General features: G+C 34.0%; 3 protein-coding genes across 4 annotated transcripts in view; 1 reads left to right on the top strand and 2 right to left on the bottom strand.

Moving 5' to 3' along the window:
* The window catches only part of CCT8 (chaperonin containing TCP1 subunit 8), a 67,577-nt gene extending 64,985 nt beyond the window's left edge, over positions 1 to 2,592 (bottom strand). The window contains exon 1 of the mRNA XM_089101414.1: positions 2,447 to 2,592. Within this exon, the coding sequence (XP_088957540.1) occupies positions 2,447 to 2,506 (60 nt within the window). The 5' untranslated portion in view covers positions 2,507 to 2,592. The remainder of the gene's footprint in view (positions 1 to 2,446) is intronic.
* An 11,188-nt stretch (positions 2,593 to 13,780) lies between these two features.
* Positions 13,781 to 33,334, top strand: LOC148955299 (uncharacterized). Its single transcript, XM_089108139.1, has 2 exons — positions 13,781 to 13,910; positions 31,063 to 33,334. The coding sequence occupies exons 1-2, from the start codon at positions 13,907 to 13,909 to the stop codon at positions 31,641 to 31,643; spliced, it is 585 nt and encodes a 194-aa protein (XP_088964265.1). The 5' UTR covers positions 13,781 to 13,906; the 3' UTR covers positions 31,644 to 33,334.
* Positions 33,335 to 40,119: 6,785 nt separating this feature from the next.
* Positions 40,120 to 44,901, bottom strand: LOC148955298 (insulin-like peptide 5). Of its 2 annotated transcripts, none has more exons than XM_089108137.1 (3): positions 44,769 to 44,901; positions 42,143 to 42,407; positions 40,120 to 40,412 (listed from the first exon to the last, which is right to left on the bottom strand). In XM_089108137.1, exons 2-3 carry the CDS (start codon positions 42,405 to 42,407, stop codon positions 40,249 to 40,251), a joined length of 429 nt encoding a protein of 142 aa, XP_088964263.1. In that variant the 5' UTR covers positions 44,769 to 44,901; the 3' UTR covers positions 40,120 to 40,248. The 2 variants fall into 2 exon arrangements, with proteins under 2 accessions (XP_088964263.1, XP_088964264.1); XM_089108138.1 differs by lacking the exon at positions 44,769 to 44,901 and adding an exon at positions 44,308 to 44,412.
* Positions 44,902 to 72,089: the final 27,188 nt, after the last annotated feature.

Raw genomic sequence — 72,089 nt, 5'->3', positions numbered from 1 at the left:
ACCTTGTCTTTACAAGTTATGGAATCATCTACAATTTTTTTAAAGCCAGTAAATAGGAATTAAGTACACATAGTAGCCTAGCAGGGCTGCTCATAGGGCTGGTGGTAGCCAAGGCTAAATTAATTATGGTAAATATTTACCAAATCATATTATTGAGTTACAAATAAAGTGAATATACCACTCAATGCTTTTTTGTATGCTCTTTACAAATATAATAATCATTTTTGTCAGAAATGAGTTTTACCCCCACCCATATTTATACAATTCAGGGTATATATTTGCACATTAGGGGAGTGGGGGTAAAATTCATTTCTTATGTAAATGAGAGGTAAGTTTAAACTTTCCCCAAACCCTTCTAATGGGCAAATATATACCCTGAATTGGTATATATAGCCTATAGGGGTGGGGACTAAAATTCATTTCCAACAAAAATGATTATTATATTTGTAAAGAGCATAAAAAAGGCATCAAGTGGTATATTCACTTTAGTCATAACTCAATAATATGATTTGGTAAATATTTGCCTTAATTACAGTCCCTCCCCCCTAAATCAAGCAGAAACAAAAAAATCCCCTGATATAAATTTTGAATTGCAACTCCTGATAAGGAGACATGTTAAGAAAACAATTCTTACTTTAAAATATGTATAATTATCCTAGTTAACATATTATCCAATGGAAGAACCTTTATCAACAAGTCTTTCCTCTTTTTTCTTTTTTTTCCAACTTAAAAGAAAAAATTCAATTTTATCTACCCTAGAATCGCATTGCATAAATCTTTTGAAATTGTTCTATAGATAGTGTTCATCCCAGTCATTGTTTATTCTGTTTTTTTTTAACAAACAGTGGCAAAAATACAAAATATTAATACAATCTAACCTAACCTAACTTCAATTCAAAATCAATGGACTTGGACAGGAACTCATCTGGGATGAACACTATCTACAAAAACAATTTATAGAAAAAAAAATTTATAGAAGCAATTTCAAAAGATTTATGCATTGTGTTTCTACAGTGGATAAAATTGAAATTTTTTTATTTTAAGTTGGAAAAAGAAGGATGATAAAGGTCCTCCTGTTGGATAACATGTTAACTAGGATCATTATACATATTTCAAAGTAAGAATTGTTTTCTTAACATGTTTCCTTATCAGCAGTCACAATTCTAAATTTATACCAATGCCCCAGCCACAGTACCCAGGGCGGTCAATATCTATTAAATCATATTATTGAGTTAGGACAAAAGTGAATACACCATTTGATGCCTTTTTTTATGCTGATTACGAATATAAATAGCATTTCTATCTGAAATAAGTTTCAGCCCCCCCCCCCTATATTGGCCAATTCAGGGTTAGGTTAGGTATAGCCTATATAGGAGGGGGGCTGAAATTCATTTCCGATAGAAATGCTTATTATATTCATAATCAGCATACAAAAAGGCGGTCAATATATACCAAATCATATTATTGAGTTTCAAATAAAGTGAATACACCATTTGATGCCTTTTTTATGCTGATTACGAATATAATACGCATTTCTATTGGAAATGAATTTCAGCCCCCCCCCCCGATATAGGCCAATTCCGGGGTCGGTTAGGGTTACCCAATATAGGGGGGGGGCTGAAATACATTTCCATTTGAAATGCTTATTATATTTGTAATCAGCATAAAAAAAGGCATCGAATGGTGTATTCACTTTATTTGAAACTCAATAATATGATTTGGTATATATTGACCCAGAAACTTTATAGATGAAATTCTAGTGGTCAATATATACCAAATCATATTACTGAGTTTCAAATAAAGTGAATACACCATTCAATGCCTTTTTTTATGCTGATTACGAATATAATAAGCATTTCTATCGGAAATGAATTTCAGCCCCCCCTATATAGGCTATACCTAACCTAACCCTGTATTGGCATAGCCTATATAGGGGGGGGGGGTTGGAATTCATTTCCGATAGAAATGCTTATTATATTTATAATCAGCATAAAAAAAGGCATCAAATGGTGTATTCCCTTTAGTCCTAACTCAATAATATGATTTTGTATTTATTGACCAAAAAGGCATCGAATGGTGTATTCACTTTAGTCCTAACTCAATAATATGATTTGGTAGATATTGACCCCCAGGGCATCTTATCCTGGTTGTTCTGCTCCCTTAGAACAGCCATAGACAGGGGCTCAAGAACACCTCCCCGTGGTATACTTGGCTACTTTATACTCTGAATCAATTAACCTATTTGAAATTTTATTCACTGACATAGGCTAGCCTACTTTCCAAGAAAGCTAAAAGTCCATGATTTTGAAATTTACTAATATTTCAATAAGATATTGCTGATCAAATAGTAGCCTCTTGGTAAGCTACATTATCTTGCTGGCCCATCCAAAATAGAAGACAGGCCTAGGCTAATCATTTTATTAGCCTAAATAAGATAAAGTTTTACCTTTGCACCTTCTTTCAGCATAGAGCCAAAGCCCGGAGCTTTTGGAACATGTAGTGCCATATTATGTTGAATTTTATTAAATAAGATCTAGTAGCCTCTACTGACTGTTAACTCCCTTGATGCTGCAGCTGCACTTGCCGGCTTTGTTGCAGTTGAGAAGTAAATGGTACGAAGGGCTAAAATAGATGGAAGTAAATGATTGACAATTACTGGTCCGTTTACACATTGCGGATTTAGCAATCCGTGCGGAAACTCCGTCTGTTTTCGTGCTAGAAAAAAATTCTAGCTTTCCGCAATATTTTGGTCAAATCAGGACGGAATCTTGGCAAGGTTTTTAAATGAATAAAATCAGGAGTATGTATTATAAAAAACTACACGATCTTATAACTTTGGTTTAAAACTACCCTAGCTTGTATGACCCTGCGCACCCAGGCTATAAGAAAACGGTGTCAGTTGGCTCTCTATTGCTCAGCAGTTTTCAGAAGAGGGTGAAAACATAATACGCTTCTTGATGTTTTGATGATAGCCACAGGGGATATCCAGCATATGGCTACCAGTAAGTCCTTTCACTTCTTTGAGTGTAGGTAACGCTGTTGCAATAATTTGGAATCTTCGCCTTAAAACGCAGCGTTATTTTAGAAACATTTTGAACAGAAACGGACGGGTTTCCGCGTGGATTTCCGCAATGTGTAAACGAATCATAACTTTTAGACTTGAAGGATGTCCACGAGAACAGACAAAAGTATGCTATACAGATGTTTATGTGCCCTATCTGATAATGTTAAAAAAAAAGGAAAGGGTATCCGGATACCTTTAGGCTAAGCAGGATGACGTTGATGCGTGTTACAATCCTGAGAGTCTTAGGATAGACGAGCAAAAGCACGAAATTGATTGGTAGCATAAGATTATTTAAGTTGGACGTCTGTGTTGAATTTGTGCTTGTACTCGTCTATCCTCAGGTTTTAGCAGGTTTCTAGGACACATCAGCGTGATCATACATTATGTATAACCTAAAGTCATCGGGATACCTGAGATTTTTTAAAACATTTTAAGGCACATAAATATTTGTATCATATATCTTTCTTCTGTGGTTTGGACCCTGAAATACGTTACTTGACTACAATTGACTTAACCACAGTCAATTCAACCGTATTCCTGTTGAGGTTCGAACGTTCGAAGCTTGCTCACTTGTCAGTGAAGCAATCTTCAGTTAAGATTTTCAAAGGAAATTAAGTTGAACATTCTTTAAATTCCAAAACACCGCCTTTGTAAAATATTACAAAAGCCTTATGCGATTTCTCAACATCCTCCAATGTTGCCCTACTGACTCTCCCAAGTGACTGGACCTCCGAAAAGTCAACTAGAGTTTGAAAGTAAAAAAAAAAAAAATTAGATTTCAATGTCCGGACACACTTAATAACTAATCTGACTGCTGCCATGTTGCTCATTACGGTTGATATGATATGGTTAAACAATTATGGTTATAACTATGGTTTTGACAAGTTCTGGAGGTATAAAGTCTGCTTCTTAGCTAGTTAAGGCAATTTTTAGATTACAAGACAAAACTTTCTGAAGAAATTAAAAGGAGTCCTTTTTTTAGTGCTATAAGGCTATCTTTGTTGAAAAGCCTAAAACCTATAAATGAAATTCCCAGCGTCCTTAAGTGGCAACAGGTTGATTTTATTTATTGATAGGAGATCCAGAAAGTGTTCTAAGTCATTCTGATTGTGAGCTTTTCGGTATTGGGTACCAAATTCCTAGTTTGTTTACTGAGGAATTTATTCATTTGTTTTAATTTTTTGTGCAGTGGGACTTTATATCTTTGAAAAGGAATAAGGTATTTTCACAAATTAATGACAGATTGGAAAGAAATTTTCGTTTTTAACACACTTCATTTCGTTATTCAGGATCCTTAGATTTTAGATGAATTTTAATTTCAATTCTTGCATGTTAACGCTCCAGTTTTTTCTCAAATGATTAAAAAATTCAACCTAAAAGTCTCAATTTGGAATTTTCAAAAGTGCAGGTACAAAAATTGACCTGATAGCTCGGTCTTATCTGGATAGTTCCTAAAATCTTCAAAAATTATGTGTAGCGTAATGGATAAACAAAAACTGATTTAGGCTGGAAAAGCTACAATATGGATCATATCCCACCAAAACTGAATCCTGAAAAGAATCCATATTGAACCTAAAGAATCGTAGTAAATTCTTCATATGGCCATCTAATAATTCTGATTGAATGGGTTTCCATTTCTTTTTACAAAGTCGCTGTTCAGAAAACCTGAATCCAAAAAATACACAACTTTCCGTATTTCAGAATTTTCAGTCGAATTCAAAAATGGAGGTTCTTACGTGCTTCTACTCTTTCTGTTCAGTAATGTTGTGGATAAATGGGTGCTCTTTGAGCTAAGGAAATACAAAAGTCAAAATCAATCAAAGCCACTGCTTAAAATTGCTAAGAACCACTGGCCTGTTGGAGCATAAATATAAAAAGTAGAGAAACAGTAACACTGTATAAATTGTAAATATTAAACGCTGAAAAGGCAAAAAATTTTTAAGGCCAAAGTTACATACGACACGGTGCGGTTTTAGGCGAGGACTCTTTAAAAAAAAAGAGAAAATTAGTCCAGGGAAACGAAGTGTTTTTCAAAAATTGTTTTTCTGATTAGATTTTTTAATATTACTAGTTTCTGGTAACTAGGTACAACTCTACAGGTCAACTAATGTCAAACTTTAAACAGAAAAAGGATTAATATAAATGAATAAATAAAACCTAAATTAAACATAAACGTTTTACTATAAAAAGTTTACTTTGGCAGGGTAACGCAAGGTGCTGGGAAACTTTAAAAGGTCACGCGGGAGTAACGTTTTGATTTTGTTTTTTCAGTACTAATGAAATTCCATAGTTGTCAGCCTCTCCAGAGGCTGACAATACTGAAAAAGGGTTGTTCCTTTTGCTCAGACTATCTATCTTGGCTTTACTCCAATTAACCATGGCTCTCAAGTCTTTAATCACTTCCCCCAAGTTGATTTTAATTGAAAAGCTTTTTTCAAAGCTCTTTGAAGAATGATTAAAAAAAGAAACACAAAAGCTGAAGAATTTCTTAAAGACAGGTTCAAAATGTGCTGCGTAATTCAAACCAACACAATTCTTCATCTCTATGACACCTAGTCAAAATCTTTAGACCTGATACCTACGTATTTCATATTGATATTCATCACCTAGTGATTACCACATAGGCAATTTTACCAATAACTGCAGAACAACGTCATTGCGTTATGGAAACTTAAAGGCAGAAAGGAAATAGATTCAAAATTGGTAAATACCTTCGAAATTTAATCCACTCTGTCTGTTTTGCCAAAAACTACTTGCCCTCTAATTTCAGGTGGATGATACATTCACTTACTTGACTTAGGTCTCGTGCCATGCTCTGCTGGGCGTAAAGAGTGACGTCTGCCTCCTCCATCTGCTTCGTAACATAGAAAGCGTTTTCGATTCGTTCGGTCTTATGTTTGCCATCACCAGGAACTCAGACAGAGTGTCGGACCATCATTTCTTGGACGGCCACGAGTTTGCTTCCAACTGGATTTCCTATGGCCATAGTCTAAAATCGTCTTTATGGGTAAATGCAGGAGCCTTCAGAGTAGGTGTTCAAACTATCGCAAGGTACTTTTGGATGCTTTGGACAAACACCGAGACTGCCTGGTGAGCTGCGGCAGCTTCTCGGTACTTACGGAGTCAAACCACCGTAGACATTTGATCCTTCTCAGGCTCTTTGACTGGAATACATCGATAGAACTTAGGGTTGCGGCTGATGCATGCCATGTCTCAGCTCTTTAAAGCATCAAAGAACCGACGAGGATATTGGAAATTCACAGTTTAGTTGAACAACTGATATTCGATTTTTGCCAAAGATGAAGGTTGAACCTGGTCGTGGCAAATAATGTTTTGGATATCCTAGCTTGCAGCTCGAAAAGAAGCGAGCCATCTGCAGACAATCTAGAGCCCAGGTAGGTGAACCTCTGGACAGCTTCGATTCTAGTTGTTCTGTTCAGGATAAGCACAGAATTAACAGCAGGAGAAGACGGGTCTATAGTGATAATTTTCGTTTTATTTAAGTTTATCAGCAGTACCGCTTTTGCGGCTTCTTGTCGTAGAATTTGAAGCAATTCCAGCAACTAATACAAGGAGTCTACCAGGATTGCCAATTTGTCAGCAATGTCAGCATCTGAGATGACGTGATCTCCAAACTTGAGCCCAAAGCAGACAAGTGAAGTGTTCTTTGTCATAACGTGGTCTATGATAACATTGAAGAGGCCTAGGGCCACTGCACACCCTTGACGCACTCTTCTCGTGATTTGGAAGAACGGGCTGCACAGGCTGCTTGCTTGTACACAGCTGTCTGTACCATGTTGTAGAACTTTGAAGAGTTTGCAGTATTTCTCAGGATGGCAAGTCGATTTTAATATCCACGAAAGAGCTTCTAAGTCCACTGAGCCAAACACTGCACGGAAGTCAACGAAGGCAAAAAACGATTTTTGTTTGAACTCATTGGCTGCTTCTATTATCAGTCGTATCGTTAATATTATAAGCGATAGTTGAATGGTTTGACACAAACCAGCTTATTCCAGTTGCCAAATTCTACGAATAATATTCCATCATCAAATCAGGAAGACCAAAGCTGGTCTTCATTAGTCTGTCTGATATGGCTCCGTGAATGCGTAATAGTTTAGCGCGAGGCCAACACCATTCCTTTTCATTCCCCCTCCAGACAAGACTAAAGAATGATTGTTGTCTATTTGCTCTTCTACGCTTCCGGTAACACGGGTTTCTGTGAAATCGGTAATCGCCACTGTTTCTGTGAGACAGTAGGTTCTTTGATGCAGGTGCATTCAGAGTTAAAACGTGCCAGGTGACTATTCAAAGCCCCCTTTCGTCCAGAAGACTTAGTCTGTCAATGTTTCTGACGTTGTCAGCATGTCCATTGACAAGCGATGGTCAAGATCTTCAAAAAGTCCAGGTCCGAGGCTATTTCGTCACTTCGCATAGCACTTGTCTCAGGTGGATAGCCTCACCGACCTTATGCCTGGAATCTGATTAAGGCTAGGTTAAACCTAGATAATGAGATTCCCGAGGTGAGTCCCACCCACCACGAAAGGTTGTAGTCGACCTGGTCGGAATTTTTAGTTAGGGGGGCACATCCAGAGGCACATGTTCAGTAGACAGAGTCTGCATTATTCCAGATGAACTCCAGTCACCCCCATCGAGCGGATGGGAGCTTGGAAATGGAAATATGCCTAAAATGGTCGCCATTCTTGTCCTCACTAGCCAAGAGTAATTGCTCAATAAATTTTCTGCCGATAGATGAAAAAACAATCTAACAGACCACAATGCGTTTCCATTTATAACTAAAGTAAAAAGAAATTCATTTTTCAAAGCGTATTATTTCAATGGAACTTTTACCTTTATTATAGTTTCAGTTATTATAATTATTGAGGGAAAAAAATTTCTTCCTACCTTTCTTGTCAAACATGGCTGATGAAAAAGCCCTACGATAGAGGCTAAAGAGGCTAGGCTAAAGAGGCTTCCTGTGGTACACATTGACAATAACAATAACAATCAGAGAATGGTTGCAGATTCTTTTTATTGCAGTTAATAGTAGTTGCAGTTTATTGCAGTTTTTACTGAAGGTACAGAATAATGGTTTTCAGAATTAAAATTACAAAAAGACGCTTTCAAGTACTTAGTGGTAACAAACTGTGAGTAAGGAGCGACTGGGTACAATAGTAACGAAAACTTTAAAAACAGAATTTTGATAAGAATTGCTGCATCAAAATAGTTGAATTTGTATACTGATTCTAGATATGTCAAGTTCATTAAGTTTAATGTTACCCATCAAAAGTTACGAGCCTGGGAAAACCTGTCTGAGATTCTAAAAGAGGGAAACACCGCCAAAAAGTCAAGCGATCTTAATGTAAATAACCTGATTCAGCACGTCAGAGAGTACTCCTGTAGAGGTTTCAATCTCCTATGCACAAATTGCGGAATTTTCAAATTTTTGCCAGAGAAAGACGAAAGAGGCATGTTTATTTATTTTTTGTTTTTTTCGCCAGGAGTGAAGTATTGAACCAGTGATCCTTCAAGATCACGATTCATTTCATTGGAAATAAAAAGTTCTAGGTGACCCTAACGATTGGAGGGTAAATAGACCCCCTCCCACGCACATTTTTTCCCCAAATATATCCGATGAAAATTTCGACATTGCCATACTGTTCAGTGTAATTGAAATATCCAATAACTATGCATTTAGGATGACATGACCCCCGATAGTCCCCGGGGAATAGGCTGTAAGTTACAAAGTTTTCCGATTGTTCACATGTAGTATTTGTAATGCCAAACATACAGACATTGTTTTGGGATGTATTTTGTGCGGGGAGGATTATCCCCGGGGAGAATATTCCGTGGGAATAAAAGTTTCTGGGGAATATTTTGCACGGTGGGAGGGAGGGGACTCCCTGGTATAGTTTGAAAAAACAGAAATTTAGTAAAAAATATTTTTTTCAACTGAAAGTGAGGAGCAACATTAAAACGAACAGAAACTATTCCCTGTATGACGGGTCTGCCCCTTTCTGAATCCTCCTTTTCTACGCTAAAGTTTTACATTTGTCACGATTTTCTTTATGAAAGACTTCTGAAACACAGGAGCCATTGAATTTGAATCAGAAGTATTTCTACAGAACATTAGCACTTTAGCACGGTGAGTGAGGATTGAGCAATATGCAGCCCTACCTTCTCATATACGGAATAGTTTCTGTTCTTCTTCATTTTTAATGTTTCTACTTACTTTTAGTTGAAAAAAATTGATTATTTTATTTAATATGTAATATACTCTATAAAAAACAGTTTTTCCAGCCTGGTCCGTGTTGAAAGAGTAGCAACGTGCCAAAATACTACACAAATCCCAATTAACCCTTGTAGAATCTAAAAAACAAATTATCTTTCTTAAATGAGAAATATTTGTGATTATATATGTACTTTATGTCTCAAGTAAAGCATTAGTTATTTTTTACTCTGCAAGGATTACCTCTTGCAGGTAATTAGTCTTGTATAAGTTTGTCTAGTTCTAAAATTCTGGCTTCAAAGTTGTAGGCAAATTCTTAGGATTTCTTGCGGGGAGATGATAGAATTAATAAAAGCAGATGAATTGCATAGTAAGTATAAGATTTACATAAAAGATGTAAAAAAGGATCACCGGTCAGGAGGGAGAACATGCGAAAAAAGTACTTCTCTCTTCATACTGTTTACTGGTCTTGATCTGAGTTTTTCAGGTGAGTTTAACCCAAATGCCGACAAAATCAGCGACCAGCTTACAAGTTCCTCAATGAGGCTGGGCTAGCCCCTAATTGAATAGATTGACTTTGACTGGTCAAAAGCTTAGACAACACTTGGCATCACCAGAAGTTTGCTGGATTAATCAAAGGATGCTGTTGTTCCGAAAAGTGTAAGGTTAGGTTAGTATAACATAAAAAACAGCAATTTTGCAGAATACAAATACTCTGGAGGGGGGAGGAGCTCACCCCCCCTCTAATATTATTTTTAAAGTTTTACTTAAGTTATTCTGAGCTTCTTTATGCATGAGACGACAATTAGTGACGAGTAATTGATCTCGAAGAAGTTGTAAGGAAAACTTAATTTTGCTTAATAACTTTTTAATATTTCATTTCATGACTTAAAACTGTTTATAAGAAGGTACTCTCAGCTGCTTTTACAGTGTAACATTATTCAGGCAGACGTGGTCCTGTTCAATATAAACTGGGTCATGGAAGCAGATTTCTGGCCCAAAAGATTAATAGTTCACTAATTTTGATTTAGTAATATTTTAAGAGATAAATCAGTGAATACAGCAACGAACAGTGTCTCATTGTGATAAAGCCAAAAAGCCTCTGTAGCCTTAGAAACCCATTTAGATTTTGTTTTCAATTAATAGGAGGGGGCCTGCGTTTAATTAAATTGATTTCAGTACTGCCCGTGCAAAAGGAAGGAGCTTAAAGCCTCGTCTTGATTGACATCCTTCACCGTGTTAGCAGCAAGGCCGGCTTTGTTAGGGCAGCTAATCACGGTATTTTAAATTTTCAAAGGCTGATCAATCATATTGGCTGTCCCAAAATGATTTACCTCAAAATAATACTGTAGACAGAGTAAACGATGCCAATCAAGACGAGAAAAAGAAACTTTCCGGAAAAAGTTACGTTTCTTGTTCTGTGGATGGAGCTTTATTTAGTCAGGGTTGCCACCGAGGTTACGTTCGTACCATTTTCGGTACGTTTTAAATAAAACGGTACGTTTTACGTTACGGTCCTAAAAACGATACATTTAAGTTACGTTTTTGAATTTATATTACAATTATGTTACGCTTTTGAATAATGAGTAAATCTCACATTTTTTAAGTAATCTATTCCCCCCCCCCCCATGAAAATATCCGCTGTTCCCATTTTAATTACACTGACATGAGTATCGTCATTCTTTCACATCGCGGTCATTTAATCTTATTACACAATCACTCAGGTACTAGGACGAGAATATACCCACTTCACTTACCCGTACGGTAAGTTAAGATAACATTCTCTCTCGTGAGCATAAGCTTATCCTTTGTTTAGTGACAAGTGACTAGTCAGTTAGTCACCTTGCCAACTTTCAGTCTCATCAATGTTGAGTTTGAATCTTGTTCCGTCAATAATCATACTGAAATTATATGAAACTATTATGATGAAAATATAATAGTTTAAGAAACAAATTTGGGCTATATATTTGCACATTAGGGGGGGGGGGGGAAATCATAGTATATATTAAATACGTAACCTAACCTAGGTACCTTTTCCCCCCTAAGCCCCAAAAACAATAGTTTAAATATTATAAACGCAATGAGAAACCACGCTTTTCGATCCAATTCTCTATTGACTGATACCCGTTTGGCTAGTTTCCTTTAGCATCTATCTTGCGTGTGTACCAGCTAATTGACAAGTACTGATGATGTATATATAATTCTTTGCGTAACAGCCTCGCCCCAACCCTTCTGGTTGGTTGGACATAATATAAGGTTATATACAAAACTTGCTCTTTTTATATGGGATTATGAACAGCTAATATTAACAAAATATATGAAATCGTAAAAATGAGACATTTTTTGGTTATATCTAAGCATTAGCATTGAGGAGGGGAAGGGTTAGTTGAGCCGGAATTTTCGATTTTATGCTGGACATTTTCCAAATATCATGGTCACTTTTTTGACATTATACCCCCCTCCCCATCTGAGGTCCCACAGATAACTGTAGAAATACATTTCATCGTTGCGTCGAATCTTGCGAGGACATTCTTTCTTGTTGTATTCTTTCATATTGTAAGGTAAGAATCTTTTTAGTTGATTTTTTTTTTAATATATTCCTAAGAGTATACCCCGGACAATCAAAGAGGTGTGTGTATTTTCAGAAAAGGGGCCATGATATCTGAAAATAGTATAAAACAAAGAATTTAATGGTACTGCTTGTGTGTTTAGCATGTTCTCTTCAGAAAAGGACAATCACTAAATATTCGGCTTAAAAAAAAGACAACTAGAGCAATGCCCATTCTTATGAAAAAGATAAACAGTCTTATATCTGTATACGGTAGGCTTACAGTCTACTTAAAAACTGATTCATAGGGACCAAGCAGGCTGAACTGGGGCCCCAACCCCCTGAAGATTTAAAATTTCTTCAAATTTCTTTATTCAGTTATAAGTTTCTTGTATTATCCCCTTAATTTGTTTTAATCAAATCATTTACAGTTCATTTTTATTAACTGACTGATCTTTTTGTTCCATCTTCCATTAATTTCTTTGACACACGATTTTTTTTTAAATTTGTGAACTATTTTTCAACCACTTCTGAATCTTTCAGTTACTTCCCACTTTTATCAGTATAGCACAACGGTAAGAGCACTTCTCGAGGCTGTGTTAACTTAGGTTGTAATATTGGATGAGACATTATACTTTTTTTTAATTGGAAAATTAAGATATTGAAAATATTTTTTTCCAGAATTTTTAAATATAAGTGAAAATTTGGGGCAAAAGATCGATTCGTTTTTGCATAATTTGATCGTTTTTATTTGTTTTCCTCAACTCATCGACTTTTACCGTTTATGCATTTAAAACCTAGATAAATTTGGTGTTTATGTTATGTAAAAGCCAATGCTTCTTGTGCCCCTGATTTTTGATTATATTCATATATTCTTGAGAAAAAAAATTCTCTACCTTTTAGTTCATTTTGAAAATGAGTATAATATTTTTTTATTGTTTGACCCTCTCCCCTAAAAATTCTTTGTACGTGCCTGGACTAGTCAGACCCATTAAAACAGCCTTAGAATAACATTCTTGGGGTTTAACTGTGGGAATTCGTTTTTCATCTCTTGCTTTCTTTTGGTTGGGAGTTACGATTCAAATTACAAACGGAAAAAGGCATTTTATGGAAAATAGCTCCTGTTTCGGATAAGAACTGAAGACAACAATTGAAATAATTTTTGTTCGATAAAATAAAAACAAAAATTAAACTCTGTCACTAGGAATTGCTCAAATCTTCATTTTGGAGCGATGCAAATTTGAAGTTTGAGGAGGTGAGGCTGAGACCAAGCCAATCTAAAATATTAGACGGAAAGGAAGCGATTAAATGATTTTTCTGGTGTGAAGCTGGATTTATTAAGATCGTTTTTATTGAAATTTAACAAAAAAACCAAGTTGGTTATCTTTTTTTCTGAAAAGTTCTAAATTGTCCTGTGTTTATTGATTTGTCTTTTATCTTGTACGTATTACTCATCAACTTTTGGTATAAAACACCAATAATTGCAATTAAAAACAACAACAACAAAATAAGTAAAATAGCCTAGGGTTATATACAAGCATCGAAGGGGTGTCTTTCTGTTGTGCAGGTAAACTGGAAGCAGCACTTATAGTTGAATAAATAGGCCTTTCCTGAAGGTAAAGAAGCACGAAGTGTTATTATCATATACTTTTTATAAACCTTTTAAAAGTTGGAGGGAGGATTTTAATGAGATTACGTAAAAATATATTTTTCAAATTATACAGGCAACAAATGTCCCCTCCCCCCTTTAAGTACGGCTCTTGATATTAAAATTAAGGCACCCTGCCTTGAAAAGAGACTTTCCTATCAAAAGTTACGAAAAAGTTACATTTTTAAGAGCTTGGACGTTACGAAATTTTTTGGTCTGGTGGCAACCTGTATTTAGTTGGTATTTGATTTTATAACGCTGGCGGATCAAATTCTAAATTTAAAAAATCAAACATTTTAATTGTATGTCTATTGATAAGACTCGATATTGCATAAGTTATTTATGACATTTGGAGTGGTAACTGAGGCTTGAAGCTTACTTAAAAAAAATATTCCTCCTGAGATCACCAGACAAGAGAGTATGGGTAATCATCAAAAAATCTTTTGAAGTGAAAACAGTGGGGATGGGACATGTTCAGTAGAGTAGGGCTCCAAGTTTAGGATAGCAATGTATTAAGTGTCAAACACCAACCTAAATCAGCAATAATAGGCGCTAGTGTAAGGCACACATAGATAACAAGATCCTGGAAGATAAGAGGTGACATAGGGCTAGTCTACAATCACACAGATAATTTTACCATAGGAAATGAAATTTTCAGGGATGAATATAAAGACTAAAGTGGTTAAGTTTGTAGTGGGACATATAATGTGGCTAAGATGAAAGTGAAAACATCATTTGATGCCTATTTTTATGCTCTTTCATAATTCAAGAATCACTTCTGGGGCTAGGCTAGTCACATCTTAAGCCCTTAAAGGGGCCCCATTGGTATTTCTTTTTTGTAACTTTACAAAAAAGTTACAAACACTAGTTAAGTTATTGAAAAGTGGTTGAAAATATATCACTAGTTTATAAATGAGTTGTTCAAGAGTTATATATTCCAAAAATACTTATTTATAACATTTCAAACCTAATTTATTAGGCAACTCAAATATAAACAGTTTTTGGTACTGGTGCATTATGCAGGCACTGCAAAGAAGTCAAGTTTGGTTAATGCTAATAAAATAGGATGAATGCATAATAGTTTATAAACAAATTTAGGGGTAAAGTTCTACAAAATCATATTATTGACTTAGGAATAAAGTGAATACACTATTTGATGCCTTTTTTTATGCTGATTATGAATATAATGAGCATTTCTATCGAAAATGAATATCAGCCCCCCTCCCGATAGGCATATAGGCAATACCTAAACTAACCCTGAATTGACATCTCTAGGGGGGGGGGGTCTAAAATTCATTTCCGATAGAAATGCTTATTATTTTCGTAATCAGCATAAAAAAAGGCATTGAGTGGTGTATTCAATTTTGTCCTAACTCAAAAATATGATTTTGTAGAACTTTACCTATTTAGGCTGTATATTTGCACATTAGGGGAGGGGGAGGTGAGGGATAAAGCATAGCACATATTAAATATGTAACCTAACCTAGGTACCTTCCCCCCTCTAAACCCCAAAAAACAATTGTTTAAATATTGTAACTCATTGAGAAACACTGCTTTGCAATCATTTATCTCTAGCAGTCACTTGCAAATAGTCTGTTTGATGATTTTTGTGACTGGTTTTCTTGATACAGTCTATAACAGTGGGCCCACATAATGCACCAGTACCAAAATATATTTAATGATGTAGGAATATAATGTCCTGTAATTTCCAAAAATGCAGATTGAATTTTGATCAATACCTTTCAACCACTTCAACAAAATTTTGACCATGTTTCACATTGACCAAAATTTTGTTTTTGAAGTAGGCTCCTATCTCAGAAATTAATTCAAAGTTGGGTTTAAGCTTTTTTAGTGAGGGGTGGGGGTGGATAACTATGCTAAGGGTGTTTAAGAGCCAAACATACAAAGCTGTATTTTTTTCAGGGTGCAGAGGGGGGCTAGATCCTTAAGCCCTCTCTCTTTCTTGGATACAGCCTTGGGTACTTACATGTTATAGCAACCACACTGTTTTACTTGATCTGAGTAAAACCAGTTTCTCTATCTGCATTTGAAGATAATTAACTTAGACTCAGTGAAATAAACTACTATGCAGACACATTTTAATTAAATATTTAATATATAGAGTTGTTTAGGTTAGGTATTTAATATAATGAGCACTGGGTAGCCTGCTTTCCATGGTTCTCTGTTGTAGTTTCCATAATTTTGTTACTGAAGTATTATATTTTCATCATATTTTGGTATACTTTGTTAGGATTAACCAAAGTTGACCTCTTGAAGGTGGTCACTCATGTTAAAAATTGTGGTCACTTATTCATACAAGTGCCAAAAGCCAAGATTTACAAAGCTGTATTTACTTTTTTGGGGGCAAAGAGAGAGGCTAGATCCTCAAGCCCTCTCTCTTGGATACAGCCTTGTTGTAAAATGAAGGAAAAATAGAGCTTTTATTCACAGACAAGATAAATGTTCACCAAAATGAAATTGCTTTTGAATTACTAATTTTCTCATCCCTTATCAATCAAAGCCACATTTTTCTTAGCAAAATTACTCTTTTCAACAAGAATTTGCTTTTGTTTTCAGATTGGCTAAAAAAAAAAAAAAAAAAATTAAGGGCAACATAAGAAATTTGCTAAGTATTTCTTTTATAGTCTTTTGTACTGGAGTCATAAAAAAAAAGTCATAGAAAACACTAAATTTGGTAGAACCTAAATTATATTTCAATTTTTAATTGTAAACCAATTTTTTTGTTGTTGTGGAATTTTCAGTTTTAATGCAAGCACAAAACATAGCCTATTCATTATCTGTAAAATTGTAAATTTAAATTTTAGTTCAGTTAAAACTTATTTGAAAAACTAAAAAACAGCTAATTAAAAAAAGAAAAGAATAATGAGATTGTGTGTAATTTAATTTTCCCCTCTAGATTATTTTTCAGCAATTGTGAAAGACATTACAGTGTTCTGGGCACATAATTGTAACTTGTAATTCTTATTATTTTGTTCATAAACCATTATAACCAGGTACCTGTCTCTCCTATTTGACTGTAGCATTTCCCATTTGACATTCCACATACAGTATATAGTAGTCCCTGCATAATGCACCAGTACTCAGTTTTCTTACTGTTTCAAGTTTTTCACATGCCATTGACCAAAATAGCACTGAATTTTATGATTCAAAACTTTGCTGTTGGCAATTCAGGGTATATTTCAATTCAGGGTATATATTTGCACAGTAGGGGGGTGGTGGGGGTGGATATTTTTATTTATCAGAAATTGAAAGAAAAAGTTTATCATAGAAACTTTAGATAGGGCTAATTTAATCAGAAATTCAAAGTTCTAGCACCCTTTTCATAGGTAGCACAATTGCGCTGCCTAATTAAAGATCAATGTTGGCACAATGTATTGTTATTATTATTTTTTTTCATACCAGGGCACTTTGTATTGAAGGAGTTTTAGAAACTTCAAAAAGGGCTCATTCAATTGGAAATTGGAGTGGCTTGTGCCCTTTTTAATAGTCAAAAGTGATTGAAAGGCAACTAACACCTTTTCTATGTCCACCATTTCCCCAAACAAATCCAATCAAATTTTGAGACAGCCATTTTGTTCAGCATAGTTGATTTCCAGATAGAAAATATGTTTTTGAGGAGGACATTCCCCCACAACCCTCAGGGCAAGGGTTTTAACTTATGCCATTGGGGCATAAAAGAACAATGTTGGCACAATATATATTTTGTTTTTCCTTTAGACCAGGGCACTTCATATTGAAGAAGTTGTCACAGAAACTTCGAAAAGGGCTCATTAAATTGGAAATTAGAGTAGCTTGTGCCCTTTTTAATAGTCCAAAGTGATTAAGGCAACTAACACCCCTTCTACGCCCACCATTTCCCCAAATACATCCAATCAAAATTCTGAGATAGCCATTTTGTTCGGCATAGTTGATTTCTAGATAGTAATTATGCGTTTGAGGAGGACAATCCCCTCACAGCCCTCAGGACAAGGGTTGTAAGTTATGTCCTGGGGGCATATAAGATTTTTATAGAAGGCATTGTTATAGAAACTTAAAAAAAGGCTCATTTGATTGCAAACTGAAAGGGCTAGACCCCTTTTTAATAGTCAAAAGCGATTGTAGGGCAACTAACCCCCCTCTCACGCCCACCTTTACCCCAAACATATCCAATACAAATTTTGAGATAGCTCCTTTATTCAACATAGTTTTAAGCTCTGGAAATTAGGTCTTGGATGACGACCCCCCCACAGCCCTTAGGGCAAGGGTTGTAAGTTATGCCCTGGAGGCATATAAGGTTTTTATTGAACGTGTTGTCATAGAAACTTCAAAAAGGGCTCATTTGATTGGAAATTGAAATGGCTAGTGCCCTTTTTAATTGTCAAAAGTGATTGAAAGGCAACTAACACCTTTTCTATGTCCACCATTTCCCCAAACAAATCCAATCAAATTTTGAGACAGCCATTTTGTTCAGCATAGTTGATTTCCAGATAGAAAATATGTTTTTGAGGAGGACATTCCCCCACAACCCTCAGGGCAAGGGTTTTAACTTATGCCATTGGGGCATAAAAGAACAATGTTGGCACAATATATATTTTGTTTTTCCTTTAGACCAGGGCACTTCATATTGAAGAAGTTGTCACAGAAACTTCGAAAAGGGCTCATTAAATTGGAAATTGGAATGGCTAGTGCCCTTTTTAATAGTCAAAAGTGATTGGAAGGCAACTAACACCTCTTCTACGCCCCCCATTTCCCCAGACACATCCAATCAAAATTTTGAGATAGCCACTTTGTAGTTGTTTTCCAGATAGAAATTATGTGTTTGAGGATGACACTCCCCCACAGCCCTCAGGACAAGGGTTGTAAGTTATGCCCTGGGGGCATATAAGATTTTTATAGAAGGCATTGTCATAGAAACTTCAAAAAATGCTCATTTGATTGGAAATTCAAAGGGCTAGACCCCTTTTTAATAGTCAAAAGCGATTGTAGGGCAACTAACCCCCCTCTCACGCCCACCTTTACCCCAAACATATCCAATACAAATTTTGAGATAGCTCCTTTATTCAACATAGTTTTAAGCTCTGGAAATTATGTCTTGGATGACGACCCCCCCCCACAGCCCTCAGGACAATTGTTGTAAGTTGTGCCCAGGGGGCATAGAAGGTTTTTATAGAACGCGTTGTAATAGAAACATCAAAAAGGGCTCATTTTATTTGAAATTGAAATAGCAAGTTTTGTTTTTAATGGCTGAAACCAATTCAGAGACCACTAATACCCCTTCCATTTCCACCATTTCCCCAAACTCATCAAATCAAAATTTTGAGATAGCCATTTTGTTCCGCGCAGTTTAAAGTTCAGAAAATTATACCTTTGAGCAGGACACTCCCCCCACAGTATTCAGGGCAAGGGTTATAAGTTATGCCCTGGGGGCATGTAAGGCTTTTATTGAAAACTTTGTTGTAGAAACTTGAAAAAGAACTTATTTGATGAGAAATTGACAGGGCTAGTGCCTTTTTTAATAGTCAAAAGTGATTTGAGGGCAACTAACCCCCCTCTCACACCCACCTTTTCCCCAAGCACATCCAATAAAAATTTTTAGATAGCCATTTTATTCAAAGTAGTTGAAAGTTTTGGAAACTAGGTCTTTAAGGATGACAACTCCTCCCCCCCCCCACAACCCTCAGGACCAGGGGTTTAAGTTATGCCCGGGGAGCATATAATATTTTTATAGAAATCATTGTTGTAGAAACTTCAAAAAGGGCTCATTCAATCTGAAATTGAAAGGGCTAGTGCCCTTTTTAATAGTCGAAAGTGATTGAAGGGCAACTAACCCCCCTCTCACGCCCACCATTTTCCCAAACACATCGAATCAAAATTTTGAGATATCCATTTTGTTCAACATAGTTGAAAGTTCTGGAAATTAGGTCTTTTAGGATGATAATTCTCTCAGAGTCCTCAATGCAAGGGATGTATGCTATGCCCTGGGGGCATATAAGGTTTATATAGAAAGTTGTTGTAGAAATTTCAAAAAGGGCTCATTTGATTGGAAATTGAATTGCCATTTTAATAGTCAAAAGTGAGCAGAGAGTAATTAACCCCCCCCCCCTCTCATGTCCACCATTTCCCCAAAAACATTCAATCAAAGTTTAGAGATAGCCATTTTGTTCAACGTAGTTGAAAGTTCAGGAAATCATGTTTAAGGATGGCAAACCCCCCAGAGCCCCCAGGGGAAAGGTTGTAAGCTATGCCCTGGGGGCATGAAAGGTTTCTATAGATAGAGTTGTTGTGAAACTTCAAAAGGGGTGCGTTCAATTGGAAATTGAGAAGGCTAGTGCCCTTTTTAATAGTCAAAAGTGATTGGAGGGTAACTAACCCCCTTCTCACGCCCACCATTCCTCCAAACACATCCAATCGAAATTTTCAGATAGCCGTTTTGTTCAACATAGTAGAAAAATCTCGAAGTTAGGTCTTCGAGAATGACAACCCCCCCAGCCCTCAGGACAAGGGTTGTAAGTTATGACCTGGGGGGCATAGAAGGTTTTTATTGAAAGTGTTGTTGTAGAAACTTCAAAAGGACTCATTTGACTGGAAATTGAAAGGGCTAGGGCCATTCTTAATAGTTTAAAGTGATTGAAGAGCAACTAACGTCCCTCTCAACATTTCCCCTAACACATCCAATCAAAGTTTTGAGATAGCCATTTTGTTTAACGTAGTTGAAAGTTCTGGAAACTAGGTCTTAGAGGATGACAACCACCCTAACAGCCCTTAGGGTAAGGGTTGTAATTTATGCCCTGGGGGCATATACTGTGTTTATAGAAAGCATTGTCGTAAAAACTCAAAAGGGGCTCATTTGATAGAAAATCAAAAGGCCTAGTGCCCTTTTTAATAGTCGAAAGTGATTGGAAGGCTTGACATTTTTATAGTAAAGATCTATGTGGATATAATGTATTATTTTTTGTTGTTGTTTAGACCAGGGCACTTTGTATCAAAGAAGTTGTCGTGGGACTTTCGAAAAGGGCTCATTCGTTTGAAAATAGAAAGAGCTGATGCCCTTTTTAATAGTCGACAGTGATTGGAGGGAAACTAGTCCCCCTCACACGCCCACCCTCCCATTTGCCCATTATGTTTAAAAACTAACTGTTGCCTTTAGATTAAATCAAAATGCACTGTGTTAATGATAATTCCCAATAAGATATCTCAGCAGTATCCCAAGAACGACTGAGGGTATTATGTTGAAACTTTTCGGGCTACTTCTGCTCTTAAAATTTAACCAAATCAAAATAGCATAAGTGTATCCAAGCTATCAAAGTAATTAAACGCACTTTTTTGCAAATGGTATCAAGTTTTCCATTTCAAAGGAACTAGAGGAGCTATGAAACTAAATTAAACACTACTATTGGTGACCAGATTTCTGAAAGGGTATATGATGTTAAAAATTGTTGAAAATTATTCTCCAGCATACAAATAGCAGGTCAAACTATAAAGTTTAAAAAAAAACGAAAAGATTTAAAGTATTATTTTCTTTTTCCCTGAAAAGAATTTGTCAATATTAAACGAACAGAAATTAATCAGAAAAAAACTTTTTCCACAAAATAAGTTTTTCAAAGAAAAGTAAAGGACTCCATTAAACAAAAGTGAGCAAAAATAGAATCAAAGAATCTACCAAGCTTGAAACTACCACAAATCAGGATTGATGAATAAATGAAACCCGAATCGAACAGAAATTACAATAAATAACCGAAGTCAAAGTCAAAACGACCAGAAATTAACATAAGTTGGGCTCAAAACCCCTATGCCTTCCCAAGGCCAGAACATAATTTGCACTTTACTGAAAAAAATACAAATGAATGTGCATTGTCAGTTTAATATACATATACTGATATTTAGTAATCAAAATGTTAATATTATTTGATTTATTAAAGTTATAAAAGTAATAACATTTATATTTTTTTCAGTAAAGCGCAAATTTACAAGAAGAACAGAAATTACAATGAATAATCAAGCCGATCCAAAACACAAACACAAATTAACATCAACCAAAATAAAACCAATGTCTCCTAAGCATTCTAAGGCCAAAGCCTCCTTTGAACTTTACTGAAAACAAAACTTACTTTGTCCTTTTCTCTGTGATAATGCTAATAAATCAAAAATTACTGAGAATTCCAGGAATGAATATTACCTTAAATTACCTTAAATCGCATTGTCTAGTGAAATAAGGAAAAAATCCTGTTGAGTTGCTGATTGCTGGTCAGGGGGGAGCCATTGGTTCGGCGGCGCCCCACTGTGTTTTCCATGGTTTGGTGGAATTCTTATCAACGGCGACCTTGAATGCATCTACAGAGGAAGCGGTGACAGCTGCATTTGGAAGACTGTTCCGAGGGGCCACCCCTCTATTGGAAAAACAGTGGTTGTGGAGTCTGCTGTAAGCTTTCTTCCGAAGCAGCTTCTTACTATGCCCTCTTGTCCTGGTTGATTTGTCAAGCGGGAAAAGCTTCTCAGAAGGGGAATCGGCATGAAGTAGCTTGTAAGCCACGATGACATCGCCCCTCTGTTGTCTGTAGACAAGTGTTGGAGCTGTAGTTTGTTTAGGTAAGATGGATAGTCGAGGTTCTTGCATCCATCAACAGCTTTGGTTGCGCGCCTTTGAGCAGACTCTATTTTCTGCTGGCCACCCTTATTCAGGGGCTTGGCAACACACATCAAAAATTCCAGCAATGGTTGCAGGAGACCATTTTACAGCTTCGTCATGACTTTGGATAATCTGCTACGTACTGTATGCTTAATTATTCCAAGGGTCTGAGATGCTTTGGCAACTGCTGTTTGTGTGTTTGTGGAATTTTAATTCTTCATCGACAACTATTCCCAAATCTCTTTCAGCTGCTGAAGAACCAATCAATTGCCTAGAGCCATCCCCTCCACTCATATGGTACTGAGAATTCAATATCATGATATATAAATGATTAGTCTACTTTCAATAGCTCTTCTCAGTAATCTTGGTTAGCATGGTGATTCTCTGTCTTTTCTTTTGTTATTGTTTTCACAAGTAAAAACCCCATTTCAAAATAAAAATTGTTTTCAGTAAAGTGCAAATGATGGCCTATAGAAAGCAATAAGTCAACTTCTGTTTGTGGTAATTTCTGATTGTTTAGGTTTGACTTAATTAATTGTTTTTCTGACAATGCACCCCTTCCTCTTGGTGTCTCAGATATACCCCTATGATACAAAGAAAACCCTACAACAACATCAACGAAATTCTTTATTCACAGTATGTAAAAAGTTTTAATTAACCAATTACTGTGTTTGTTTCTAGTTTAAAATCATATTACTTGGGCAAAACTGTATTCCAACCATTGGTGTCCCGAGGGGGGGGGGGGCGCGCCGCCCCTCCAACTTTTCTGGGATTCGGTAAAATTTTCGCTGACGGCGAAAATTTCGGCAGAAATTTAGTAAAATTGCCCAAAATTTAGCAAAATTCTTGATTTCTGCAGTAAATTTGGCATGAATGAGGTAGAGATTCGGTAAAATTTATGAAGATCGCCCCTCCCCCAATGAAATAAGTCTCGGGACACCCCTGATTCCAACAAGTCAAACATGTGAGAAAACTGGCTAATAAACAAGACATGAGGTGTCACAAGATGCAAAAGAAAAGAGAAATATATTACTAGGTTTATATCTGAGACCATCAGGGGATAGAGTGTGCTGATGGAAAAACAACCATGATATATGGAAAATCATAAAATAAAGAATCTAATGATACCACTATTTTTGTTTTATAATGTATCCTTCAGAAGAGCTACTAAACTGCCGCCTTACCCAGAATTTTAAGCTGATTTATGATTGTATTGTATTTCAAGGCAAAGTTTTCTATATTCTTCAAAACTTTACAAACTTGGATTGTCCATATTCATCAGGTTCGGGTTCTTTTATTTACAAACTAAATACAACTACAATATGGGTATTGTAGTTGTACTCAGAGGTAGTCAACTCTTTCCTCTCCCATTGGGAGAGGAAAAAGTAGAAATATATGCTTCAAAAGACCTTCATATGACATAATTTAGGGTCCAGACCATTCCTAAAAGTATCACTTACCTAACTCAGTTACTTTTCAAAATAGCCCTGCAAAAGCCAATCATCAAGAGTCTAGCACATGACCTTCAATTGTTAGGTCTTTTTGGTATAATTCTAGACAAGCTACTTTTTGCTATCTTAAAAAGTGGTTAGGTTATGAAAATAAAACTTCCAGTAATGAATCTAGGGCCAAAAAAATGCCCAGGGAAGGTATTGCCAAGCTACTATGTTAAACCTGTTCTGATTTCTATGTTTTAGAAATATGCCTAGCCTACTTGACCTGTAGGAATTTTTACAAAAAAACATTATATTTTAATTTTAAGTCTCTTTTTTTTTCTTAGTTTTGAAAATGCAATTTCTGTTATTTGAGTAGAATTTTAAATGCATATCTATAGTTTTTTTTTTCTAAATTTAGGAAATGTATTTGCAGATCTTTGAAACCTTATAAATTGGGATTGAGCTAGGTTGTGAAGCTGAAAATATTGTTTGTAATTTGTTTAGGCAAAGGATCTATTATCACTTTTATAAATTAAAGATTTTTAAGATCAGCAAAGGTCCAGTAACTTCTAGAGGGAAAAGGAGTGAGACAGGTATGGTACTTCAAAATACCTTCCTAGCACCCACTTTAGGGTAAATTTGCAGTGGGCAATATAATTTAGCTAAGATGAAATGAAAACGTCATTTGATGCCCTTTTTATGCTCTTTCATAATTCAAGAATTGCTTCTGGGGCTAATTGCATCTTGAGCCCTTAAAGGGGTACTGAATGTGTTTTATATGAATAATGAAAGAACATAAAAAAAAGTATCAAATGGTGTTTTCACTTTCATCCTAGCTAAATTATATGGCCCACTGCAAATTTACCATGAAGTTTACCCATCCCCACACCCCTAGTGTGCAAATATATACCCTGAATTGGAATATACCCTGAATTGGAATATACCCTGTCAATAATTATACCCTGAATTGGAATAACGACCCTGTCAATAATTAGCATGATGTCCGTTTCAAATACAATACGTAAAATCACCGCACGAGTCGGTAAAACCTTTGCCTTTACCAACCAAGATTCAGATTTCGCTTACATATCATGTCACTATTTTAATGCTCTTTATTTAACCAAATGGAGAATTGTGGCATCATCTGTAAACTCACGGCAGGAGTTGGTAAAACGGCTGCATTTACCAACCAGGTTTGAACTTCCTGTAAATGACATGTCAGAATTTTTGTGGTCTTTATTTAGCCAAACAAAGAAACTTAACGGCATCGGAAAAATCATGGCGCTTTGCTTCAAGATTTTACCGACTTATTTGTTTTTACCGAGTGACCGAAATATTGAGAGGGGGGGGGGCCCCCCATACGTGTCGGCCCTGCTGAAAAACAAACAGAAATCAGTTAAAATTTTCGTTGGAAAGATGCGACTTTGCAAGATAAAGCCGGTATTCCATGATATATTCATCAACACCAAGGGCCTCTTGATAATGACATACAACCTTTTCTACTTCCGAAAATTTGAGAAAATTAGAATTTGGGGGGAGAGGTCGAAGGTAGAAATAACACCAAGCAGATGCATGTCTTTCATGAAAGGTTGGTCCATTTCAATTGTGAAACAGTCTATTACTTTGAAGTACAGAAGTTTACTGGAGTCTGATTGAACTGGCTGACTGATATTTCGTTTACTGGCTGTTGAGTTTGAAAGAAACTCTCTAAGGTGAATGGAAATGACCTTAATTCTCATGCTTTGAGCACTGGTTTTAGACTGTGGTGATTTCGATTCCTGGTTTTGTTTAAAGCCAATAATTCAGACATGTTTCTGCTTTTGTTCTTCCATTCATTAGCATTTCTCAGCTTTTGGCTTTTCTTGTATGTTCTGGAAATCAGTGCAAGTGCCTAATAAATCAGTAAACTTTTTGTTTGATTCTGAAGTTTGATTGAATCTAATTGAATCCAGAAAAAAATCTGGCCATCCATCTAAAGTTCTGTAATACAACTATTAACTGCTAAAATTCGTTGCAAAATTTTGTCCAAAATACAAATAGCATACAAAAGTTTTAATTTCTCTGCAAAAAAAGAACAAACTCTCCAAATATTCATTTTTATGAACTAATTAAAAAAAAAACAGTGTTACTTAAAAATGAACAGAAACCAGTTAAAAAATATTCCATGAAAGAAGTTTTTGACCAGCAAAGAAACAAACTGTATTTTAAAAGTTTAAAAGTTTTATAACATTATCAAGTCCAAAATTGCAGAGACTTCCAGGAATGAACATCATTATTAAACAGCCAGTGTACTTTCATTATTTCTTTTCAGTAGTCTTAGTTAATATGATTATCTTTTTTTCTTTTTTGTTGATGTTATGACAAACAAAGACGCACTGTTCGAAATAAAAGCTGTTTTCAGTAGTGTGCAAATGACGCTCTGGCCTTTCGAAGGCTTATGGGGCGTTAGCCTACTCCTGTTTGTGGTAATGACTGATCATTTATTTATTGGTGGTGATTTCTGTTCGTTTATAATTTAACGGAGCTCTTTTTTTTGAAAACTTCTTTTATGGAATTTTTTTTTTGAATTAATTGATCATAAAAATATGCATTGTCTTGCATGTTTACCTTTTACCTAGCTATGTAATAGAACAAGGTCCATGTCTACCCACTTATTTTTTATACAACTTTCTAAGCTTTGGAAGTAAGAAAGGAGCAGAAGTTTGAGTGAGCAAACATATTCCTAGGACATAATGTAGGCTATGAATTCAATTCAGAGGGTTTTATTCTCCTAAATCAGCTCTTTGCCAAGATTGTAAAAACCCCATCATCTAGATTTTTACCGAATAGCCTACCAAAGAAAAATGCACAGATAGGGTTTCACCTCCACATGATTACATAAAAAAATCGTCCTTTATGATCTCCCCCTCCCTCCAAGTGTCTCACAGCAAAAGGGCATTTAGAGAATCATGTGAACACTGCATCAGAATCAAAAGGAGCTATTTCTTGTAAAATCTTCCAACTGACCACAAGCTTCTTCATATCTCCCCTTGTTTTGTGGTACTGTGGTAACCCATACCAGGATGGGTTAATTTGACATATTTTCGTTGGTTAAAATTATATCTCTGAATTCTCTTTGGTAGGCAAATGCAGAGACTTTAAGGTGCTACACCTTCTTAATGCATTTTTTGCACTCAAATAACCCTATTGGCTGCTCTGCATTGTACCTTTTCTATGAGCTCTATATCCTTGTAATGAGGAAGAATGCCAAGGATGGATCTTGGGTTGCAATGGTGATTCAAATTTTTTTCTGATGTCATGAGAAATAAAAATTTGACTCAAAATAAAATTGTTTCAATAAAGTGCAAATCATGTTTTGGTATTAGAAGACACACGGGGCGTTAGCTCTACTTTTCTTTATGGTAGTTCCCTGCTGGTTTTGAGTTTGAATTGGTTATTTTTTTTGGTTCTGTTTTGTTTCTATTTATTTTCTTTGTTATATTTTTTAGTTTGAATTGGTTATTTTTTTGTGGTTATTTCATTTAATTTTGAATTTTATTGATTCATCGATTGTGATTATGGTCGTTTTACGCTTGAAACATTATTTAAATTTACTTCTGCTCATTTTTGGTTTAATGCAGCTCTTCAGTGTTCTTTGAAAAACTTCTTTTTCTTAGACAAAGAAAAAACGTTTTAAAATTAAAACCGTATATGGATAAGACCTTCGCAAAAGCTTTTCTATTGGCTAAATAAAACGCCTGCTCATAGTCTATAAAACTGAGGGCTAAGAAAGTATGATTATTTGGGTACTTCTCTATTACTAATCTAAGAGTAAAAATTTAGTTGACATAGCCTCTCTCCTTCCTAAAAACCATCCTGTTCTTCTCTTAAAGCTTTATATACAGGATCTCTAAGTCTAAAAAGTATCATCATACTAAGTAATTTGCTTTCTACAGAAATCAAGTTAATATCTCTATAATTACCACACTCACTCTTATCAGCGTTCTTACATTGATTTCTAATTAAAGTTTTCCTAAAATCACTAGGTACTTCCCCTTTTTCAAAAATCATGATCGTAATTTCACTAATATATCCTTAACATTGCGAATGGCCATATCTCAGAAACTCTTTTACCAAACAATCAGCACCTATATTGCACAAGCTCCTGGGCCAAAGGGCCCTCACGCACCAAATATTAATAAATTAAGCGGATAGGCCAAATTGGGACAAAAAGGTGTTTTTCCCTCATCATGTTGAAACTTTTATCCTGAAGTTGTTAGTTTAACTCATAACGTTGAAACTTCTATCCTGAAGTTTGTTAGTTAAAAAAAAATTATCAATCTAAAAATGAGGAATCAGAAAAGAGTTGAAATTTTTGTTTTTCCTAACAGCATGGGGCCCAAGTAAACCCTGTTGTACAAAAAAATTGAATTGAGGGCTCGGGATCCGAAAAACAGGTAATTTTTTATGATTGGCTAAAAACTTATATGGTTAAATGCTTGGACCAATGTGATATGTAACCCCATTGAGGCCTGAAAAGGGTCGTAAAATTTAGCCTCAGAATGACCCAACATCCTTTTCTCCAAACAGCTTGAAACTTAAATATAAAATCTATGGGCCAAGGGGTGCTAATGTGCAAAAGAAAAAATAATCGGCTGAGAATGTGGGGCCCACGAAACTGGGAAAAAAACAATTCTTTTCGAGTTTATACTATTATTTGTAATTTCTTGGGCCAAGGTACCACTATACACTAAAAATTGAAAATACTTTCGGTTTTGCTGAAAACACGGTCCAAAAACTTAATTTTCCAAACCAGTTTGAACCTTATATCTGTATAAACTATCGGGAAAGGAAATCTGAATGCACAAAAAGAAAAGATTAGCTCAATTGAAAACTGGACTTAAGAATTGTCCTGAAACGTTTTTGTCAAACAACTTGAAACTTGCATTCACAAGTCTCTGAGCCAAAGGAACCCTAAAAAATAGACCTGTTACGTGTGCTCCTCCCTGAAACTGGGGCTAGAAATTGGACCCATAAACGGAAGAAAATATTTGTTTGCAAATATCTTGAAAACTCTGTTAGTAAGTGCCTGAGCTAAGTAGATCATAATGCAGAAAACAAAGTTGGAAACTGAATTATAGTACATGGATTCATAACGTTCGAAATTAGACTCGATTTTTTTTGTCTCAAATCAGCTTGAAAATTACTGGGGATGTAGACTTGTCCTTGGCCTTAAAGAAAGTTTTGGTTCCGGTAGTCTGTGGCACCCAATCGTTTACCACAAGATTTTGTTTTCTCAAATCAGCTTAAACTTGCAGCACGTATAGACTAGGCCAAGGGAAGTTCAGTGAAGGCAAAAATAAAAAAAAATATTATAGTATTTTACAGGACAAAAAAAATCCAAAATGTCGTATAATTAAATTTTCTATGATTAGTTTGAAATAGGGCACGCACAGGGCATATTATAAAGGATAAAGAAGCTACTAAGACGACAAAAAAAATTGGGGAAAATGCTAGTTGTATTAGTTTGTGAAGTCCCTAACAGGGTATGTGCACTGGGTAAAACAGACCTCAATGAACGCCATCACTTCTGAAGAGAAACTTTCTACTTACTAAAAACGCAGAATTTGCAGATAAACTGGTGGGACGTTTCAAGAGGCAACAGAAGAGTATGATGACAGGTACCGTAATTTTTCTTGAATTTTTATGCACATACCTGAGAAATCTTTGCCTGTCACATAAGGAAGCAAGTCTTTTTGGTATGAAACCAAAGAAGCCTTATACTATTGTCAATGCGATTCTTCGTCTTCAGGTGCTAAAACATGTAGAAATAATGACGGATAAGAAAGGAGTCAATATACTGCCAACTATCCCACATTCATATGATACTGCATTGAGGAGGAGGGCTCAAGAATTAGCTGACGATATAATGTTGCGAAACTCTAAGCAGACAAAGTCAGAAAATAGTTTGCATTGCAAATGAATGATTTGACAGCCATACAAAACGCAGCTCAGTTGCTGATTTTCGTTCAGTATGATGCTGCAAGCGATGGGACTTTCAGGAGAAGCAATAGCTTGCAAATAATTGTGAGGAAAAATAACAAGGCAAGTGATTTTAAGAATTCTTTTAGCAATGGTGGTGTATTTTTATATGTGTATTGGTATACAGAAGAAAAAAAAGAATAAAAAAGAATCAGCAATAAGTTTTGAAAATATTGGTAAAAAAAAGAAAAAATTATCAGAAAAATGGATTTGCAGCATTATTTATCAACAATAGCTTGCCTCAAAATACTTCAGCATGCAGTTCAATGAGACACTGCACACTTTGCTCTTGTATTCTGAAGTTAGGTGCATATCTCATGAAGAACTTCTGAACAGGTTAGATGAGCTATGATATGACCTCTGAGGAGAAGGGTAGTTGTCAAACACGTATATTTTGCTGACAAATTTCCTAACATCATTAGGTTGCGTTTTAAACGTCAAGGGCAGAACAACAACATATTTTCATCTATTGGCAACATGCCAGCTTATCGTAACAAAATTATCTAATGAGGAAGCAGAATTTTGGTTGAACATCTATTAATCTGCCCAATAATTTCATGTTGTGTGAAGACTCATAACATCAAAGCATGTTTCATTGATTGTTCAAGAAAACTAGATATGGGGTCCTTTTCTGAAAACAATTTGTGACAGCAGAAGTTCTTGATGACTTGAAAAAGACATTACTTGAAGTTGAGATGGACAGAGACTTGAATGTAATATTGCACTGCTCCAGACAAGATTTTGTCACAGTGTGGAAAACAAATGCGAGTCCTTGAGGAATACAGCATTGCCAGTATTTTTGATTTTCTTTCAAAATATTCGTGTAAAATGGCTTTCTCAGCTTAGGTTGGTGCTATGCTGAAGTTATGCTCCTTTTCAATAGGATTTATCCTTGTATCAAATCTTTCATTGTACAAAAACAAGTCAAGTGTAGCATTAGAAAGGGTACTTTTATGTGCGAACCTATGCGTAAGGGGTGACGTGAATATTTTTTCACATTTTGGGGATGCTGTTGCGAAAAATGTCGGTAAACACCGGCCACTGATTTTTTTTTCTCCCTGGTGAAAATAACATCTCCAGTGAAATAAGCGTTACCTTCTATTGATTTTAACAAGGTAAATTACTGAGAAAACTGGGGAGGTTTTAGTTTCAGTCTCATTTATCTTTATTTAAAAACAATATATATCCTTGGTATGAACGATAGTGATGCTAGGACTATTTTCGTAGCTATAGTCATTAATTGATTGCTATATCTTGTCATTGTTGGACTTATTCGTTGGACTATAGTAATTAAAATTAGGATAGTTTTATCTTCTCTGAGTTTTATCTATTGCTGTTTGATATTGGGGAACTCTATACCAATTTCATGAAAGAAATATTAACAGACTAGTTTGTAAGAAATCGTGTAGTTTGTTGGTAATAAACATATTACTGAGATTTTAGTTTTAGATAATCGGGTATCTTAAATAGCTGGTGTATCTTTTCTCTTACAGTTAATCTCACGATGTTCTTCTCATGTCAGAAAGATTTTTCAAAGGAATTCGTTGTGTTTCTGTCATGTTTTGTGTCACTTATTCTCATATATATTGTAACTACATCTTTAAACGGAAATGGAATACGGTATAAAACGGTATGCTGTGGTAGATGTGTGATGTGTAATAGTTTTAACTGTGACGTACGTGTTATTACAGAATTAGGACATTTAAAGTGCAAAATATCAAGACCTGTTTCTTGCTCCTCGAAAAATTTGATTTATCTGTTAACATGTAGTCTTTGCAAAATGAAATATGTTGGTGAAACTGGACAAACGTTACGTTGTCGATTTATGGCACATAAGAAGTCGATTGAAAGACATGACATGACTACTATACTTGTGCACCATTTTAATGGAAAATGTGTACTTGCCAATATCTCGGTTCAAGTTCTAGAAACAGTAGAAATAATAGAAGATATAAAAGTGCAAAAACAGCTAAGACGCAGTAAAGAGCAAGTATGGATCAAATTATTGAACACAGGCTGGCCATTTGGATTAAATGAACGTGTTACTAGATTAAGTGTTAATGAGGTTAACTAATTTTCCTAAGCTCTAGCGATTTAATATTGCTGTGATAGGTTTTTCTTTGGAAGGGTTGGGGTTTAAGACAAAAAATTTACAGAAGGGAGTGGGAGAGGGGGTATGAGAAAAATGTTTAAACCTTTGCCCAGATATTACAAAATGTTGCACGTCTTTATATATATCATCTTAGGGAGGGTGAAGCTCGGCCTGTCCCTTCCCCTCTGTCAATACCCGCTTGAAGTCGAATTTAGTAGTTTTTCTTTTCATCGATATTCGAGCTACATGGGGAGGGGTAATGAAATTACCTCTAAGCAAATTATACTTAAATAATTTACATTTCAGAATAATGTAAAAATTAAAATAAATTATACTTGTACTAATAGGGCCCAACTGCTTGAAGAAGATACAATATGTGATAATATTCCTTGTTTTTTTTTCTTTTTTAAAGATTAAGAAAAAATCAAGAAAATTGTTTTGCGATCCTCCATCTGGAAGGATGATTAAAGTCAGGAAAACTTGCTCCATGATATCGTTAATGATTTCAAAGTACGTATAGAGATCATGTAATTTAGTTTTGGCGTTGTTATATATTATTAAACAACATATATATTATTAAAAATTCTCTCTCCCTATCTCTAGAAGTTTTCAAAGAAAAATAAAGAGCTAATTCAAGCTTAAATGAACAGAAATAACTTTTAACAAATCAATTAAACCCAGTGCGAACAAAAATTAAAATGGATAATCCAGCGAAACATTTCTTTTTGTGTAATTTTAGTGCTTGTAGTATGCTATAAATTCGATTTTCTTTTGTTTGTCACTTTCCGTCTTTCTGACGACGACGTGTGACCACTAAGTTATATTTGAGTTTGAATAATAACGCTGTAAATGTATCGCGTTTTATTTATGTAGTTATTGTGTTTGTATTTTGTTATAAATCTGGATTTTGTTTCATTTGTCATTTTCCGCCGTTCTCTTTTTTTTATGCTCTGCTCTGTTTGTAATTGTATTTACAATGGGTCATAAATAAATTCAGTTCAATTTAATAAGAAGAAAAGGCATTACCACAAACAGGAGTAACGTTCTAAAAGCTAGAGCTTCATTTGTTCTTTATTGGAAACAATTTGTGTTTCTATTTGCTTTAACATCAACAACAAAGTAACAACAAAAATTATGCCTCAAGGCCTGTCAAGGTTTACAAATAAGAGTGGGTCTGTCGTCTTCCCTACCTCTCAAAACATCTAAAGGGCTCTAATGTCATTTTTTGTTGTTGAAAACGATTTGTTCTTTGAAAAGTGTGGTTTTATTTGTCAAAATGTCAGCAACAGCAGAAAATAAACTAATCGAAGTAGACAGATTGTTTAATGTGTTATGATATTTATTCCTGGTAGTCTCAGCAAATCTTGATTTGTTGATGCTGTAGATTAGAAAATAATTAAAATATGTTTTGTTTTTAGTAAAGCGCAAATGACTTTAAGGCATTTGGAAGGCTTAATACGAGGCAGTTTTACTCCTATTTGTTCTAATTTCTATTCGTTTTAAAATTTTCCCGTTCATTCCCTTTAATTTATATTGGTTTTAGGATTCATTTTATTTATTTATAGGAATATATGTTATTTTAAGGTTTGATGTGATTATTTACTTTTAATTTCTGTTATTTATCTATAGGAATAATTTCAGTCGTTATAATTTTTGGTCTTCTACAGGGTTGAAGCTGGATCCATTGTTTTGTTGAAATAACCTTTTCATGTTAAATCTTGTTGTAATCGTTTGTTTATTCAAATAAATGTATGTTAAGGTTTTGTTGTCCTTCTCTTTTGTTGTCCTAAAACAAAATAATAATAATTAGGACATTGAGAATAAATTCAACGCGATTTGCTCCCTTAATTTTCTGCTCGTAATTGAGGTTCTATTGGTGGTGGTATTTTCGTCGAGTTGGGTACAAGATGTGCAATTATAAAGCATATCCGCATGAAAAATTTGATTTTTTCGTGCTAAAAATCGGTATAATCACGTTTTTATTTCAAAATTTTTTGTTTTCATTAAGGTTCCCAAAGTCCAGTCTTCTTACCTGACAATTTCATGCCGATGGGAAAAAAAAAAAAAATTTTCCCTGCCTCTCAAATACCCAAACGACTTGAATGTCATTTGTATTTTGTTGAAAACGATGTGTTTTTTGAGCAGCATGGTCTTATGTGTCAAAACATCAACAATAAAAAAAAAAAATCACCATAACAGAGAAGATTGCTGAAAAGAAATAATGAAAGTAGAATGATTGTTTAATATATAGTATCTCCATTCATGGAAGTCTGAAGAATTTATAACATGTTGATGTTATAAAAGAGAAAATATCTAAAATATAGTTTGTTTTCAGCTAAGCACAAATGGCATTGAAGCCTTTGGAAGGTATAGGGCGTGGTAAGGGTAACCCTACTTATGTTCGTGGTAGTTTCTATCCTTAAAGTTTGAACTAAACACTCACTTTAATTTCCATACGTTTTGTGGGTCATATATTCATTGATAGTAATTTCTCTCTGTTTCAAGTTTGAATTATTAAATGTCTTTATTCCAGGTTGTCTGGTTTTAATACACCTCTTTACTTCTCTTTGAGAAACTTCTTTTTAGAAAAGTTTTTTTGAATTAATTTTTGTCCGTTTTCAATTGATTTACCTTTTGTATCAGTTAATAAGTGGGATTTTTGGAAAGTTTTTTTCAGTGTTTTTGTTTAAGAATTAAGATTTTTGCCCGCTATCTAAACTTCAGACAAAGTTAGAATATTCTTTAAGAATTTCTGAATAACAATATTTTTATGGAACAAATCTTTATAGTAGTTTCATTGTAGAATTTTGGGTGGATGGAGAGGGGAAATGTCACTCAAGTAAATTGAAGATCTGCATAATTGTTGGCCTTCTTTAGGGCTGAAGCCATCCTAACCCCAATTCTATTACAGCCCTGAAAAATAGACAAATATTGATCCACTATTTTATAATAAGAATCTCATTGTATTATATTTTGTTCTAAATGCTTGTTTGTTTAAATACATTAATTGAAAAAACTTTTTCCACAAAATAAGTTTTTCAAAGAAAAGTAAAGAACTCCATTAAACCAAAACTGAGCAAAAATAAAACCAAATAATCTACCAATCGTGTAGCTACCACAAATCACCATCGATAAATAAATGAAATCCAAAACGAACAGAAATTACAATAAATAACCGAGTCAAAATCAAAACGAGATGAAATTAACATGAGTAGGGCTCAAAACCCCTATGCTTTCCCAAGGCCATAACATAATTTGCACTTTACTGAAAAAATATAAATGTTTTTACTTTTATAACTTTAATAAATCAAATAATATTAACATTTTGATTACTAAATATCAGTATATGTATGTTAAACTGAAAATTCACGTTCATTTGTATTTTTTCAAAAAGGGCTTGCCTGCCCGAAAATTGATATTGCTAGTGTCCTTCTCAACGTCCAATACAGTCTAAAAAGTAGTTAACAATACGTTCTCGCCCACTATTTCTCGACTTACAACCAAACACAATTTGGAAGTAGCTATTGTGTTAAACGTAGTTGTAAGTTCTGGAAATTATTTCTTTGAGCAGGACATCCCCCCCAAGATCTTCAGGGCAAGGTTTATAAGCTATGCCCTGGGGGCATATATGGTTTTTATGGAAGGAATGCTCGATTAAAATACTCGATTAGCCGAAATTGGTTTCTAAATTATTATATACTTATTACTATTATACAAACTTATAAATTCTTTTGTCGATGTTATGACTGTCGACGCTCTGACGGATTTTCCTTGTCGACGAAATGTCGTATAGTGCTTGTGACGGTTGGATGAAATGGTAGCACCCTGGTCATGACCTGAAATTCCAAAGCAGGTTAGCGTAGAAGTTTGTTTTTTCCCTATCAATATAACCGCATTTACAAAGTTTATGTCCCTTGACTAGCTCTTCTTAATTCATTCTAGCTGCCCTGAAAGTTACATCTACACAGTGGCTCCAAGAATCAATTCAACTCACTTTTATTAAAAGAAAAATTCCGCTTAGGTTCGTCTTATCTAGCATACTTGCCCAGTCGCTAGCCAATCGGAGACAAATTAAATTTGGGCCTTTTAATGACATAAAAACCCACACGATTTCTTTCTATGGCCTTTGTATTCATCAAGGCTCCCTTGTATCCATCTCCATGTCCTTTAAGTCTAAACCAAATTTGACAAAACAAAATTTATTCGCCCAGTTTCAGGTGTCAGTTACAAACCTATCGGAAAAAGAAAAAGAAAAATGGAGCTTGTTTTTGGGCATCAAAAACCGATACAATAAAATTTAGTTCCAAATTTGCTTTCTGCACAGGGGTCCGCCTGACCAACAAACTTAAGAATGTTATTTTCCAGCTTATTCGGGAGACAAAATATAAGGAGGATTTGAAACACAATATTTGGCCCCTATCCCGTCCTTCTAAAACCAAAGCATAAATCCTCTTCTTTCCTTCACGGCCGAACACTCCGAAAGTTTCAGCTCAACCTCCATCTTTTGTTCCCGAGATGTTGAAGATGTACCCTTTTGAAAGCCCGGATTCTTAGTTTCTTTTGATTTACTCTATCCTTCTTCCGAGTCATAATTCAAGTTCCGCATGGGAAATCCGGCATAGAAAATTCCCTTCCCCCATGAAAAATTACTCCATGGAAAGATCCTCCCACGTATCCCCCTCCCCCACCAGAAAAAAATCCTCCCTGAAAACATCTATATACTTCCCAATAACCACTACTATATGTAAACAATGGGCAAAAATCATAACTTGCAGCCTTTCCCCCGGGGACTCTTGGGGATTAAGTCATCCTCAAAAACATAGTTATTAGGTTTTTTCGACTGTGCTGAACAAAATGGATTTTTCAAAATTTTGACTGGGTGACTTTGGGAAAAAAACAAGCGTGGGAGGGGGCCTAGCTGCCCTCCAATTTTTCGGATTACTTAAAAATGGCACTAGAACTTTTAATTTCCGTGCAAATTAGCCCTCTCGCGATATTCCACGACCACTGGGTCGATGCGATCACCCTGGAAAAAACAAATAATAAATAAACACGCATCCAAACACGCATCAAATGGCAAACATACAAAATTCCACATTTTTGCAGATAGGCGCTTGAAACCTTTACAGTAGGCTAGAGTTCTCTGATACACTGAATCTGGTAATATGATTTTCATTAAGATTATATGACTTTTAGGGGATGTTTCCCCCTTTTTTCGAAAATAAGGCAAATTGTCTCTGGTTCGTAACTTTTGATTGGTAAGACTAAGTTCGATGAAAATTGTGTATTTGAAATCAGCATAAAAATCCGATTCTTTTGATTTATCAATTGGTATCAAAAATTTTTAGTTTTTACCGTTTTTTAGAGTTTTGGTTACTATGAAGCCGGGTTGCTCCTTACTTACAGTTCGTTACCACGAACTGCTTGTATAGAGCAATGAGGTTGCCATACAGGGATACACGCTCCTCAGGTAAGATCGTGAACGCAGCGACTTAATTGTTAAAATAATAAGTGATTAATTAAAACAACTTCCAAAGAAAGTTTTTCAAAGAAAAGTAAAGAGCAATATTAAATTAAAGACAAGCATAAATAAATTCCTATAATAATTTCAACTCAAAGCGACCCGAATTTATTATTAAAGAATAAATGAAACCCAAAACGAACAGAAATTAAAATATACGAGGGTTTAAACCCTCTAATATAATCTATCTTCCGTACATCCCAAGAATCACCACAAAAATAAAAAATATTTCCACAAAAAACAATCTGTATTTAGTTTTCACCAATAATTTTAAAATCACAAATTTCTTAAACTCCGGTAAAGATAAAACCCCAGTTACTCGCCACGGAGGGGTTTATCAAATACCATGCGATTGTGGCAATTACTACGTTGGCAGAACTCATCAGAATTTAGAAAAGCGGATACACCAGCATAAAAAAGACATAGACAAAGTGTTAATTGCTAATAATTCTAATAACTCCTTTGATTCTCCTTTAGCTAGCCATATATTTGATAATCCCCGCCACACAATACTTTTTGAAAAATCTTTTCTCATTAGTAGTGATTTGGGGATATAACAGGTAGTCCAGGAATCAATCGAAATTAGGCTCAAAATAAATAAAAATATTTCCATAAATAGGGACTTAGGAGAATATTCACTGAATTCTTTATACTCAAATTTAATTAAAAATGATCTAACAAAATATTTTATTAAACCAATTGACAATAGTATTTTACCCGTTACAAAAAGGCCTTTAAGACTACCTGCTAAAAAAGTAAGATTAGCTTTGAAAACTTGCAGTTAATAATTTCATTTTATTTCGTTTGAATGAATTCATCCTCTCTCATCATTTTATTTATCAGTCCTGGTTGAACTTCGTTGAAGTAAGGATACTAGGGCTGTTTTAAAGGTTTTTTAAAAGCGTTTTTTAAAAAGCATTTTTAGTTTTAAACTTCGTATTTTAATGTAAGATTGTTTTTTTATGTATTTTTTCTTTAATGGTGTGCTGAAGACGGCCCTTGGACATAGGGCCGAAATATTCACCGATTTAAATTGCACTGTCTTGGAAAAAAATTTCCCTATTGTTTTTAAGTTGTGTTTGTTTGATATGGAAAGGCAGTGTGGTCTTCGTCAATATTTGTGAGATGAATAAATAAATTTTAAAACGAATAAAACTTTAATTCAATGTTCTAGTCATACTTAAAACGAACAAAAATTACCACAAAAAGTAGTTTAGCTACTGCCCTTTCCCCCATTCCTTAACCGTAAAAGACTAAAGGTTGTTGCATCATTTATGCTTTGATGGAAACGAAATATACTACAATTATTTTTTTTCCGTGTGTGCAACATTGAAAAAAAGATAATAGTAGTAAAATTAAATTTTGAATTTCTGAATTCCAAAAATTAATGTCATTTTATATCGCATATTCAGTTAATTTTCATTAGTTCTTTCCAGTCATCTTAATTATTATAGTATTTTATGTTTATTTTTCGTCGATTTTTAGAGAAACAATATTATAGTGTTCAAGATACATATAGTTTTCAGTAAAACGCAAATAACGCAATAAGCTTTAGTCTTTTACGGTTAGGGAAGGGGCAAAAGGGTAAAAAATTTCTTTTTCTGACATTTTTTTTTTAATTAATCAAGCGTGAAAAAAATTAACCTTTATTAGAGTGATTTATCACACAACACAAACCCTTTTTAACTGTAGATGAAATTATAACAATATATACATATGGCTAATGTCAAGTAACTCTCCGCTCCGAAAGCAATCGTGTGACATGCAACGGGTATCTGCAGTCATTATACAAAGCGACTATTTCTCAGTTATGAAGACAGTAGTTTTTAGATCCACACAGGATCACTCGTCGCCTGAATCAAGCTGTAGCATAATTTATTGGCTCGGAGCGATTAAGTAGTACAGCACTTTGCGTCTAGAGGCGCTGAGGTACGCGGGGTTACTTTTGGAGAGTTTTGTCAGTACTTGTTCCGTAGGTGATTATACTTTGCTTTTTCTTATACCTGTCGTAAGGCTCTGCTCCTAGTATGTTTCTTAAATTTTAAAATGCTTGTTTTTTTTTAATGAAACTAAGGAGCAACACTAAAAACGAACAGAAAGTATTCGGGATATAAAAGGGGCCTCCTCCTCAATCCCTCGCTCTATACGCTAAAGTTTTTAAGCATTTGAAAAATGATTTTTATTCCAATCAAACGACCCTCGTGTTTCAGGATTCATTCTTAAAGAACTGGGATAAAAAATCAAACTTTAGTGTAAAACGTGAGGAATTGAGGAGGGGGCAGCCCGCCCTCACATACAGAATTATATCTTTTCAATTGAGTTTTAATGTTGTTTCTTACTTTCTATTGAAAAAACCTCTTTTTATATATTAAATTTCTGATCGTTTTTCAAATAATACTGGGAAATTCCTCCCCACTAAAAATTCCCGCTGATTAGTTCCTCCTTGCTCAGTTTGATATTGCGCTTTACACGATGTTATATAAATAGAGAAATGGCTTTGTTTCAAGTGACAGTAAAGAGTAACGTTAAAACCTAAAAATAAACATAAAATAAAGTATGTGAGAGCAGTGACTGCTCTTACGTTTTACGTAAAAGTTTCACGTACGATATATACTAATTATCCTCTCAATAAATAATTTTCTGGACTTTCATAGAAAAAGTGGGCGGCTTAAGGTCCTCATCTAAAGTCGTTCTCCCACTGGATACTTACTTATAAAGTTATTTCGTTATTCAACAACAGTATGTATGTTACCATGTATGGATAAGTGTTGTTATCGTTCAACTGAGAAATTGCTTAAGCACTATTATTACCTAGAACATAAATGCATTTCTTTCCAAAAAGTGGGGCTGTTACTAGTAGCAAACTCCTGGTTTATATAATACCAGTATGAGCCCGAATTTCAATTTTTAACTGACTAAAACAAACAATAAGATTGATCGTTGCTTAATATTGTAATGAAATCATGTGTTCAAATAACAAAAATAATCACAGTTCCGCTGAATACCAGACACTGACTCTTGTTTAAAATTGGAAGAAAAGTTTAATCTAAGGACTAGGAATTTAACTCATTTGCCATAGCAGTAGGAAGATAATTCGGAATAAGTGCAATATCGTTTGCAACAATCATCAACTATGCCACGTCGTACTCGCGGGCTCATAGATGTATTTGCTTCTTCATTGTTGATGTTTGAGAAAAAGTTTGCAAAAGATGGTTCTTCGCTGTCGGTAGCTGTAACAAGAAAAATACGGTATAAATATTCTCTAAGAAAAAATAAAATACATGAAGAAATACGGCCATTTGAGCTTTACTGCTCATATGTTTAGTAAGAGAAAAATTAGGTTGTGTTAGATAAATTTGTGCTATATGGGGAAAGAACGTAAAGTGTAAATAAAGATTTTCAGGTTTCACAAGAACATGCTTACTTTTAAGGAAAGCGAAAAAAGGAGATTACAAGAGTTTGGTTTACAATAGCAGAAAACACTTTGGGGGGATTCGAAGGGTGTCGTGTGACCTAAGTTTTGCAATTCTCTTAAATTTAGGCTATCTTTCCAGTCATTTGCAGGCGAGACAAAGTTCGATTGAATAAATGATTTCTGTATTTGAGATATAAAGAAATATTGTTAAAAATGCAAACAAGACGCATATTACAGCCGTTATCTGAAGTCTTATAATCAGTTTTGAGTGAGTTTTTTTTATAATTATCTTTGAAGAGCAGTCTCACATTTTAAAAATTACTTGAAGTGCTCCCTGAAATACCATCAAAAACCCAAATGTGTCCCAGTTTTTTATGTCAATATCTATCAACAGTTCAGCGAGGTGAACTCAATTTTTGATATATGAAGTGTTACAGTTCAAAAATAGAAACTAGCTCTTCATTAAAACTATGGGTTTGGTATGGTTATATCCATGTCACCGTTTTTAGCCATTTTTTGTATGGAATTTTATATGGATAGCAGTTTTGATTACAATTCTTCTGAGGCATCAGCCCCAGGGTCATATTGTAGATGCTGTTATTTCTGCTTGTGATGACGGGGGGACTTCACCGGATTAGGTCTTACCACAGTTGAGCGCTTGTGATTCTAATCTTCATTTCAATTTAGAACTAGAAGAGGATAGGTAAAACAAACCCCAATTCTGGTAGTGGCGTTGTTTCATTTTGTGTATTTATTTCGTTTTACATTTTTTCTTCTTTTGAAATTGAGTAAGGCTGAGTGAAAATATTGGCTAAAATTGGAGAACATTGGCCAAAATATTTGCATTATTTTCCAGTTTTTCACCGGCTAATATTTTCCCTCATTTTTTTTTTTTTTTTTTTTTTTTTTTTTTTTTTTTTTTTTTGAATAGAACTTAAGACGAACAAAAATTGGCTTATAATAATATGTCAAATATAAAACAAACAACACTATTTTGAACAGAGACATGGAACCTAAAACGAACAGTAATTGCCGGAAATAAGGTTGATGTTATCATCCTTCAAACCCTCCAGAAGGCACGGGTGTTATTTCTACTTAACAAAAAACTAAAAACATTGCTTAAGTCTTGTTTAGCCAATTGTCTTTGTTTTTGTTTTTTTTTAATTTGAAAGAAGAACAGTTGGAATAATGCAATAGAGTAATGAAAGTTACTTAATTGTAAAAGATAGAGATAGACGCTTATATGGCTAGGCACGATGTTCACGGAGAAAGTTGAAATAACAAATTTTGTAGGAAATATTAGTGCTGATGTTCATGCAAAACTTAACTGAGCGAATAGATGAGAAGGAATCAAAAGGAAATTTAGTAGCTAGTAACATCTTTGAAGAAATATATAAAAACGCGACGAGTGTGGAGAAGTTGAGGTATTGAAAATAATGCAAGGTGGTAATACTGTAATGCTATCTTCTTTAGGCTAAAAAGGCTAAGAAATAAGACAAAACAGTCAATTTTGTTATTTAACTAAAAGTTAGAAAACGAACTTACAGCGAACGCTTCGCTTCCCTGGGCCAGCGTAAGAACCCTTGCAGATCATTTTCAAAGCATCTACAAGATATCTTCCGCATAATCGCATGCTTCTCTTTTCCATTGGAACACGGAACCTTGGTGAAATCGGTCGGTGATAAGCCATGATGTCGTTATCTCGAGATGCTAGCTCTGCCATGATTTCTCGGTCAGAGTCAATTTCGTAGGTACGCCCGGTTGTGGCATAAGTAGCAAGAAGAGTTACGACTATGGCAGCTGCATGCATCTGTGAAGAAACGATCTTAACATATTGTGTTACTTATTCTGGAGCAGGACACAAATAGTTTTATAAAACAGAGATAGTAAGCTCAAACATTTATCCCCCAAATTTTTTCCTTGTAATTTAGCTGTTTAATTCGTTTTGAATGTAGGTATAGCCAAGATGGAAGTACTAAGAAGTTACTATAGTAAACCCGGCCTGTGGACAAGCCGGCAAATGGCAGTTCCATCTTAATAACGCACCCACGCATTCATGCATTTGATACATTGTTTCCATGCAAAACTTCATACACTCGTCTCTCTTCAGTCTCCATACTTTTGTAACATTTATAAGATTTTTATGGAGGCTTACTTTTGTAAGCCTCTGACTTTTTCGGAAATTGAAAATTCATAAACTAAAGGCCCAATTTTATCCCAAAGAAGACACAATGAAGAATGTGACGGGGCTGCTACGAGCCATCTTATAAGAACTATTTTGTCCCTGCTTCTGATATTGCTAAAGCCGTTGGCGGGAGTGAGTGGCAGACCAAAGGGAACATTGTGAAGGAGATCAGTAATAAAGCTGTATATGAAAAAAATGACTTGCAACAGAACCACAGCGGACCTTTATTTTATCAGTAAAGGGCCGATATTGGCATTAAAATTGTTTCATGAACCTTGTAAATAGCCCATTTAATAAATATACCCATATTTTGAAACTTTGCAATATTTTACAGACTGAAATCAAACTTATTATGAACGGCTGGAATTTAAAACATAAAAACGGATATTCGTACGTAATTTTAAATCTTTAAGCAAATTTTTTTTGTAGCGCGTTTCTAGAACGCTTTGTTTTGTAGGACACATCTATACCCCTAGCAAATTAGTTCAGTCCTACAAATGGGAATAGGACAGCGATAAAAACCAGAAGATGTTCTTGTAGAAATTGGTGACTAAGCTTTGTACTTTGAGGAGGGATTTGACTGCATAAATAGGTGGGTAACTGAGCATCGCTTACTATCAATATTCCACGAAATACGAAAACCTGATACTTACAAATGACCTTAAGAATTATCGTAATTTTTCCGAACATAATTAACACAAAAAATTGAAAACAAGCCAAAATTTAAAATAATAATTTATCGTTACTTTAATGTAAGGCTTTATTTATCTCATAATTTTTTTTTTCTTAGAAAAAGTCATGTATGTGGGATCCATGCAAATTTTAAACACAAATAGTAAAATAATCTTAAAATTGGTTGTTATAAGCCACAGAAATATATTGTCGTTTTAAATACATAAAAAATTACTCTTGAGGTCGAAATGCACCTTAATACGCTGGTGTACACTTGAGTCAGAACACAAGATGGCTCTTCACCCCCCCTCCCAAAAAAATAATTAATAGTCTAGAAACGTTAAAGTGTAACCAGTTGGCCACTCTGTTGCTCTTATCAAAAACACCCTTAACAAAAAAGTGACCTTTTTAGGTAACTCCTGAATTATTTTATAATATTTTCTTTCCACGAAACCATCTCCGGCTCCGGGTCTTCGATTTTATTACCATTTGCACTAAAACTCACGGAAATTCTATTTATTACACACAACTTAACATAAAAGTTTATTTTTTAAAAGCTTAAACTATGATTGCTGTGTTTTCATCTCTTTTATGTGATGCATTCAAAAATGATTTTAGTTGAAAATAGAGCTTCTGTAGAGTGACTTGAAAGGCATTTTCTATCTCTCTTGCCCGGGAATAAGGCTGTGGTTGCAGTTCCTTTTTTTTTTCTTTAACTTGGAAAATCTACGAAATGCATATTTGGTTTTGATAAGTGTTTTAAGACATGAACTTGAGCTTCGTACATTGAGAAAGCGTGTATACCTTAAGATACGTTTAAACAAAATTGCATGTATATTATCGTCAGACCTACCTTGAGATAGTATGAAAGATGAAAATAGTTCCTAGAAAGTTCACCGGTATGTTTAGATCTTTTCCACCTTGCTGTTGGTCGCCGACTGCGATTATTCACCGTATTACATATTGTTTTTATACAACCTCTATTCTCATCTCAATGAGTTTCTGACGACATCTTGAACAGACAAGAATAATCAGTTCTGAATAAATATCAATCAAAATCTCTTACTAGAGCAATAGGTGTTTGTTTCCCATCAATGACATACAGCCTTTGTCAGAAGATATTAAATTAAGTTAGGAAATTGATTACCGGGAAAATTTACATGCATCCATAAAAATAATAAGTTTTCCACCTCAAGAGTTTTCTAATAATGCTATTTATTTTACGAGAAAATCTAAAACTTTTCTTATGTTATTTATGCATTCTTATGGGGGGAGGGTTGTCTTTTAAGAATCTACGGAATTTTCGATGCTTACCTAGCCTAGGACTGGTGAGAGGTCAGGCAATTAATCCAAATTCAGAGTGTTTAAATCACGTTGTTATAGTTAGCATGAAGGAGAATGCAAACATTGTATACTTTCAATCTCATGACGACTAAATTAAGACTGCAAATAATCTCTCTATTTTTAAGAGAGCACGATGAATCTGTCACAGATTGACAGCCAACTATACGCTGACATTCATTACGTCATATATTGCCATCCATAATCTTGTTGTCACGGCGCATTTTAGACCTATAAATGAAATTACACATTGGTATTATATAGGGCAAACACTAAGCAGCTATTGGGCAATTCCTAGCTTGTTTGGCAATTTCTATTTTCCTGTAGCTGGAATTTAACTAAATCAATTTTTTCCCCAATCATTAACTCATTAGAAAGTCATCATGCAATAATCTCAAAGCTAGAATGAATATTGGAGTGCCCAGGATCAAAATCGTTTGACTTAGTCCTGAAAACAAGGACTTGCCGAGCGTGGATTTTAGGGGGAGAGAAGCAAGTGTTCTTCATTAACTAATAGTTTCCTAATGATAGTTCAATGCTTAGAAGTATGCTTTCTGCGGAAGTTATGTTAAAAAAAAACTGAAGAATAATCCTACTTCAAAGCTTACATGGGTGCCCATAAGGGGGGGGGGGTGGGGGGGGGTTCCAGCCCCCCTGGCGGAATGACGCTGCCTTTTATTTTTATATTTTTTGTTTTGAGACTTCTATTACACAGCATTGGAAATTCTGATTGGACCAGGTAAGCCCCCCCCCTAAAATTCAGCTTATGGGCATCCCTGCCCGCTAGGTGCAATTGTGGGTGGACTAAGTCTTGCCCATTACCACTTTCACAGTAGCAGGGGTTGACGCTATGGTTTTGAGTTTGTTTTGGAGGGGGGGAGGATATAAAGAATGTGCCGACAAAATCGTCCAGTGTGCCGAAAAATTTGGACACATAAGCCAAATTTAGACGCCAAAGAAGTCCAAAGTTCCAAGGTGTTGGCATTGCATGCCGATGCCTTGGATTTCTTGGGGAGTCCCCCTCTCCCCGTTAGTTGCGCTCCTGCACGGTGGGCAATAAAAGGGCAACACAAAAGGAACAATATTCCCATCTTTCAACATAAATCTACGCCACTATGTTTCTTTAAAAAACTAAAGTTTTATTAGGTTGTAATAGTTTAATGATAAATAAATGCTTAGATGTAGTATTCAGAAGGTTACAATATAATCACATTTTAACTTCACAGGGCACCTCCTCCCCCTCTCACTAGTCGCTACGGCTATTAGCTGATATCTCGCTCAAGATTTGGGTTATAGATTAGACTTGGTTTAGATTTGAGTTTCTTTTGTTATTCTTCTTTTTTTTTGTTTAGTGTGTGTGTGTTTTTTTTCTCTCATCTTCTTTTTATATTTTATTAAGCTATTCTTTTTTTACAAGCTTTTTTCTCTTGATAAAGGCTTCTGGATATGAAGCCGAAATATTCAGGCTTATAATTTATCTAAAAAACTGTTTTCGATTAAATGATTAGGAAATTTTTATTTTAGATTAAATAATTGTAACCTAAAAAACTGTTGTCGAGTAATGAGTTTTTCCAAAGAAAAGTAAAGAGCTGTATTTAAACCTAAGACTAGCCGAAATACCTTCTATTATAAATCCAATTTAAATCCAACAGAAATTACTTATCACTGAACAAGCTATCATTAACCGAACATAAATCTAGTTAAGTGAGAATTCCATGAAATAATGATCGGGAAGTTAAGATAAATAAAAACACACTATGTGTAAGCAGAATGTCAAAAGAGCGTACCAGCAATATCTTAGGGATTGCTTAGAGGTATTAAGTTGAAACTCTTAGGGCATGGTGAAAGGGATTTTCAACTGACCATACTATTAATAGTGCTACTACTACTAGTGTGGCAGCTACGACTAAGGCAAAGGGTATAAAGGTGAAAAATCAAGGAATATTGGGGTAGGGGGTTGAACTACGTCATAACACACTGTTTGCATGCAGTTCATCAAAAGGGCGTATCAGCAATATCTTAGGAACGGATGGGAGTATGAAGTTGAAACTTACAGAGTTTGTTGTGGGGATGTTAAACTAACCCGCAAGCAATATTTCTATGGCACTACATATTACTACTTCTACTATTATTACTATTACTGCTATTACTACGACTATTACTACTACGACAAATACTACTACTACTACTAATTACCACTACTGGTAGCACTACTACTACTAATTATACTACTATTATTATTACTACTATTACTACTAATACTACTACTACAACTATTACTACTGCTACTACTACTACTACTATTACCACTATACTACTACTACTACTACTGCTTCAGAGAATCTTGAGAGGATGTTGAACTAGACCAAAACACACTATTTTCATGCAGGTTGTCAAAAGGACGGATCAGAAATGTTCCAGGAAGTGTGTAGGGTATTAAGTTGAAACTTTCAGCGTGTGTTGAGGGGGATGCTGAACACAAAACAAGAGGAGCTATGTGCATACTACTACTAGTGCTACTACTTCTACTAAAACTATTGCTACTACCGAAGCTAAGGGCATTAAATTTGGAGCTGTCAGGGAATGTTTAGAGGGATGTTGAACTAGTTCAATAACTATTTACCTTAGTTCTGCCCTAGGATGGATGGATGATAGACTATCTATCAACAATTGAAAATAATATCATTTTTATACAATCCTCAAAAAGGCTTATGCCAGATTTGCCTCTCACTCAGACTATCTGTCTTGGCCTTTTCTCCAATTAATTAAAAAAAACTTTCCGAAAAATAAGTTGTTCAAAGAAAAGTAAAGTCCATTTTAAACTTAAGCTCAGCAGATACAAATACCTATTAAAATTCAAACTCAAAATGATCAGAAATTACTATTAAAGAATAATGAAACCCAAAACGAATAGAAATTAAATAAACAATCATAGGAAAAAACATACAATAACTAATAATATAAAAATAATATAAATAGATCTTAAAGCGAGTAATGCTTAGATTCAGTATAAAAATCAAGCTTAAAACGAAAAAAAAAAATATTTTGCTATTGAAGTACAAATGAAACTTAAAACGAACAGAAATTAAATAAAGAATCAATGCGAACAAACATACAATAGATGTTAATGTAAATGAATCTTATAACGAGTGAAACTTAAATTGAATATGCAAATCAAGCTTGAATAGAATAAAAATAACTACAAACAAGAGTTTGGGTATCACCTCCTCTCACTGCAGAAGCGTAAACCCTACTGCGTCATTGGCGCTTTACTGAAAACAATATGATGTTGGAAAGTATATACAAAATCAAATTCAATAATAGATATATAATGATATTAATTGTTGAAAGATCCATCAGTTCAAGATTTTGTTTTCAGTGCAATTTTATTTTCATTTTCAAAGCTGTAAGAACTGGAAAAGAATAAATTTGTAATATAATTCGTTTTCAGTAAAACGCCAATGACGCAGCAGGCTTTAGGTTTTTACAGTTAAAGAAGGGGGGAGTATCTAAATTTAGTTTGTAGTAAAACTATATTCGTCTTGACCAATTTTAGAAAGAACTAATAAATTAAACTGAATATTTGATGTATAATGATATTAACTGCTAAAAGCTCATCAGTTCAAAATTTTACTGTAATTTTAATGTTTATTTTCAATATTAAGTACAAAAGAAAACATTTGTAATATAATTCATTTTCAGTAAAGCCAATGACGCAGTAGGTTTTAGGCTTCTGCAGTGAGAGGAGGCGATACCCAAACTCTTGTTTGTAGTTATTTTAACTCGATTCAAGCTTCATTTGCATATTCAATTTAAGTTTCACTCGTTTTAAGATTTATTTATTCATTTACATTTACATATAAGCGGGAGCTAGTTGCCCTCCAATCTCTTTTGACTTTAAAAAACTGAACTAGAACTTTCAATTTCCAATCAAATGAGCCCTGAAGTTTATACGAGCATCACTTCAATTAGAACCATATATTCCCCCAGGGTATAACTTAGAACGCCTGCCCTCGGGCCCTGGGTGGCTGTGTCGACCCTGGGGTTTTCGTTATATGGTGTTTAAACTATTAAAAAAAAGGCTATCTCAAAGTTCTTATCGAATGGGTTCGAGGAAAAAGGGGCGTGGAGGGAGGGGGGTGGGCTATGTGCCCCCAATCTCTTTTGACTCTTAAAAAGTGAACTAGAACTTTCAATTTCGAATCAAATTAGCCCTCTTTGAAGTTAATACGAGCATCCCTTCCATAAGACCCGTATATACCCCCAGGGCATAACTTTTAACGCCTTCACCCGGGCCCTTGGGGATTGTGTCGACACCGGAATTTTAGTTATATGATCTTTGAACTATATTTAAAAACATAGCTATCTCAAAATATATATCGGATGCATTTGGGAAAACAGGGTTTGGGGGGGGGCTGGTTATCCTCCGATATCTGCTGAAGCTTAAAAAGGGAACTAGAACTTTCAATTTCCAATCAAATGAGCCCTCTCTGAAGTTTATACGAGCATTCCTTCCACCAGAACCATATATGTCCCCAGGGCATAACTTATAACCCTTGCCCTGAAGATTGGGGGGGGGGGAGTGTCCTACTCAAAGATATAATTTCCAGAACTTTCAACTACGTTGAAAAAAATGGCTATATAAAAATTTTGATTGGATGTGCTTGGGGGAATGATGGGCGTGAAAGGGGGTGTTAGTTGCCTTCCAATCAGGGCCGTATCCAGGATTTTTGTTCGGGGGGGGGGGGGTTTACCCGATGTTTTCCCGTGGACTTTGTCTAACATCCTCGAGCATCAGTACATTAGCTCGAGACCGTTAGTCCGCCCCTTGCGAACGAGGACGTGTCCACTAGGCATACTTTCGTATCTTTAAGGGCCATTTTTTTTTTTTTTTTTTTTTAGTAAAGCATAAACAAGACGAGTATTTACATACAGTTAAATATTACAAGTTATTTTTTTGGTTTTTTTTTGAGACAGCAAAAACAATTAACGCAAAAAGAAGCAAAATAGTAGAAGTAGTCTATATATATATATTTTTTTTTTTTTTTTTTTAGCTAAAAGTAAGGGGGATTATCTATAAACGAAATCCAGGTGACGATTTTTCTTCCCTGCAAAAATGTCGATGACCTTGTAAGGGCAGATGTCAACGTCCCTATGGACTGCAAGGAGGGCTAAGCCCCTCAATCGTTCTTCTCCGGTTGCATTTCTCAGCCAGGTTTTGAGCCTTCTGAGCGTTGAGAAACTTCTTTCCGGAGTAGCAGTGCTAACAAGTAACGTCGCAAGAACAGCCAGAAGAAGAAAAACATTTGGAAAAAAGGTGGCGTCGCATGCCTGAAGCGAAGACACAGCACAAGCACGCCTCTCTGATACCGGAAGATTCTCCAACTAGATACGCCATAGCTTAATTTCTTGCTTCAGACAGTCTTGCTCGGGAAGAATATCGCCATACAGTTCAAACAATTACTCCAGGTTTAATTCCTTCAGATCGACAGAAACAATTTTGGTAGGAGAAAGGACGCTGAGATTTGACAGCAGTTTCTGTGAAGCACAAATCGTTGTTTCAGCTCGGAAGTGAAGTGTTCCAGGAAAGGAATAAAGAGCGAGGTTCTATAGTGGTTGAGAAGGTCTGGATCGTCTGCATGCATACTCCCGCCACCTCTCATCCTTCGACGAGTCATCTCCAGTCCTAAATCGCTTGCAAAACGCTGAACTTCGTCGAAAATAGACGTGGAAGCAGTAGCAGCATTTCCTCGCATTTCCTTTGTTTTTGAAAGGACAGTTTCCACGTGCCTGCATGCAGCTGCTCAATCACAGTCAACCGACTGAAAAGTCTTGCGCAGTGGAAGCCTAAGGTAGAAAAGCTCTTTGACCACATGGAGACACACAACAAATTGCGACTGGTTCATCGTGTCCAGCAACTGCGCCACTTTTGCAGAAGCTTCTGCATTCCCGTTCTCTTCAAGAGCTTCCAGGAATCGCAGCACGACTGAATCGTGCCGCTCCACCCATTTTGTTTCGCAGACTCCGGTTAAAGTATGTTTCCTTGAATCCGGTAGTATTTCGTTGATATTCTCTTTTAAATTCTGTGTACTGAGTGGGGAAGGATGGTAAAAACTGCAGATTTGTTACAAGACACCGAAGAAATTCTTAAACGCCAGAATAGAGCATACAGAAAGGATGACCAAGTTGAGACTGTGCGCACTCCAATGGACGTAAAGCACCTTCGGATACTTTTCACGTATAACAGCCTGGACACCCCTAAGATGCCCACTCATCGCTGCTGCACCGTCATATCCCTGACCAACCATTATGTTCAGATTAAGACCAAGGCTTTCGAGAAATCGCAGGATTGATGAAGCCAGACCTTGCCCAGTCAAATCAGAAACTGGGGTAAGACCAAGGAAGTTCTCATGCAGGTACCCTTTGAAAGTGTAGTGGACGCTAACAGACAGTTGCTCGGTATTCGAGACGTCCGCCGTTTCATCGGCAAGCACCGAAAAGCATGGACTTGCGTTTACTCTTTCCACAATAGACTGCTGAAGAAGCTCCCCGGAAGCGGCGATAATACCATTCTGGATGATGGGAGAAAGATATGTGGCGTTTCCGGCCGCAGAAAGAAGATGGTTCCTCAGAACATCGTCACCGTGTCTTGCCCTCAGCCGCTGTAGTTCTCGGAAATTGCCATCATTGTGAGAAGGTTCTGAACCCGAGACCGAAATGGGGCCGGAATCATTGGTACCACGAAGGGCAAGCTGTTGCCGCCCACAAAATATCACCATCTCAACAATTGGTCGCAACTTCTCGGGATTTTCTTGAACCTGCGCTTTCCTCGCCGCGTCTAGTTGGTGCTCGATATTGCCCTGCCTTTTCTCCGAGACAGAAATGAAGTTTTCAGTGGATACGATGCAGTTTCTATGAAACTCTGCTTGTTGGTGAGCTGTGAAGCACTCCATCACATCCTTCCAGTTTCTGAATGGTTTGGTGACTAGATTCCCCAAGCGCTGGTCTCTGACGAGAACAGAACGCAAAATCTGCAAAAAGCAGCGTCCTCAGACGAAGAGTAGGACAACTAACTGAAACGAGCGAGCAAAGTTAACTGAAACTTAAGCTTCCATTTTTCGGATACTGGAAAAATGTAGGAGATATCTGGAGTCCAAGGGCTCTTCAGCAAACGCAGTTTAGGATTTGCATCGAGACTGGATGATTTGTTGACAAAACGACCATTGTCATTTGCAAACGACAACAAAGACTGAGTTGGTGCATGTGCTTCGTGGTTGGTTCCAGTGTGCGTGATTCAGAAGCTTCAACGAGGGCTCCAGTGCCCTTCAGATCCACAGATGTAGATGAATGCTCCGCAGACGTCCCGCTAACGCCACTTTCAGAAACATCCCTGGTCCCTAATGGTGCAAAAAACGACGTAACGTCACACTTCCTCTTCATGTTGAAAATCGCTCTTCTCTTATCCAAGTCCGAAATTGAACTGAACTAACAATCTTGCACTCTCTTATAACATTTACCTTGAGCCCCCATTAATCCTAATTTACTATGCAAGGTCTGACCTTGCATAATAAGGCGAACATGGGGTTACCTAATTGCGTAAGCTGATGACAACCGTTTACCCACAAAATTGCAATATAATTTTTGTATGCCACAAAATGTAATAGGATAATAGCGCATATTAACCATAACTTAGTATGCAAGGTCAAATGAACATGGGATTACCTACGGTTACCTAATTGCGTAAGCTGATCAGGACCGTTTACCCACAAAATGCAATGGGATTTAGTGTGGGAGCATATTTTTTCTGGTAAGGTTTTGTCTTTACAGGTATTTTTTAGACTAATTTTCGACTCGTCCAAAAATTTCGGGGGGGGGGGGGTTCAAACCGGGTAACCCCCCCCTCTGGATACGGCCTTGCTTCTAATCACTTTTGACTATTAAAAAGGGAACTACCAATTTCCATTATAAATCAAATAACTCTTTTCTAAAGTTCTTGCGAGCACGCCTTCCGTACAAAACCTTTTATAGCCTCACTGCACAACTTACAAGCCTTGGGCTGAGGGGGGTTGCTATCCTCAAAGACCTAATTTCCTAAATTTTCAACTACGTTGAACAAAATGGCTATCTCAAAATTTTGATTGAACATGTTTGGAGAAAAGGTGGACGTGAGAGGGGGGTTAGTTGCCCTCCAATCACTTTCTACTATTAAAAAGGAAACTAGCCCTTTGAATTTCCAATCGAATGAGTCCTTATTGAAGTTTCTACGACAAAGCTTTTTATACAACCTTTATATGCCCCCAGGGCATAACTTACAAACCTCGCCCTGAGGGCTGTAGGGGAGTCTCCTCCTCAAAAACGTAATTTCTACCTGGAAATCAACTACGCTAAACAAAATGGCTATCTCAAAATTTTGATTGGATGTGTTTGGGGAACTGGTGGGCGTGAAAGGGGTGTTAGGTGCCTTCCAATTACCTTTGACCCTTAAAAAGGGCACTAGACCTTGCTCTTTAAGCTCAAGTTCCAATTTTGCTCCAATTCTTTAAAAATGACCCCTTAATCACAAAGGCCGTTAATTAGAATCAATAGCTCTTATGAAAGTACTAAAAAATCTTTGGCTTAAAGAGTGAGGTATTGACTAGGGGATGAACCCAATCATATACTTAATATTTTCTGTTCGTTCTAAGTTTTGATGTTGCTCCTTACTTTCAGTTGAAAAACTTGTTTTTTTTTAATTTAATTTGTGATCTTGGGAAATCCAGCACCTTCTTTATAGCAATGTCCCTTCCCCCATGAAAACTTCCTTCATGGAAAGATCCTCCCACATAACTCCCGATCCCCCCCACTACCAGAAAAATACCCCCTGAAAACGTCTGTTTACTTCCCAGTAACAAATACTACGTACATGTTAAAATTAAGTAAAGTTCATAACTTTCAGCCCTCCGCCCGGGGACTTCGGGGGATTAAGTCATCCTAAAACACATAGTTATCATATTTTCGACCATGCTGAACAAAATGGCTATCTCAAAATTTTGATCGGGTGACTTTGGGGAAAAAATGAGCGTGGGAGGGGGCCTAGTTGCCCTCCATTTTTGGTCGCTTAAAAAGGGTACTAGAACTTTTAATTTCCGTTCCAATGAGCCCTCCTACGATATTCCATGACCCCTGGGTGGATACGATCACCCCTGGGAAAAAAAACAAATAAACACGCATCCGTGATCTTTCGTCTGGCAAAAAATGCAAAATTCCAAATCTTTGTAGATAGAAGCTTGAAACCTCTGCAGTAGGGTTCTCTGGTAAGCTGAATATGATGGTCTGATTTTCATTAAGGTACTGTAATTCTTAGGGGCTTCCCCCCTTTTTTCGAAAATCAGCCAAATTTTCTCAGTAACTTTTGATGGGTAGCACTAAACTTGATGGAACTTATATATTTGAAATCAGCATTAAAATCTGATTCTTTTGATTTATCTATTGGTATCAAAATCCCGTTTTCTAGAGTTTCGGTTACCATTGAGCCGACTCGTTCCTTACTTACAGTTCGTTACCACGAACCGTTTGAAACGAATTATATTATAAATATTTTCTTTTCCAGTTCTTACATCATTGAAAATAAAAATAAAATTACTGTGAAATAAATTCTTGAACTGATGAATCTTTCAACAATTAGTATCATTATACATCAAATATTCAATTTGATGTTGTTTATACTCTCCAAGGCTGTTCAAGACGCATATAATTTTCAGTAAAGCGCCAATGACGCAGTAGGTTTTAGACTTTTACAGTGAGAGAAGGAGGTGGTACCCAAACTTTTTTTGTAGTGATTTTTGTTCGTTTCAAGCTGGATTTGCATATTCAATTTAGGTTTCACTCGTTTTAAGATTTATTTATTCATTTACATTAATATCTAGTGTATGTTTGTTTGCATTGATTGTTTATTTAATTTCTGTTCGTTTTAAGTTTCATTTATACTTCAATAAGAAGATATTTATTTTCGTTTTAAACTTGATTTTTATATTCAATCTAAGCATTACTCGCTTTAAGATTTATTTATTCATTTATATTATTACTTGTCGTATGTTTTTGCTATGATTGCTTATTTAATTTCTATTCGTTTTGGTTTTATTTATTCTTTAATAGTAATTTCTGGTCGTTTTGAATTCGAATTTTAACAAGTATTTGTATCTGCTGAGCTTAAGTTTGAAATGGCCTTTACTTTTCTCTGAAAAACTTATTTTGCGGAAAGTTTTTTTAAATTAATTTTTGTTCGTTTTTGATAGAAAAAAGTTTCAAGTTTTTAAAAATTCATTATTTCAAAATCAAACTTTATAAAAAAATCAAATGTTCATCAAAGTATTAAAACTGGTATCAAAGTAACAACACAGTGAAAAAATGGGTTTGTGTACACCTCGGAATCTTTATTATCTGATGTTTGAACTATTTTTTAGAAAATGTCTGTCTCAAAATTTTTATCGGATGAGTTTGGGGAAAAAAGGCGTGAAGGGGGCTCATTAACCTTCGGTCTATTTTGACTCTTTAAAAATGAACTAGAACTCTCTATTTTCAATCAAATGAGCCCTCTCTGAATTTTCTACGAGTCTCCCTTCTATACGAACCATATATATCCCCAGAGTATAAATTATATCGCCTGTCCCTGGGCCCTTGGGGGTTGTGTCGACCCCGGAGTTTTAATATCTCATAGTTGAACTATTTTTAAGAAAATGATCACCTGAAATTTGTATCGGATGGATTTATCCATCCAATAAACCCTAAGGCGTGGAGGGCGGCAGGGGCTAGTTGCCCTCCAATCTTTTTTCAATCTGAAAAAATGAACAAGAACTTTTAATTTCCTTTCAAATGAACCCTCTCTGAAGTTTATACGAGTATCCCTTTCATAAGAACCATATACGGCCCCACGACATAGCTTACAAAGCCCGCCCCCGGGCTCTGGGGGGCTCTGTCGACACCGGAGTTTTTGTTATCTGACCTTTGAATTGTTTTGAAAATAATGGTTCTCAAAGTTCTTATCAGATGGGCTAGTTGCCCTCCGATCTCTTTTAACTTTTAAAAAGTGAACGAGAACTTTCAATTTCTAATCATATCAGCCCTCTCCGAAGTTTATACGAGCATCCCTTCCGTAAGAACCATATATGCCCCCAGAGCAATAATTATAACACCTGCCCCAGGCTCTGGAGGGGTTGTGTCGACACAGGAGTTTTTCTTATCTGACCTTTGAACTATTTTAACGAAATGGCCCTACGTAAAGGAGTTTTTTTTATATGATCTTTGAACCAGTTTTAACAAAATGGCTACCTCAAATTTTTTATCAGATGTATTTGGAGAAAAGGGCTTGGGGGCCTATTTACCCTCCGACCACTTTTGACTCTTAAAAAAGGTACTAGAATTCTCGATTTCCAATCGAATGAGCCCCTTTTCAAGTTTATACAACGACCCCTTCTATAAGAAGTGCCTCTGGGAAAAAACTAAATGGAGTCTGGGGGAAGTTTAGCTACCCTCCAATCAATTTTTGACTCTTAAAAAGTGAATTAAAAATTTCAATTTCCAATCGAATGAGCCCTCTATGAAGTACGACGACTACCCCTGAACCCTTGGGGGCTGTGGCGACACTGGATTTTTTTTTTATCTGAACTGTGAACTAGTTGCCCTCGCATATCTTTCGACTCTTAAAAATTGAAATAGAACTTTCAATTTCCAATTAAATGACCCCTCTATGAAGTTTATACGAAAATCCCTTTTATTAGAACCATACATGCCATTAGGGCATAACTTAGAACGCCTTCCCCTGGGCACAGGGGGGTTGTATTGACACTGGACTTTTTCTTATCCAACGTTTGAACTATTTTTAACAAAATGTCTATCTGAAAATTTTCATCAGATGGATGTCAAAAAGAAGGCATGGGGGGGGGGGGCTAGTTGCCCTCGGATATCTATTGACTATTAAAAGTGAGCTCGAACTTTCAATTTCTAATCAAATGAGCCATCGCTGAAGTTTATACGAGCGTCCCTTTCATAACAACCATATATGCCTCAGGATATAACTTACAATGCCTGACCCGGGGCCTTGGGGGGTTGTGATGACACCTGAGTTTTTGTTATCTGACTTTCGAGCACTTTTTAACTTAACGGCTACCTCAAAATTTTTACTGGATGCATTTGGGAAAAGGGCGATGGGGGGGGGGGGCTAGTTGCCCTCCAATGTCTTTTGACTCTAAAAAATTGAACTAGAACTTTCAATTTCCAATTAAATGAGCCCTCTGTGAAGTTTTTACGAGCATCACTTCAATAAGAACCATATATTCAATCAGGGCATAACTTACAACGCCTGCCCACGGGCCCTGTGGGGGCTCTTTCGACCACGGGGTTTTCGTTATATGGTCTTTGAACTATTTAAAAAAAAGGCTATCTCAAAGTTCTTATCGGATGGTTTTGACGAAAAAGGACTTGGAGGTGGGGGGGGGGGGGCAAGGTGCCCTCCAATCTCTTTTGACTCTTGAAAAGTGAACAAGAACTTTCATTTTCCAATCAAATGAGTCATTTTGAAGTTAGTACGAGCATCCCTTCCATAAGACCCATATATGCACCCAGGGCATAACTTACAACGCCTGCCCCCCGGCCCTGGGGGGTTCTGTCGACACCGGAATTTTTGTTATATGATCTTTGAACTATTTTGAATAAAATAGATGTCTCAAAATGTTTATCGGATGCATTTGGGAAAAAAGGGTTGGGGGGGGGGGGAAGCGGGTTACCCTCCGATATCTTTTGACGCTTAAAGTGAACTAGAGCTTTCAATTTCCAATCAACTGAAACCTCTGAAGTTTATGCGAGCATTCCTTCCACAAGAACCATATATGCCCCCAGGGCATAACTTACAACCCTTGCCCTGAAGACTATGGGGTGAGTGTCCTGCTCAAAAATATAATTTTCAGAACTTTTAACTACGTTGAACAAAATGGCTATATCAAAATTTTGATTGGATGTGTTTGGGAAAATGGTGGGCGTGGAAGGGGTGTCAGTTGCCTTCCAATCCCTTTCGACTATTAACAGGGGCACTAGTCATGACAATTTCCATTAGAATGTGCCCTTTTTGAAGTTTCTACGACAACGCTTTCTATAAGAACCTCATATGCTCCCTGGGCATAACTTACAACTCTTACCCTGAGGGCTGTGGGAGGGGGGGGTGATATGCTCAAGACCTAATTTCCTGAATTTTCAACTACGTTGAAAAAATTGCTATCCCAAAATTTTGATTTGATGTGTTTGGGGAAAAGATGGGAGTGAGAGGGGGGTTAGTTGCCCTCCAATCACTTTCGACTATTAAAAAGGGTTCTACCCATGTGAATTTCAAATCGAATGAATCCTTTTTGATGTTTCTGCGACAAAGCTTTCTATAAAAACCTTATATGCCCCCAGGGCATAACTTACAACCCTTGCCCTGAGAGCTGTGGGGGAGTGTCCTCCTCAAAAACATAATTTGTATGTGGAAATCAACTATGCTGAACAAAATGGCTATCTCAAAATTTTGATTGGATGTGTTTGGGGAACTGGTTGGCGTGGAAGGGGTGTTAGTTGCCTTCCAATCACTTTTGATCCTTAAAAACGGCACTAGAACTCTCGATTTCGAATCAAATGAGCCCTCTTTGAAATTTCTACGACGACCCCTTCCATATGAGTTGCCTTTGGAAAAAAATAGTAAATAATAATAATAAAATATTGGAGTCGTATGGCCTGTACTATAGGCAACGCTATAGCGTTGCCTCTGATTGATGCTCAATCGCAAGTTAAAAAAGACTTGGAATTTTCCAAGTAGCTTAGTTTTTTCTACGTAAAAGTGCTTTTTATTAATTTTTTATCCTCAGTCGTCAATTAAAAAACTTGGAATTTACCAAGTAGTTGAATTTGGGAGAGTCGCGTAGTGTCTATGAGCAGCCATATAGTACCATCGATACAGCTGCATAAAGCCGAGTTTGTTCTAAGTAAAAGTGCTTATTTCTTAAATTTTTAATACTAAGTCACCAATTAAAAGATTTTGAATTTACCAAGTAGCTGAGTTTGTAGTAAGCAAAAGGGCTTTTTATTAATTTTTGATATTCATTCACCAATTAAAAGGCTTGGAATTCATCTAGTAGTAGAATTTATTGCGTACTAAAGTACTTTTTTTAGTAATAGTTGACACTCACTCAGCAATTAAAAGACTTGGAATTTACCTAGTAGAGGATTTTGTTCTATGCAAAAGGGCTTTTTATTAATTTTTTTATATTCACTCATCAATTAAAAGGCTTGGAATTTACCAAGTAGTTGAGTTTTTTCTATGCAAAAGTACTTTTTTATTCATTATTGATACTAAGTCACCAATTAAAAGATGTTGAATTTACCTAGTAGCTGATTTTGTTCTAAGCAAAAGGGCTTTTTTTTATTTTTGATATTTAATCATCAATGAAAAGGCTTGGAATTTACCAAGTAGTTGAATTTATTCTATGCAAAAGTGTTTCCTTATTAATTTTTGATACTCAATAATCAATAAAATGATATGGAATTTACCAAGTAGTTGAGTTTGTTCCATGCAAAAGTACTTTTTATTAATTATTGATACTAAGTCACCAATTAAAAAAGACTTGAAATTTACCAGGTAGTTGAAATTGTTCTATGCAAAAAAACTTAAACTTGGTAAATACGTTTTTCTGTATAGAACAATTCTTTTTATTGAACAAGTCGATTGATGACTGAGTGTCAAAAATAAACAAAAAAGCAATTTTAGATAGAATAAACTCAACTACTTGGTAAATATCAAGTCTTTTAAATTGATTAGTGATTATCAAAAATTAATAAAAAAGCACTTTTGCATAGAATAAATTCAGCTACTTGATAAATTCCAATTCTTTTAATTGGTGAATGAGTATCAAAAATTAATAAAAAGCACTTTTGCATAGAACAAACTCAGCTACTTTGTAAATTACAAGTCTTTTAATTGATGACTGAGTATAAAAAATTAATAAGAAAACAATTTTGAATAGAACAAACTCAGCTACTTGGTAAATTCAAAGTCTTTTAATTGATGACTGAACATAACAAATTAATAAGAAAACGCTTTTATAGAACAAACTCAACTTCTTGATAAATTCTAAGTCTTTTAATTGATGACTGAGTATCAAAAATTAATAAACAAGCACTTTTACATAGAACAAACTCAACTACTAAATCCCAAGTCTTTTAATTGATGAGTGGATATCAAAAATTAATAAGAAAACACGTTTGCGGCGAACAAATTCAACTACTTGGTAAATTCCAAGAAAACACTTTTGTTATAGAACAAACTCAGCTACTTGGTAAATTCCAAGTCTTTTAATTGATGACTGAGCATCAAAAATTAAGTAAAAAGTGCTTTTGCATGGAAAAAATTAAACTAATTGGTAAATTCCAAGTAAAATAATTGGTGACTGACTATCAACAATTAATTTTAAAAAGTACCTTATTATAAAACAAATTCAACTACTCCTAAGTCTTTTAATTGGTGACTACGTACAAAAAACTAAAAAAGTGCTTTTACATAGAAAAAATTCAACTATTAGGTAAATTCCAAGTCTTTTAATTGATGACCCAAAATCACAAATTAATAAAAAGCACTTTTGCATAGGACCAACTCAGCTGCTTGGTAGATTCCAAGTCTTTCAATTGTTGACTGAGTATCATAAATTAATAAGAAAACACTTTTGCATAGAACAAATTCATCTACTTGGTAAATTCGAAGTCTTTTAATTGATGACTGAATGTCAAAAATTAATAAGAAAAGTACTATTGAATAGAACAAATTCAACTACTTGATAAATTCCAAGTCGTTTAATTGATGAATGAGTATCAATAATTAAAAAAAACTGCTTTTGCATAGAACCAACTCAACTACTTGGTAAATTCCAAGTCTTTTAATTGATGAGTGAATATCAAAAATTAATAAAAAGCACTATTGAATAGAATAAACTTAGTTGTTTGGTATATTCCAAGTCTTTTAATTCATGACTAACTATAAAAAATTAATAAATAAGTTTTTCAGCGTAGAACAATTTCAACTACTTGGTAAACTCCAGGTCTTTTTAAGTTGGGGACTGAGCATCAAAAATTAATAAAAAGTACTTTTGCATAGAACAAACTCAACTACTTGGTAAATTCCAAGTCTTTTAATTGATGACTGATCATCAATAATTAAAAGCACTTTTGCATAGAACAAACTCAGCTACTTGGTATATTCTTAGTTAAAAATACTCAGTTATCAATTAAAAGGCTTAGAATTTACCAAATAGCTAAGTTTTTTCTGTGTAAAAGTGTTTTCTTATTTATATTTAATACTCAGTCACCAATTAAACGACTTGCAATTTACCAAGTAGCTGAGTTTGTTATATGCAAAAGTGTTTTTTATTAATTTTTTATATTCAGTCATCAATTAAAAGACTTAATTGTTGATTTTTAATTAAAGTCTTTTAATGAAAAGTGCTTTTGCATGGAACAAATTAAACCACTTGGTAAATTCCAAGTCATTTAATTGGTGACTGACTATCAACAATTAATTAAAAAAGGTACCTTTGTATAGATCAAATTCAACTCCTCTTAAGTCTTTTAATTGGTGACTACGTACAAAAAATTAAAAAAAGGTGTTTTTACATAGCAAAAAATTCAACTAATTGATAAATTCCAAGTCTTTTAACTGATGACTGAGTATCAAAAATTAATATGAAATTACTTTTGCATAGAACAAATTCAGCTAATGGGTAAATTCCAACTCTTTTAATTGATGACTGAATGTAAAAATTAATAAGAAAAGTACTATTGAATAGAACAAATTCAACTACTTGATAAATTCCAAGTCGTTTAATTGGTGAATTAGTATCAATAATTAATAAAAAAAAGTACTTTGCATAGAACAAACTCAACTTCTTGATAAATTCCAAGTCTTTTAATTGATGACTGAGTATCAAAAATTAATAAAAAACACTCTTGAATAGAATAAACTTAGTTGTTTGGTAAATTCCAAGTCTTTTAATTCATGACTAAATATAAAAAGTTAATAAATAAGTTTTTCTGCATAGAACAATTTTAACTATTTGATAAAATCCTAGTCGTTTTTAATTGGTGACTGAATGTCAATAATTAATAAAAAGTACTTTTGCATAGAACAAACTCAGCTACTTGGTAAATTCTTTGTTAAAAATACTCAGTCATCAATTAAAACGCTTAGAATTTACCAAGTAGCTGAATTTTTTCTGTACAAAAGTGTTTTATTTTTTATTTTTAATATTCAGTCACCAATTAAACGACTTGGAATTTACCAATTAGCTGAGTTTGTTATATGCAAAAGTGTTTTTTATTAATTTTTTATATTCACTCATCAATTAAAAGACTTTGCATAGAACAAACTCAGCTACTTGATAATTTCCAAGTCTTTTAATTGGTGACTGAGTATCAACAATTAATAAGAAAATACTTTTGCATAGAACAAACTCAGCTAATTGGTAAATTTGAACTCTTTTAATTGACGACTGAATGCAAAAATTAATAAGAAAAGTACTATTGAATAGAATGAATTCAACTACTTGATAAATTCCAAGTCGTTTAGTTGGTGACTGAGTATCAATAATTAATAAAAAAGTTCTTTTGCGTTAAACAAACTCAATTACTTGGTAACTTCCAAGACTTTTTATTGATGACTGAGCATCAAAAATGAATAAAAAGCACTTTTGCATAGAACAAACTCAGCTACTTGGTAAATTCTTAGTTAAAAATACTCAGTAATCAATAAAAAAGGCTTAGAATTTACAAAATAGCTGAGTTTTTTCTGTGCAAAAGTGTTTTCTTATTTATTTTTAATACTCAGTCACCAATTAAACGACTTGGAATTTACCAAGTAGCTGAGTTTGTTATATGCAAAAGATGTTTTTTATTAATTTTTTATAATCACTCATCAATGAACACTTTTGCACAGAACAAACTTAGCTAATTGATAAATTCCAACTCTTTTAATTGATGACTGAATGTCAAAAATTAATAAGAAAAGTACTATTGAATAGAACAAATTCAACTACTTGATAAATTCCAAGTCGTTTAGTTGGTGACTGAGTTTCAATAATTAATAAAAAAAAGTACTGTTGCGTTGAAAAAACTCAACTACTTGGTAAAATCCAAGTCTTATAATTGATAAGAATTGAGTTTGTTCTATGCAAAAGTGCTTTTTATTAATTTTTGATGCTCAGTCATCAATTTAAAGACTTGGAATTTACCAAGTAGTTGAGTTTGTTCTATGCAAAGTACGTTTTATTAATTATTGATACTCAGTCACGAATTGAAAAAGACTTTGATTTTACCAAGTAGTTGACATTGTTCTATGCAGAAAAACTATTTATTAATTTTTTATATTTAATCATGAATTAAAAGACTTGGAATTTACCAAATAACTGAGTTTATTGTATTCAAAAGTGCTTTTTATTAATTTTTGGTATTCACTAATCAATTAAAAGCCTTGAAATTCACCAAGTAGTTGAGTTTTATTGATGCGAAAGTGTTTTTTTTTATTAATTATTGATACTCAGTCACCAATTAAACAACTTTGAATTTATCAAGTAGTTGAATTTGTCCTATTCCATAGTACTTTACTTATTAATTTTTGACATTCATTTATCAATTAAAAGAGTTGGTATTTACCAATTAGTTGAGTTTGTTCTATGCAAAAGCGTTTTCCTATTATATTTGATGCTCAGTCTCCAATTTAAAACTTGGAGTTTATCAAGTAGCTGAGTTTTTTCTATGCAAAATTGCTTTTTTATTAATTTTTGATATTCGGTTATCAATTAAAAGACTTGGAATTTACCAAGTAATTGAATTTTTTCTATGTAAAAGCACTTTTTTTTAAATTTTTGTACTCAGTCCCCAATTAAAAGACTTAGGAGTAGTTGAATTTGATTTATACTAAGTTACTTTTTTAAATTAATTGTTGATAGTCAGTCACCAATTAAATGACTTGGAATTTACCAAGTAGTTGAATTTGTTTTATGCAAAAGCACTTTTTATTTAATTTGAAACTCAGTCATCAATTAAAAGACTTGGAACTTACCAAGTAGCTGCTATTGTTCTATGCAAAAGTGTATTCTTATTATATTTTGATTTAAAGCACTTTTTATTTAATTTTTGATACTCATTCATCAATTAAAAGACTTGGAATTTACCAAGTAGCTGAGTTTGTTCTATGCAATAGGGTTTTCTTATTAATTTTTGATTTTTGGTCATCAATTGAAAGACATGGAATCTACCAAGTAGCTGAGTTTGTCCTATGCAAAAAGTGCTTTCTTATCAGTGTTTCATGCTCATTCATCAATTAAAAGACTTGGAATTTACAAAGTAGCTGAATTTTTTCTATGCAAAAGTGCTTTTTTGTTAATTTTTGATATTCACTTGTCAATTTAAAAAACCTGGGACTTACCAAGTAGTCAAGTTTGTTCTATCTAAAAGTGTTTTTTTTATTTATTTTTGGCAATCAGTCGTCAATTAAAAGACTTGGAATTTACCAAGTAGTTAAGTTCTTCTATTTAAAAGCACTTTTTTTTAGTTTTTTGTACTCAGTCACCAATTAAAAGACTTAGGAGTAGTTGAGTATCAATAATTAATAAAAAAGTTCTTTTGCATTGAACAAACTCAACTACTTGGTAAATTCCAAGTCTTTTAATTGATCACTGAGCATCAAAATTAATAAAAAGCACTTTTGCAAAGAACAAACTCAGATACTTGATAAATTCTTAGTTAAAAATACTCAGTCATCAATAAAAAGGCTTAGAATTTACCAAGTAGCTGAGTTTCTTATATGCAAAAGTGTTTTCTTATTTATTTTTAATACTCAGTCACCACTTAAACGACTTGAAATTTACCAAGTAGCTGAATTTATTATATGCAACAGTGTTTTTTATTAATTTTATTATAATCACTCATCAATCAACACATTTGCACACAACAAACTCAGCTAATTGGTAAATTCCAACTCTTTTCATTGATGACTGAATGTCAAAAATTAATAAGAAAAGTACTATTGAAAAGAAAAAAATCAACTACTTGATAAATTCCAAGTCGTTTAGTTGGTGACTGAGTATCAATGATTAATAAAAAAAGTACTTTGCGTTGAACAAACTCAACTACTTGGTAAATTCCAAGTCTTCTAATTGATAAGAATTGAGTTTGTTCTATGCAAAAGTGCTTTTAATTAATTTTTGATGCTCAGTCATCAATTAAAAGACTTGGAATATACTAAGTAGTTGAGTTTGTTCTATGCAAAAGTAAGTTTTATTAATTATTGATAATCAGTCACCAACTAAAAAAGACTTGGATTTTAACAAGTATTTGACATTGTTCTATGCAGAAAAACTATTTATTAATTTTTTATAGTTTGTCATAAATTAAAAGACTTGGAATTTACCAAATAACTCAGTTTATTGTATTCAAACGTGCTTTTTATTAATCTTTAATATTCACTCATCAATTAAAAGCCTTGGAATTCACCAAGTAGTTGAGTTTTTTCTATGCAAAAGTATTTTTTTTCATTAATTATTGATACTCAGTCACCAATTAAACGACTTGGAATTTATCTAGTAGTTGAATTTGTTCTATATCCATTGTAATTTTCTTATTAATTCTTGACATTCATTCATCAATTAAAAGATTTGGTTTTTACCAATTAGCTGAGGTTGTTCTATGCAAAAGCGTTTACCTATTATATTTGATACTCAGTCACCAATTAAAAGACTTGGAATTTATCAAGTAGCTGAGTTTGTTCTTTGCAAAATCATTTTTTTTTATTTTTGTAATTGGGTTATCAATTAAAAGACTTGGAATTTACCAAGTAGTTGAATTTTTTCTATGTAAAAGCATTTAAAAAAAATTTTTGTACTCAGTCACAAATTAAAAGACTTAGGAGTAGTTGAATTTGATCTATACTAAGGTACTTTTTTAAATTAATTGTTGATAGTCAGTCACCAAGTAAATGACTTGGAATTTACCAAGTAGTTGAATTTGTCCCATGCAAAAACACTTTTTATTTAATTTGATACTCAGTCATCAATTAAAAGATTTGGAACTTACCAAGTAGCTGCGATTGTTCTATGCAAAAGTGTGTTCTTATTAAATTTTGATTTAAAGCACTTTTTATTTAATTTTGATACTCAGTCATCAATTAAAAGACTTGGAATTTATCAAGTATCTGAGTTTGTTCTATGCAAAAGTGTTTTCTTATTAATTTTTGATGTTTGCTCATCAATTACAAGACATGGAATTTACCACGTGGTTGAATTTGTTCTATGCAAAAAGTGCTTTTTTATCAATGTTTCATGCTCAGTCATCAATTAAAAGACTTGGAATTTACAAAGTAGCTGAGTTTTGTTCTATGCAAAAGTGCTTTTTCATTAATTTTTTATATTCACTCGTCAATTTAAAAAACCTGGAATTTACCAAATTGTCAAGTTTGTTCTATCTAAACGTACTTTTTTTTATTTATTTTTGGCACTCACTCGTCAATTAAAAGACTTGGAATTTACCAAGTAGTTGAATTTCTTCTATTTAAAAGCACTTTTTTTAACTTTTTGTACTCAGTCACCAATTAAAAGACTTAGGAGTAGTTGAATTTGATCTCTACTAAGGTAAATTTTTAAAATTAATTGTTGATAGTTAGTCACCAATTAAAAGACTTGAAGTTTACCTAGTAGTTGAATTTGTTCCATGCAAAAGTACTTTTTATTAATTTTTTATAGTCAGTCACCAATTCAAAGACCTATAATTTACCAAGTAGCTGATTCTGTTATATACAAAAGGGTTTTCTTATTAATTTTTAATACTCAATCACCAATTCAAAAACTTGAAATTTATCAAGTAGTTGAGTTTCTATGAAAAAGTACTTTTTTTTATTAATTATTGATAGACAGTCGCCAGTTAAAAATATTTAGAATTTACCAAGTAGTTAAATTTGTTCTATGCAAAAGTGTTTGCTCATTAATTTTTATGCTCAATCATAAATTAAAAGACTTGGAATTTACAAAGTAGTTGATTTTGTTCTATGCAAATGTACTTTTTTTTTTATTAATTATTGATCCTCATTCACCACTTAAAAAAATATTGGAATTTACCAAGTAGTTGACTTTGCTGTATGCAAAAATACTTTTTTATTAATTTGTGATATTCAGTCAAGAATTAAAAAAACATGGAATTTACAACGTAGTTGAGTTTTTTCTATGCAAAAAGTGCTTTCTTATTAATGTTTCATGCTGAGTCATCAATTAAAAGACTTGGAATTTACAAAGTAGCTGTGCTTGTTCTACGCATAAGTGTTTTTTTTATTAATTTTTGATATTCACTTGTCAATTTAAAAAACCTGGAATTTACCAAGAAGTCAAGTTTGTTCTATCTAAAAGTTTTTTTTTATGTAGTTTTGGTACTCAATCATCAATTAAAAAACTTGGAACTTACCAAGTAGTTGATTTTGTTCTATGCATAAGTACTTTTCTATTAATTATTAATAGTCAGTCACCAATTAATAAAGACTTGGAATTTACCAAGAAGTTGAATTTGTTCGACGCAAAAGTGTTTTCTTATTAATTTTTTATATCCACTCATCAATTAAAAGACTTGGAATTTAGTAGTTGAGTTTGTTCTATGTAAATGTGCTTGTTCATGATTTTTTCGTGCTCAGTCATCAAATTAAGTGACTTGGACTTTACCTAGTAGTTGAGTTTGTTTTATGCAAAAAGTGTTTTCTGATTAATTTCTTATATTCAGTCATCAATTTAAAGACTTGGAATTTACCAAGTAACTGAGTTTGCTCTATTCAAAAGTGTTTTCTTATTAGTTTTTAATACTCAGTCATCAATTAAAAGACTTGGAATTTACCAATTAGCTGAGTCTTTTTCTATGAAAAAGTGTTTTCCTATTAGTTTTTAATCCTCAGTTACCATTTAAATAACTTAAAATCTACCAAGAGTTTTTTCTATACAAAATTGTTTTTTTTATTTTTGATATTCAGTCATCAATGAAAAGACTTGGATTTTATCAAGTAGCTGAATTTATTCTATGCAAAAGTACTTTTTTGTTAATTTTTTATGTTCACTTATCAATTTAAAAGACTTGGAATTTACCAAATATTAGAGTTTTTTTTATCTAAAATTGCTTTTTTATTTATTTTTGAAACTCAGTCATCAATTAAAAGACTTCGAATTTACCAAGTAATTGAGTTTGTTCTATGCAAAAGTACTTCTTTATTAATTATTAACAGTCAGTCACCGGTTAAAAAAGAATTGGAATTTACCAATTAGTTGAATTTGTTCGACGCAAAAGTGTTTTTTTTTAATTAATTTTTGATTTTCACTTATCATTGAAAACACTTGGAATTTACCAAGTAGTTGAATTTATTCTGTGTAAAAGTGCTTTTCTTATTAATTTATAATACTCAGTCATTAATTAAAAGACTTGGAATTTACCAAGTAGCTGAGTTTTTTCTATGCAAAAGTGTTTTTTTGTTAATTTTTGATAGTCAATCATCAATCAAAAGACTTGGAATTTACCAAGTAGCTGAATTTATTCTATGCGAAAGTTATTTTGATTAATTTTGTACACTCAGTCACCAATTAAAAGACTTGGTATTTACCAAGCAACTGAGTTTGTTCTATTCAAAAGTTTTTCTTGTCAATTTTTGATACTCAGTCACCAATTAAAATTACCGGGAATTTCCCAATTAGCTGAGTTTTTTCTGTGCAAAAGTGTTTTCTTGTTTATTTTTAATACTCAGTCACCAATTAAACTACTTGGAATTTACCAAGTAGCTGAGTTTGTTATATGCAAAAGTGTTTTTAATTAATTTCTTATGTTCACTCAACAAGTAAATGCAAAAGTGCTTTTTATTAATTTTTTATACTCGGTCATCAATTGAAAGACTTGGAATTTACCAAGCAGTTGAAGTTTTTCTATTTAAAAGCACTTTTATAATTTTTTTTAATACTCAGTCACCAATTAAAAGACTTAAGAGTTGCTGAATTTGATCTATATTAAGGTACATTTTTTTAATTAATTGTCGATAGTCAGTCACCATTTAAATGACTTAATTTACCAAGTAGTTGAATTTGTTCCATGCAGAAGCTCTTTTTATTTAATTCTTGATACTCAGTCATCAATTAAGAGACTTTGAATTTATCAAGTAGCTGAGTTTGTTCCATGCAAAATTGTTTTTTTATAATTAATTTTTGACATTCACTCATCAATTAAAAGACTTAGTATTTATCCCGTAGTCGAGTTTATTCTATGAAAAAGTACTTTTTTTTTATTAATTATTGATACACAGTCGCCAGTTAAAAAAGATTTAAAATTTACCAAATAGTTGAATTTGCTCTATGCAAAAGTGTTTTCTGATTAATTTTTGATGCTCAGTTATACATTAAAAGACTTGGAATTTACCAAGTAGTTGAGTTTGTTCAATGCAAAAGTACTTTTTATTAATTATTGATACTCAGTCACCAATTAAAAAGACCTGGAGTTTACCAAGTAGTTGAAATTGTTCTACGCAAAAAACTTATTTATTAATTTTTTATATTTAGTTATGAATTAAAATACTTGGAATTTACCAAATAACTGAGTTAATTCTATTCAAAAGTGCGTTTTATTAATTTTTGATATTCACTCATCAATTAAAAGACTTGGAATATACCAAGTAGTTGAGTTTCTTCTACGCAAAAGTACTTTTTTCTTTATTAATAATTTATACTCAGTCACCAATTAAAAGACTTGAAGTTTATCAAGTAGTTGAGTTTGTTTTAAGTAAAAGTTTTTCTTATTAATTTTTGATACTCAGTCACCAATTAAAAGAGTTGGAGTTTACAAAGTAGCTGATTTTTTTCTATGCAAATGTGCTTTTTTATTAATTTTTAATAGTCAGTTCTCAATTACAAGATTTGGGATTTATCATGAAGTTACGTCAGCTCCGTGTTAAAACGCTTTTTAATAATATTTTATATTAACACACCAATTGAAACAATCAGGTATTACAAAGTAGCTTAATTTGTTCTATGTAAAAGCACTTTTTTTTATTTTTTTTTACTTAGTCATCAATTAAAAGACTTACGAGTAGTTGAATTTTATGTAAAAAAGTGATTTTTGATTAATTTTTATGTCACCAATTAAATGACTTGGAAATTACCAAGTAGTTGAATTTGTTTTATGCAAAAGCACTTTTTATTTAATTTGAAACTCAGTCATCAATTAAAAGACTTGGAACTTACCTAGTAGCTGCTATTGTTCTATGCAAAAGTGTATTCTTATTATATTTTGATTTAAAGAACTTTTTATTTAATTTTTGATGGTCAGTCATCAATTCAATGACTTGGAATTTACCAAGTAGCTGAGTTTGTTCTATGCAAAAGTGTTTTCTTATTAATTTTTGATATTCGCTCTTCAATTAAAAGACATGGAATTTACCACGTAGTTGAGTTTGTTCTATGCAAAAAGTGATTTCTTATCAGTGTTTCATGCTCATTCATCAATTAAAAGACTTGGAATTTACAAAGTAGCTGAATTTTTTCTATGCAAAAGTGCTTTTTTGTTAATTTTTTATATTCACTCGTCAATTTAAAAAACCTGGGACTTACCAAGTAGTCAAGTTTGTTCTATCTAAAAGTGCTTTTTTGATTAATTTTTCGCACTCAGTCGTCAATTAAAAGACTTGGAATTTACCAAGTAGTTAAGTTCTTCTATTTAAAAGCACTTTTTTTTAATTTTTTGTACTCAGTCACCAATTAAAAGACTTAGGAGTAGTTGAGTATCAATAATTAATAAAAAAGTTCTTTTGCATAGAACAAACTCAACTACTTGGTAAATTCCAAGTCTTTTAATTGATGACTGAGCATAAAAAATTAATTAAAAGCACTTTTGCATAGAACAAACTCAGCTACTTGGTATATTCTTAGTTAAAAATACTCAGTTATCAATTAAAAGGCTTAGAATTTACCAAGTAGCTGAGTTTCTTTCTATGCAAAAGTGTTTTCTTATTTATTTTTAATACTCAGTCACCACTTAAACGACTTGGAATTTACCAAGTAGCTGAATTTGTTATATACAACAGTGTTTTTTATTAATTTTTTTATAATCACTCATCAATCATCACATTTGCACACAACAAATTCAGCTAATTGGTAAATTCCAACTCTTTTCATTGATGACTGAATGTCGAAAATTAATAAGAAAAGTACTATTGAATAGAAAAAATTCAACTACTTGATAAATTCCAAGTCGTTTAGTTGGTGACTGAGTATCAATGATTAATAAAAAAAAGTACTTAGCGTTGAACAAAATCAACTACTTGGTAAATTCCAAGTCTCTTAATTGATAAGAATTGAGTTTGTTCTATGCAAAAGTGCTTTTTATTAATTTTTGATGCTCAGTCATCAATTAAAAGACTTGGAATTTACTAAGTAGTTGAGTTTGTTCTATGCAAAAGTAAGTTTTATTAATTATTGATAATCAGTCACCAATTAAAAAAGACTTGGATTTTAACAAGTATTTGACATTGTTCTATGCAGAAAAACTATTTATTAATTTTTTATATTTTGTCATAAATTAAAAGACTTGGAATTTACCAAATAACTCAGTTTATTGTATTCAAACGTGCCTTTTATTAATTTTTGATATTCACTCATCAATTAAAAGGCTTTGAATTTACCAAGTAGTTGAGTTTTTTCTATGTAAAAGTATTTTTTTTTATTCATTATTGATACTCAGTCACCAATTAAAAGACTTGGAATTTACCTAGTAGCTGATTTTGTTCTATTCCATTATACTTTTCTTATTAATTTTTGACATTCATTCATCAATTAAAAGAGTTGGTTTTTACAAATTAGCTGAGGTTGTTCTATGCAAAAGCGTTTACCTATTATATTTGATACTCAGTCACCAATTGAAAGACTTGGAGTTTATCGAGTAGCTGAGTTTATTCTATGCAAAATCTTTTTTATTAATTTTTGTAATTCAATTATCAATTAAAAGACTTGGAATTTACCAAGTAATTGAATTTTTTCTATGTAAATGCACTTTTTTTAAATTTTTGTACTCAGTCACAAATTAAAAGACTTAGGAGTAGTTGAATTTGATTTATACTAAGTTACTTTTTTAAATTAATTGTTGATAGTCAGTCACCAATTAAATGACTTGGAATTTACCAAGTAGTTGAATTTGTCCCATGCAAAAACACTTTTTATTTAATTTGATACTCAGTCATCAATTAAA

Source organism: Artemia sp. Qi Xiang Cuo, chromosome 2, assembly GCF_049724085.1.
Source record: "Artemia sp. Qi Xiang Cuo chromosome 2, ASM4972408v1, whole genome shotgun sequence".
In the NCBI taxonomy this organism is placed as follows: domain Eukaryota; kingdom Metazoa; phylum Arthropoda; class Branchiopoda; order Anostraca; family Artemiidae; genus Artemia; species Artemia sp. Qi Xiang Cuo.
Note: the sequence above shows the minus strand (reverse complement) of the source record. Positions and strands in the feature narration are given on the sequence as shown.

What these genes read in the sequence shown, in the direction of transcription:
- LOC148955298 (XM_089108137.1), bottom strand. Translation starts at nt 42,407, where the DNA reads ATGCATGCAGCTGCCATAGTCGTAACTCTTCTTGCTACTTATGCCACA. An exon ending in AGGGAAGCGAAGCGTTCGCT is followed by an intron (nt 40,413 to 42,142) that starts GTAAGTTCGTTT and finishes TTCTTGTTACAG; the next exon opens with CTACCGACAGCGAAGAACCA.